The sequence below is a fragment of the Myodes glareolus genome, chromosome 12 (assembly GCF_982192425.1).
Source record: "Myodes glareolus chromosome 12, mMyoGla1.1, whole genome shotgun sequence".
Taxonomy (NCBI): Eukaryota; Metazoa; Chordata; class Mammalia; order Rodentia; family Cricetidae; genus Myodes; species Myodes glareolus.
The window spans coordinates 19,271,792-19,343,880 of record NC_142037.1 but is presented as its reverse complement, the minus strand read 5'-3'; the positions used below and the strand labels follow the sequence as shown (position 1 = coordinate 19,343,880).

The window sequence follows — 72,089 nt, the reverse complement described above, 5'->3', positions numbered from 1 at the left end:
GAGCAGTTATTAATCATTTGGTTTCTCTGCTGCATCACTCATTGAGAATGACAAGACAGATCCATTACCATAAACCCAGAAGAGAGAGGGCAAAGAGCTTGATGCCCAATGTGTTCAGAATTGAACTTGACTGGTTTTAATGAACTAGCCAGTGCCTATGACCAACTGGGGCCAAAAGGGCAACCGGCAGGATATGATCATCATTCAGTTATTTGACCAGAGCCCTCTGTCTCCCTGTCTCTCTGTCCCTCTACCCCTCTGCCCCTCTTCCCCTCTGCCCCTCTGCCCCTCTGCCCCTCTGTCCCTCTGTCCCTCCCTGTCCCTCTGCCCCTCTGCCCCCCTCTGCCCCTCTGTCCCTCTGCCCCCCTGCCCTCCCTGTCCCTCTGTCCCTCTGCCCTCACAGGAGCTGATATTTTAGAGTTCAGGGAAATTTTTTTTGTCTGCAAAGACACCATGGGGAGAACTCTGAGGCAGGCAGTGGAGACTGACTAGAAAGACCAGCATTGGGTTTCTGTTATGGAGTGTCTCACAGTGTAAATACCAGCCCGGCACTGGCGAGAAGCTCACTTTTGGGACGGGAACAAGACTTCAGGTCAACCTTGGTAGGTACTAGGAACTTACCTGGACTCCTTTAAGAAAAGGAGTATTATATAGATGTCCTGGCTGTGTATAGTCCTCCCTGCCTTTCAGTGGGAGGAGACCTCATGGAGGACACCAGCCTTCAATTATTATTTATGCTATCTTGATTTCTATCACTGCATCTTCCCCTTCCAGCCTTGAGAGCAACCTCTGCTCCAGGCTTCTTCAGGCTTCCTCATACTGCATGTTTTCCTGGGAACAGTGGGGCTGAAAATTAACTTATCACCGGGACCTTGTCACTTAGCAATGGGGTGAAAGTGCTCTCAAACAGAGAGCAGCAAATCACTCTGACAACTTCCCAAGGGTGATAAGTATAGCGCGGGAAATAGGCTACTGTGATCTGTTAATGGGCACTCTACAGAGAGCCTGGGGGAGCTTGCTTCCTTGTGCACGTGCCTTCTGGGAGGACAACCTTACTGGGCTCTTGGTGGAATCAAAGCAAAACCTTGACCCTCTGAGAAGAGAAGCAAATGACGGATCTTTTCCTCCAATGCACTACTGTCTCATTATTTACGAGTTGTGAAATTACTGATGATAATTAGCACAAAATGATGAGGAAGAGTTTCAGCATTCTTAACCTATGAGTGAGATGAATATAGAAGCTTTGGAACAAGCCACAGGCCACAGAAGATAGTCTGTGTAGCTGGACAGGGTTTCTTGGGTTCTGCTGGCTTGGTAGTGTTCAGGGACCTGTTTGAAGGCCAATTAGCTGTCTCTGAGTACCAATTTGAGTTCCAGTTAGGTGTGCTGAATGCCCTGACAAATCGCCGTGTGGATATGTGACAGATAGCTCTGGTATTCCTGCAGAAAAGCCCTGCAGAGTATGGCATGCTAGTTCCTCTGTCCCTGCCCCTACCTCGGAGATAACTACAGGCGTCTCCCAGGGCGTTTTTGCTAGAGTGTGTATCACTGTGGCTATAACAACAATGCCCCACGATTCGGAGCTGGAACCAGACTCACAGTGAAACCAAGTAAGGCAAGGACTGAGCCCATCCTAAGGCCAGCACGAGTGGGTGGCTTTACTGTTCCGTACAGTTTCAGTGGGTACACAGCACCACCTCCAAGAGCGGTGTTTCCAACTTCCTAATGCTCCTGCTCTGTTAGCTAATGAGTTCTGGCCATTCCAAGGATTTGGTCAAAAAGTATTTAATGGCACTGTTTTCTTTTTTCATGAGCTCAGGCTATACAGGAATTCTGAGGGCGATTTATATATGTTCATGTGAGTTAAAATTAAAACGTAACAATTCAAAAACCAGGTTTTCCTCAATACAAAGACACACACACACACACACACACACACACACACACACCCCTTCTGAGGGCCGTGCAACTGCATCTGGTTGCCTTCATGTAAAGGTTGTTGTATTTGTCTCTCTCAAGAAGTTTAATCCTATCTGTTGGTTCGTTGGTTGATTATTGGTTGGCTTTTTCTTCTGTTATTCTTTGTTTTTTTAAAAAAAAAATCTTTGCCTTTGGAGGAAGCATGGTGCTACCTGCCCAAAAACTGTCACTCTCTGACCCCTAAGTTTACCGCCTCTACCTGACCTTTTTATTGTCTTTGTAAGTCTTAAGCAATAGCAGCCATCAGAATTCAATGTTGGGGCAGCAAAGCTAGTGGTTTATGATCCAGCTCAGCTGTAGCTCAGCCAGCTGTTACTCACTTTTAGAGAATGCTCTAAGCTTGCCAAGACCCTGGGAACTAAGGCCGCAAGGAGTGAGACTTCCACTAGAGGGGAAGATGAGGTCTTTCCCCATCCTTCCTGCCTGCTGGTTATTGTAAGGCACCAAATGACTGTGAACTCTGGAGGAGGCCTAGGAAAGCTAACCTTCGGGAAAGGCACTAAACTCTCTGTTGAGTCAAGTAAGTGTTAAAGACTCCAAAGACTGCACCAGTGTGTAACTGAAGTGCACTCTAGAGGGGATTGGGGTGTTCTCCCATTTTACTTCACCCACAAACTCACCAGAACACCCCTGGCGGTTCTCTATCCAGACTGGTACTTCCCTGTGCTGGATGGAAGCAAACTCTGAGCTTCCTAACTTTAGAAGGCCCCCGTTCCCAGGATGATACTTCCCCAGGAGTAAAGGCCCATTTCATCGTGGGGCACAGTGGTAGTTTCAGTGCTGGTACTGTGGAAGAGGTTCCTCAGTGAGCCATGATCTATGACTCCGGGTGATTGGCTTTTAGATATTACCTTCTGTCAGGGCCATGGGAGGAGACTTGATGAGGGGGTCATTTCAAGAGAATGTGCTGTGGTCTCAAACACTAGCTCCATGTTGGCAAAGGCACCTCCTTGCTGGTCACACCCGCTAAGTTCCTGTGGCTAACTAATTATCCTTTCTGGAAAGAAATCTACTGGGGCCTGTTGGAACACAGCTAAATTTAATTGCTTCGTTTAGCATGCAGTTGTTAACTATGTCGGATGTGTGAGCAAGATATGAATACATGTCTCCCTGGAGGCTGGACTTGGTTATCAGGTCTACGGGCAGTTTGATGAATTATACTAATACTGCAATCAGTGTTTCTCTCGAAGGTCCACAAAGCACATTACGGCTTTGGGGAAAAGGCAGAGATAAGAAGCAAAGCTCTGTGATAGAGACAGAAACAAACGAATGGAAAGGGGTCTGCTGAGCCGCAGTGCGTAGCCAAGGAAGCGTGTCCTCAACAGATAAGCGGTGAGGGTCCAATCGGGCTTTATGCCATGTCATTTGAGCAAAACTGAGAAGTAACGCAAGTGGGCTGAGGACAGGGGTGGGGGGCACAGACGCAGCCGCAGTTCCTGGCTTTCTCATTCTGAGCAAGTGGCCAAACCATGGAACTCTCTCTAGTCAGAGGATGACCCTAGCTTTGTCACATCAATGGACTTGTTTGTCTTTAGACAGCACTCCTCTTCATCCTAGACAATTTTACTGCTGTGTGTCATTGGCTAAGTCGGTCCAATGAAAGAGATTGGGGTCCCCCATCTCCGCAGGGTTATCTGTGATGAAGCAGTAGACTGTGAGTTGTAAGTTGTCGGGGAGAGCATTATAGAGATGGGCAAATGGAAGCAATATGGAAGATTTACAGACTACCCACACTTCCAGAGTTTCTGTTAATTGTTTGGGTAGATTTTTGTTTTGTTTTGTTTTTGTTCTGTTAGAATTACAGAAATAAGTATCTTCCATGCAGACACACATTTTACAGAAGTGGCTGCCACTTCATCATGTTTTTGTAATATTTTATCAATTCCCTTCAGCGTGTGAAACAAAACAGGGATAGGACTCTGTGTTGATAACAGCGCTTGTACACTCTGGTGGGTGAGTGGCCAAAGCACCCAGCTTAAAGTGGTCTGCACTTTCCCATGCATGACCACTGGCCGTTTCCTCTTCTGAAACGGCCCTCAGAGAACACAGCCTTTTCTTCCCATAGCAACCCATGGTGGCTTCATCCTTGGAGAGTAGATTTCACTATTGCTAATAATCAAAAAGCTTTCAGAAAAAGGCATCAATCGAGAAGGGACTCCAGCTAATTGTAAATACTGTTTGGAATCTAAAATGAAGCATGTCTTTGAAGTAATGTCACTGGTTTGTTTTATAGTTCATAAACTGACTCTCAGAATTCTAAGGAGAATATTTTTGCAGAGTTCAAGAAACTGCTAAGGGTTTGAGTGCTAGGACATTTGCTAAGTCAGCCTCTTCACTTGTTTAATGAACACACAGGGTAGTAGCATGAAATTGAGGGAGGTTTTGCAAACTCAAACCCAACAGACAGAACAAGGACTTCCTATGTGGACTGAGATACAATGCCAACTAAACTCCTTGTGTGAAAACAAGACATTGAGTTCTCTCAGTGAAGATGAACCTACCATGTTCTAGTGCCAGATATTAATTTTTCACAATGGCAGCCTTACCTTGGTTTATGTAGAGACACAGAACACTGTGGCTACCACAGGAAACTACAAATACATCTTTGGAGCGGGTACCAGACTGAAGGTTCTAGCAAGTAAGTAATACAGGCAAGACAGACCTGATTTCAAAATTGTTGATGCTCACATGTGAGGGACAGGGTAACCAGAATAAATGCTCATTACAAATGATGACAGAGGCTAAAATTACTGCTATCTGAAGAGACTCTGGGTCCCTCCACTCTGATCAGAAAGGGTTAAAAGAGCTTTGTGGAACCACTGTGCTGAACTTCTCATTATTCAGAAGAAAGCTAATGAAGCCAGGCTTGGTTGTAGAGATCTATAATCCTAGCCCTTGGGAGATGGGTGCAGGAGGGTCACAGGTTCAAGTCCAGTTCGGGACTGCACTACTAAGACTTTGTTGTAAAATGTAACAAACAGAAAGGTATGTCTGAGGCCTCAAGAGACTTCTAAAATAGCAATCCTGTGTTCTTCATTCTCTTCTTCTATAACGATATTCTCAGTCCATACTTTTCCACTTGTCTTTCCTGTCCCTCTTTGCGTCTCTCTCCCTGTCTAACCTACTGCTCTGTCTGGGCACTCACAGTTTTATCTCAGGGTTTTTATCATATCCACTGCCTAGCCCATCACTCCCTCTGAAACCTGGGCGCTTCCTGAACTTTAACGTGATTCCCAGACATTCCCCTTAGTAACCCCTCTGCCCCAGGAAAACTGTTTCCACTGAACAGTTGCATGCACCCACACCTCTGCCCTGTGTCCACACAGCAAACTTCCTGGCTAATACCCACTCAGACTTGGACAGGTTGTAAGCACTTGAATTTCCTATCACGTAGCCTGAAAATTCAGCACAACTGTAACCAGACCTAATTTTACAAGGAGATGTGAAAAATTGTAAACTTCTCTTAAATAATAAGAAGGTCGGAGTAAGGATCCAGTAAACAAATGGGAGGAAGAGGAAAGCCAGCGTCTGCGTGAGTGTGAGGAAAAAGAGGGTTCGTGGGCTGCTGGTCTTTGGTAAATCCAAGTCAGAAATTTATGAGTTGCTGCATTATCTATATGTTTCTAATACACACAGAAAAAGAAAGAGAGAGGGGGAGAGAGAGAGAGAGAGAGAGAGAGAGATCCATTCCTGATTAATAGCTGCTAAGCACCGAATCCTCCGATTGGCACACAATGAGAAAGGTGGCGCACAATAAGGAGACCACGCTGACACTTGGCATGAGTAGTGTACCCTGGAGCTTTTGACTCAGACTCTCCTTCAGTCTGTTAAAATTGGAAGAGTACTTCCTCTTCCTTTCTCCATGGCGGAGGACTTAGAAAGAATGGAAGGAATTACTTAGTCATACAGGAATGATTCAGGCTAGTTCCTGAGCCATACTAGCTCCTGGGAAGGGATGCTGAGGATGGAGAGGTCTCCCCTAGAACAAGGACCATAAGAGGTGGAGAGTCCTAAACCCATTTTTCTGGTGACCATCTAAGCAGAGGACCAAGAATATCTGTGATCAGGGGCAAACTCCAAGGCAGAGAAGTGTGTGTGACTGTCTCTCCTTCTGGGTGCTGAGGAAGCAAGCCATCCTCCTAGATGTGCCAAGAGCTGGCTGTAGACTGTGGTCCGAAGTACCTGGCCATACCCTTGGAATGTAGGTCAACATTCTGGCCACTCTTGCCAGGGAAGCAGTGACAGCTTCCTTCAGCCTCTCTCACTGTGGTGACAGTCTTAGGTACCATGAGCGTAAACTGTCCATATTTTGTCCAAATAAAGTATATGATTTCCAGAACCCTGGAGAATTATTATGTAAAATACTGAAGATGTGCTGGGACTTTGACAGTCAGTGTTCTGGGCTTGTGCATGGGAATGCCTTCTTTAGAATGTTTAGGAAGAACACCCTTCACTTGTCCAATGTGGAAACAGACCTGAAATCCAAGCTAGTGTGAGAACTCTGTGCCAGCTTATTATTTTGACAATTACTTAATATTCTCTATGTTCACAGCGTCACTCCTTCCAGCAGGTCTTTAGGGAAAACTTAGCTCAGCTTCTAGGAGGTTTTTGCTGAGCTGAAGATCACTGTGTGAATAATAATGCAGGCGGAAAGTTCACATTTGGAGGGGGAACAAGGTTAATGGTCAAACCCTGTGAGTATCTCTTCCGTATTAATAACAAGCGCTCTAATTTCAAAGAGAAACCCTAACACTAAGTCCAGTTTTCTGCTTTTTCTATTTTTCTGTTAATCTAGAGATTGTGTGGTATGAATGTAGCTTCCGTATGTGTGAAGGTGGGCACGTGTGTTGTTGTGTGGCATAGGAACAAGTGTACTGGATAAATTAGATTCCTTGTCCTTTTTGACTTCACCATTGGGAACCTAAAGACTATTCAGCACAGGGAGGCGAGCACTGGAGTCAGGGAATCCTGAAGCAGCAGGGTCAAGACTACACCACCCCCTGCTGTGCTGGTCAGAGAGCATCAGGGCCCAGAGGTGGAAGGAAGGTGTTTAATCTCAGCTGAGCGCTTCCACTCTGCCTGTGTCCTGAACTAGACACAATAATAAACTGTCTTCCCGACGGCCTCCTTGGCCAGGGTCCCCGCTGAAAGAGCATGTCTTCCAGTTTTGGAGATTGAAAGGAATTTTCTGGTCCATATTGGCTGCTCCATTTCTGTAAAGCTCTCTTTAACTGTGTAATGTCGGTAACAACCGTAATCTGATTTGGGGTTTGGGAACAAGTCTGACAGTAAATCCAAGTAAGTCTTCATGTTCACTGTCTGTACCATTTGAAAAATCCCAGAATCTCCTTCTTTTCTACTCTGAATGTTTAAATATCCACTTATAGTTAGTATTTCTCTCCTGCCCACTGAAGCTGGGTTCTTGCTGATTGCTTAATCAAAATGACTAGATCAAGGAATCAAGAAGGCTATGGTAGGAAGGCAGGTGGAGTGTGAGGCTCTTTTTACAGGGAAACTGGGCTGTCTCATCTCAGAAGGGCTACTAGGGAGCGCAAATGTCAGAGAAAGTTAGACTGTACATCTTGTTCCACCCTCCACTTGGGCTATTGGTCAATACTGTCTCTCACCAGCCAAGTGCTTCTGGGAATTCTCAAGACTTGGGGTCATCTCCAAGTCAGGGACCATGCAGGGAATACTTCCCCATCAAAGGTTCCCCATAGACCTTACGGCCTGTATTTTTTGTGGCTTGGAGCCTTATTATGACCTTGCTAGACATACCATAAAAGAAGCTGATTTTGCTGTATCTCTGGCTTTTCCTGAGAAGCTATTCTCTCTAGGGATGTTCAGGAGCACCGTGGGACCCATTTCCCCTTTTGCTGTATCTAACCAGGTTTTCATTCTCTTTATACCTCATTTTCTCCCATTGTATAGTGGGGGTAGGGTTGTAACCAGCTTTCCAAGATGTCATGACATTAACAGCTAACAGCTTCGAGATGTTTTTACAATGCTGATCCTACAGTGAGTGCTCTGGTTAGTATTTTCTCACTGTGGCTAGCTTAGACTGCTGGAGAAAACAAGGAAAGATAAAAACGAGCCACCCTGACAGTTTTTGTAAAGTGCAGCATTGGGGTGGAACTGGCAACAGCTGGAATCTCATCTTTGGGCTAGGGACAACTTTACAAGTGCAGCCAGGTGGGTCTGGATGTTCCCCTGAGGGCCACAGCAATCGCCTCAGCTCAGTTTTATTAGTCTTCCTTGCCTTTCTACTTCTAACTAAAAACTCTTGGTTTCAGGTTTTATTTTTCCTTTTATGAAGTAGAAGTCGCATAAAGTAACTAATAAGATCTTCTCTGCCTGTTTGGTTTCAGTTTGTGGCCAAGTCAGGCAAGATTTGCAGTGAGTTGGCACTGAAATTTCTAGCTATGGTAGAGGGAATGTAAATTTGATTGACTCACAGAAAAGAAAGGGTTGTTTTGTTTTGTTTTTTATCATAGTAGTATTCTAAAGTAAAAGCCACAGCTGTAGCCTCCAAAATTCTTCAAGCACTGTCTGTCTTACAAGGAGAAATAGTGTGAAAATTGGCCAGTTTTCCATTGAAAAATTAGGGGACTGTTGTTGTTGTTGTTTTTGTTGTTGTTGTTGTTGTTGTTGTTAAAGAAAACTTAATACAGGTTGTTTTTAATGAAGTGGTTTTAACTAGGGGCCCGAATGTGTACAGCCTGACTCTGGTGATGGAGCACATCTAGCAGAGGGAGAAAGTACTTTAAACAGGGCAGAAACACCTGCCAGCATCTGGACAAGCAGCCTCGTCTTTGGGACTAGAACAGGACTAACCATTATTCCTCATAAGTCCTTTACCACTTGATCTGCAATGGACTCTCAGCCGGCACTACTAATGAGCTTCTAAATGAGACTCCAGCGCTCACCTGATGAGAATCTCCAGGGAGAGGTCACTCTTACCTTTGCAGTCCTAATGTAAGGCGGGTATTCTAGGAATAAGTGGGGAATATCAAGGGCAGTGCCAAAGTAGAGAACAGGTACAAACATCTAGCCAGTTTTAACGCTAAGTTTATAAAATTGAAGCCTTTTAGAGGCCAATCAGGGTGCATTTATCAGTGCCTGTCCGTACACCACCAATGTCCGGTTAATTTGATTAATGCCAGTAGCTGCTCCAAATGGTTAGGCTCCCCTCTAAGCAAACTTCCCTGGGCTCACATTGATTGAATTGACTGTCACATTACCTAAGTAATTGCCGAATCTGTTTCACTTTGTAGCGCATAGACTTGGCCTAATCAAAACAAACGCTACTGTGCTTTCCTGCCCAGCCTCCCCTCACAGAGAGGCTTCCTTCCAAACAGCATCTCCTCACACAAAGACAAGCCATGCAGCAGGTCATGTGACTTGCTACTGCTGCTAGCTTGCATTTATATGACTCTTTTCCATGGAAGAGATTAAGGCACTTTATACGACTTATTAGCTAAACAGATTGACAGCCTAATTAGGAAGAGAGAGACAGATGCTGAGTGTCTTTTTGTGGCTGCAGTTCCAAGCCACTCATGTAGAACACTTGGTCGGACAGCTTGGTAACACAGGAAGAAGACGGGAGGTGGTCAGTGCATGTGTGGTGCGTTTCTCAGCCACACTGAGAACTTGCCCAGGAAGAATCTAAATAGGTGAGGGCAACTGACAGCCAGGAGCCGTCCTCCTAGAAATCATGTGTATTCACAAAGCAAAGAAGGGCCAGGTGGGCATCAACTCTTAGTGTGCCTACTATCTAGCTCTTAGCACTTAGTGTGTCTAATGTCTTCTTCCTGCCGTCTCCGCATCCAACCCTGGTCCCTTCATCTCTAACACCTATGTTTTCATTCTCCTTTGACTTTCTGTCTACAATGCCCAGGCACAATCCACACACATACCACTGCCTGGCTCTTTGGCAAGCCTGCTGTATTTCTGAGCAGTTCCTTGACTCCCTGAATGATCCTCAAATGACGGGGAACCTCGGAGAGTCCTTTTTGGTGGCCTTCAGCAGAGCCCCTACGGTTGTGGAGGCAGTGTTGTGGTTCCTAGGTGCCTATTAGAAGACCGGGCAGGGTCAGGAGGAGGAAGAGCCTCAGGAATAAGGCATAGCACCTCTTTCGTAATACATATGCCCAAGTCTTCTCAGGCCTAAGAAGTTTTAGCTGCCACCTTGGACTATGTGTGGCTCTGAAGAGGTTTTTGTAGTAGACTCAGCCACTGTGGGCAGACTGGCTTTGGGGGTGTGCTGCAATATGGACCGGGCACAAAAGTGATTGTTGAACCACGTAAGTGTCTTCTCTTGTCATCCCATGAGTTTGCAGCGATTCTTTGATAGGGTATGATATCTGGGTCTGCAGACACAACCAGTTTAGCTCTTAAAAGGGTCAAGTTTAACTACTCAAAATGTCAAGTTCACTTTTAAAAATAACTTGGACTAATTCCTTTTAACGTAGCCAACAGCCAAGGGGAATAGCTGGTGTGGGTACTTAGTCTATGCTCATTGCTGCTGTGAGGACAGTCGTGTCTTCTCTCCCATCCTTAGACTTCCAAATTCCATGGCCTTTTTCCAAGCCTGTCTTTTCTGGCTGATGAAGTGGTTGTGTCTACCAAATGTACTGTGAAAGATACACGAGACAGACATAGTCTCCTTTATTTCTCACTAACAAAGTTTCTGTGTTAGTAGCTTTGACAACACATTTCAGCCAATGTATTCCCTGTTATTCAGGTTAATAGTACCCTGACTTGAACATGCACATCTTCCCCACATTCTTCAGAATGCGTTAACCCACAATAGTGCTGTGACCCACTGCACCAGCGGCCCTTCTTATCTTCACACTTTCTCTAATAAAATCAAAGGGGCCACGTGTCATCAAACGTGTTTCAGAGGCATAAAAGTTGATGAGCAGAAGAGTTAAATAATTTAAGTCCAGCCAAAAACCTCAGAACTGGGCGTAGAGCTTGAAATATATTGCTTTCACAGGTGAATCCTCTCACACTGTTAGGCTGTTAATTAGAAACATAATAAGCACGAGCCATGGAGATTTTCAGGAGATGAAGCAGCATTTGGAGCTTTACTGTACCCCAAATCTCTGCTCCTTATAGTCCTTTGCTACCACAAGCAGAAAGAGCAGCAGGGCCAGGGGTTTTTGTAGACCTTGGTATCACTGTGTCTTCCAATACCAACAAACTCATCTTTGGAATGGGGACCAGACTACAAGTTTCACCAAGTAAGTTCTGAAAACATGGAGCAGTTTGAAGGTGTTTTCTATAAATCCCCAGCCTTACCTGGTATGTTCAGGCCACCCTGCCTAGCACTGGGTTCTGTGGGCACCCTCCATACTTCTAACTGCTGTGTCCACAGAAGTGCAGGAAGTCATTTCTGCCAGACACAACCTCTGTAAACATACGTCTCATCTGTATGAGAACACAGTTCTTCTGGAAATGAGACACTAGTGAGTTGGCTGCCTTAGGATGCCAAGAAAATGATGTATTTCCCGTTTACAACTTTACTTAGAGTATCAGGGAAGATAAAGAAAGTTTAACTTCTCTAATTTAAAAACAGTTGTGATTTCCACTTCCCCATATGCAGAGAGACCAAGACTGACTTTGGAAGGTTAGTCATTTGATTCTGTCATCTGTGTCTGGAATCTACAATGGGCAAGGGAATCAGATGTAATTAAATGAACACATAATCTTCAATAGTCAATATTCCAACACTGTTTTATGTGCTTTGCTCTGGAGTTTTTATCTGGACTTTATCTCTAATAGGCTCCCCAGAAGGACAGTGAGTGTTTTTGTTAAGGTTTTTGTGTCTGTGTGGATAACAACTATCAGTTCATCTGGGGCTCTGGGACCAAGCTAATTATAAAGGCAGGTAAGTCTCAGATATATGACAGTAAGGAAGGAGGCACTAGCTGAATAATACATGATGTGTAGCATGCAAATTCTATTTTTAAGAACAATCTAGACTGCTGGAGACAATGCACTCAGCCCGTTGGGGTCTTCACTCCCAGGGAGAGGCAATGTCAGCCACCGACTCCCTTGTTTAATCTGCTTGCTTCCAGAATGAATAATGCTTGACTAGCCTTCTAAAATAGCAGAGCCAAGTGGTTAGGGGGATGTCTAATTCCCTCTGGTATGTTTAGAATTCTTTCCCAAAGACAAGCCAGCCCATCCCACTGGGAAATAAATTCAAAGAAGAGAGGAAGGTCAGAGACCAGTAGGCAAACAGAAATGTGGCTGCAGCTTTCCTGACATGCTCACCTTGGGCCACCATCCTATGTGGAGAGTAAACACCTACAAAGCTCCTGGTCACTTGTTGATTATTCAGGGTTTGGGGCTGTAGCTCAAACTTTACAAAGACATCAACTAAAAGTCAGTGTTAGAAGAATCTGGAGGTTAAAGGGTTCCTGGTTCTTGACTTCTGCCACAGTGGTGCTAAGACAGTCTTGAGATGAAAGCACACAACGCTTTTCTAACCCCATCTTCCACGATCTTTCCTGGGAGTTATTGTAAGGCTCTGCAGGGCTGTGTGAATTACGGGGGTAGTGGCAACAAGCTCATCTTTGGGACTGGCACTCTGCTTTCTGTCGAGCCAAGTACGTGAGTAATGGCTTTTGTGTGCTACATCTGGCCATGGCAAATGGAAGTTTTGCTGAGGAGGGCCAAGGCTGGCTTTGTTGCCTGTGTGTCCTCCTTTGTCTGTCACAATATGCTGGACTCTGACGCGCCCTCCCCCCTCTACTGAAAGGCAACCTCAGCCAGGAAGGGGGAAATTGTGCTAATTTTCAGATAAACCTTAGGAAGGTTGTGAAGTCTGTTGTGGGAAAGTCCTCTCCTCTGCACACTGAAGAGCCTCTGTTATTGAGTTTGGCTTTCTAGCCACTGATAGTCATGGTCAGCTTGGGCAGAGCAATCTCTCTGTGGATTATATATATATAATTCTGTATCAGCTTCCTTAAGCTATACCTTTTTCTTCTTCCCATAGAGACTCCAGAGTCATCTTTGATGAGATGACTGGGGTGGGGGGAACAAGGCTGGGGTAGGTTAACTCCCTCTTTGAACTGTGACCTGGCTAATACTCTCTGCATTTGTTTGATTCAACTTGTGTAGGTTTCAGCTCAGAAACGCTGGAGTGGAGGAGTCTTAAAAGCTTATAAGTCTGGACTTTTTAAAGGAGAAATGGCTGGCTTTATGTAGTAGAACCGCTCTTTTTGTTCCCATGATAAGGCACAATTTCCAAAAACAAAGAAGAAAAACAAAAAAGCATAGCGAGTCTAACTGCCTACTCTCTGTGATGCCATGTGTCTGGCTGGGTCTTGCCAAGGGTTTCAGTAAAGGCAGGAAATGCTGTGGGAATGACAACAACAGACTCTTCTTTGGAAGTGGGACGCAGCTGACGGTGAAGCCCAGTAAGTGTCCATGTTCTGCTTGTATTTGGCCAAACAGGTAAATCCTGTGACTATAGCAGAGATGTGATTTATTAAGGAAACAAATGTCCTTCTTAAAGTGAATGTTCATTTTAACGCAGGAAACATTCATGATGTTGAGAATAAAACAACAATAATAAATAGACAGGAAACGAGGGCAGTCCAAATCGCCTTTAATACACTAGCTCAGCTCCTTTCCCAGGCAGATACTGAAACCATGAGAAATTTACAGCCTCAGTATCTCCAAAACTACAGTCTGCAATGATTTGTGTGTTTATTATAATTTTGTCTTGTATTTAAAATGAGCATCTATCTCATTTTCAATGCTAATAATATCTATAATGCACCTTCTCATCTCTCATGTCTAACACATATTTAGTCTTCAAAAGTCTAACAGGAAATCCATGCACTGTCCTGCTTTGGTAAACGCCCACATCTGGCTTCATCATCCACATCAAATTCTATTAAAAATGCAGCCTCACTGTTTAAATCTAGTGGGGCCAAAAAGCTATTCAGAGAGCAGCAGATTGTTCAGAATGGTTTTGTTAATATCTGAAGGGGAATTCATCGTGGAAAAAGTGACAGGCATGACAAGATTCCTGTTCAATAATCAATGCCTCCTTGTAGGATAGAAACTTATAAATGTGCTTCATTGGAGGGGTGATGGAGAAAGGCGATCAGGAGCCTAGCACTCCTACGGGTGCTCCTAGGGTGTCAACTTTCTCCACATTGCTATTTTAGGAGCTAAGACCCACACAAATGTCAGACAATAAATACTAAGAGGCAAGTGTTATCAGACTGACTGACCAGGTTATTAAAGCCCACAACAGGTTGTGCCTGTGACTCTAGAATAAGCAACCAAGGAGATTTGAACTAGAGGAAGTTTGTCTTCTAGTGCTTTGCTGAGGGACTGCTGAGAGACAGGGAAGGGGCTTTCTGGCTCACTGATCTTGTTTCAGAGCTGACAGTTTGACTATCTCATGTCGATCTCTTTCAATGACTGTGATGAGGTGCATCTGTGTGGTCAGGTGGATGAGGAGGAGAGAGACAATGGAACTTGTTCTCTGAGTGTCAAGCAGGAGTCTTTTCAGAGTTAATGAGCTTCTCTTAGTGGTAAGAGAATATCCATGTGCTACATGCATACATTTCCCCAAAACCAAGAATCCCTCTGAGTCAAAATGAGTGGTCTCCAGTGCCCCCAGCTAGGGAAGGTTATAATGGTTACAACAGATATTTGCTTGACTCAAGGGGAGTGTCCTCAGAGGTTGGCGATGTGGCTTGTTCCCAAGTTTTCATCTCAGTGTTGAGTGTGAGGTGAAAAGTGAGATGGACCCAAGCTGCCCCTTCCTGTCCACATCCTTGTTGAGGCTCTGGAGAAAGGGCTGCCCCAGATACCTTTTGCCTGCAATAACAGAACTGTGTTTGAGATCCTAAATGAGTTTATTGAGCTGCTGATTTTATAACTCACTCTCGGTGTCAAATGTGGTCAATAAGCAGCAAAAAATTCAGGCAAAATAACAAGGAGACAGAGTGATGGCCAAATAGATAATGGGGACTGCTTATTACAGCCAAAGAGGCAATGTGGGATCTGTTAAGTCCCGTGAAGGTGAAATATCCTTTCAGGGATGTGTAGCTTTCCCAAAAACTGTCACTAGAAGTTTTCGGTATGGTCCCAATCACAGTGTAACTCAAACGCTTACAATATCGTCTTCGGAAAAGGGACCCGGCTTCATGTTCTCCCTAGTAAGTGCTGTTCCGTTCTCTAACGTTCTGCCATTGTCTCTCACTGAGCTGAAGGTGTGTTGAGTGTTGTGTGGGAAAGTTTCTTACACTCTGAGACAAGGGGGCACCCTCAGGTCCAGGGCACTCCTCAGCTCAGCCAGACACCACATCCTCTACCTCTACTGCAGCAGAAAATGCTCCCACTCTTCCAGCTAACACAGAGATCTTTTTTCATTGTTTATGAGGAGTGAAAGGAAAATCAAGAAACTTTGTCCAGAATCCATTTTCAAGTCTTCCCGCCCCACTCCACCCTACCCTCAATTGTCCCCAGCTGACTGTACATTCAATGTGATGTTTGGCTCCTACTAAAAATAATCACTGTTTTGCTTTGTTTTATGACTCCCACAATCTCTCGCCCATCCTTTATAAAAGGTCTGCGTTCTGTGTTTGGCCTTTGCTGGTGTCCTGGCACTCTGTCCCTGTGCTTTACCGTGTCCCTTGTTCCAGGGATGGGCAGGACACAGCTTCTCTAAGAGCCACTTTGATGCTGGAGACAACAGAGACGAAGAGCAGGAGCCCCTTCACTCCACAGCCCTCTCTCAGTCGTTTTCTCCTTTCCACGTCTGTGGTCTATTCAGACCCAACAATGTGCTTATCACAAGGCCGGGAACAGGGATTTCCTTTGGGATAGTTTTCTCAGGCTAACCATGACTTGGACATTCTCAGAGAGCTCAGAAACGTCTTCCTGGATCACAGATCCATCTATGGAAACTCTGTGGTCAGGGTAGACAGGCAAAGCCAGACATGTTTTTATTATACTGTCTTGTGTAAGGGTTAGAGATAAGGACTCAAAGGGAAAAATAACAGCTATGGTTAAATGGGGGAGATTTCTGGATGATTCTACTAGGAAAAAAATGATTAACAAGAAGAAAGGCCCAAGAAAAACACTGGGCCAAGCACTGGGGGGTGTGGGGTGCATAGAAAGATGGTCACTGTGGGAATCCAGGAAGTGGGGAGCTTGTCTTAGGAAAGGAAGCAAGACTTTCTATGGTTGAAAGTGCCTAGCCAGCTCTAACCTTAATCAACAATGGCTTCTGACCTTTAGTGCTCATGGGAACCCTCAGCCCCCATCAAAGATCTGTTAGGGGTTGGAGATGTAGCTCAGGAGCGCGTATAGCATACATGAGGTCCTCTGTTCAAACATGGGAGAGAGGTCGTGTCTGTTAGGAGCTAAGTCACTACGGTTAAGCAGGAAGACACAGCAATCAAACTACTGTAAACCAAACTCCAGTCAGAGAGCCATGGGCAAGCACAGGCCGGACCTACCCTGTACTGTGTCTCACACCCTCGCTTCCCTGACCACACATCCCAAGGGAGCTCCTTCCCCTGGCCCCAGGAATCCAAAGCCATGGAGAGAACCTGAGACCCTGTAACATGAAGAAGTACAGAAAGGGTTGTCTGGGGCTAAGGGGTGACTTTTAAATCCATTGTAGATGTCTATTTAATTTTTAATTAGTAACAAATTTTAGCTTTTCTGTGTAATACATAAAATGCTCTTATTGTAAGCAATTCCAAGTAAGGATAAAGACAATATTGCCACTGACCCTTCCCTTCAATGTCACATAAACTCTATGTGTGGAGTTTGATTCCCTCAGAATCTGTGGAGTTTTCACAAAGAAAGGAAAATCTGTGTCTGCCAGATACTGGGAGGAACCAGCTCACTCTTAGGAAAGGCACCAAACTCTCACTCACACCGAGTAAGTCCCTCTTGTTAGCTAATTATGTTCTGAAAGAAGCCCACCCTCCATCATGCAGAGGCTGTCAAAACACAGGTGGTGTTTTCGTTGCTTGGTTTGTGTTGTGTGGTTTGGGGGTAGCAGTCGGAACAAGGTTATCAATGTACATGTTCCCTGAGGCATTGTGCTTGGGCTTTTAATATCCATGTAGTTTCTCCCTGAGAAAATATGTGAACCACTAGGAGTGGGGAGGTACAGGGAAAGTAAGGAGTTGGGGAGTCAAGAACTAGGTGAAAACAGACAAAAGGCCTGTGGAAGTAACAAGACTCAGCCCCAAGAGACAGGCCATAGCCACTCTGTGAATTTCCCAGGAGTTCTCTCTAAGAGTCTTTCAGGGAAAGTTATGGCAAATAGGACGGAGCCAGGAAGTGGCTGGTTATCAGTATTCCTCCCAAGCTCTAACCTAATTACAGGGAGATTGTTTTGGCCATGGGCAGTCATTTCAGGTTTTGTTTTCCTGCCTGCCTCACCCACCTCCACCTGTCTTCTTAGAGGCTCCAGTCAAGGTTATTGCAAAAGCACAGAGCACTGTGTAACACCAATGCAGGCAAATTAACCTTTGGGGACGGGACCATGCTCACGGTGAAGCCGAGTAAGTTGCCTTCTTCTTAGCCTGGGCCTTTAGGGGAAATCAATCAAGTCATTAGTTTGAAAAATGCTTTAATCTCATGCATCTGCTTGGGATCTTTATTAATATTCTTTCCTCAGGCCAAAAAAGAACTGTTTCTCTCCCCTGCTTTAAAATGAGGTGGGAATGGAGCGGGGGCACAGAATAAAGATATAAACAATATTTAAGCCACTGAGGACATTAGGAGGGAGCTCTAGCGAACCCAGTACCCCACCACTTTTGACTAGACTTTTTAGCAGGCTCCCTGGGCCTGTGGGATGCACTTTGGTTCTGTCTAATGGTCAAGAGAAGAAAAGTACTCAGACTTCTTCTCTCTGTAATCATAAGAGCATAAGGTGCAGCTGATACTGCAAGAAGGGAGCACATTAGTGCTAAAACCTTCATAATAGGTTTTTGAACAGTGGAAATGAGCAGTCAGGAGTCATAGCCAGAGCGCTTTCTCCAGAGGATTTTTGAAAGGAGATAGATACCTCCTATCAGGGGTGAGGGAAGTGCAGTTCTGCCTCCAGGCCTTTGGAGGAATGAGAGAATCTTTTGAAGCTTTCTGTAGCCTCCAGAGCCTCTCTCTGTGAAAATACAAGACTGATTAATGCAGAGTTCCAGCCTTCAGGATGTGTACATGGCTTACTGGGCTAAGTCTTAGAACCATGGCTTGCTTGCTTCCCAAACTCCCTTTGTTCTCAAGACTCAAAAGGGATGGCTTTTGTATTCTAAAGCCAGAGCCGCAGGTTCCAGTCCTGAGTCTCTTGTGGTGCTGAGATGCCCTGGGGGCACAGAGAGGAAGCACTAGTGAGTTTTTGCTGAGCACAGAAGCACTGTGCAAATAACTATGGCGAGCGACTGACCTTCGGTCTTGGCACCAGATTAGCTGTGTATCCCCGTAAGTACGCCTAAGTGACAAGACACAATGAGTGCGGTGCTGGCATGGGGGTCAGCTGGAGGGACCTGAGGCCAGAGGTCCACTGTGATCTCAGGAGGGGCTGAAGGACAAGCCCATGAGGACAGAGTAGGAGAGTTTGCTAATTGGAGGTGTGGGGAATTCAAGCTGTGGCTCCCACTGGAGGATTTGCAGTGGAGGTTCCCTTCTCCCCGTGCTTTGTGAGGGAGAAACCTGAGCTGGGTTTTGATGCTGAGACAAGCACTGCGCAGAAGGACAGTGTCTTTTCTGCCTTTAGGACAGGGACAAGGCTGTTTGTGACGCCAAGTAAGCGGCAAATAATTTGAATTATGCACTGAGTAAATTTAGCTCCAAAAACACAATCTATTTCCCAGGGGCAAGGGAACTCCTTGAATCAAAAGTACCTGGGCAGATGAACAAAGGCCCAGTATCTTCTCACCTTCTTCATCCGTGGAGGAGCAAGGGTGGAAGGGGAAGAATAGCACAAGGACTTCATAAGACCCTAGTTCTGGAGTTTGTCCACACTGCCACACTTCCAGTGAACAAACTGTCTCATGGCAGGGTCTTGCTCGGCAGTAAATTCCAGCATAATTATCCCCACTTGGTAGATTTAAAAACTGAGACAAAGAGTTTGGTGATTGGCATTGCTCCAACAAGGACAGAACAGGCATTGAGACAGGCTTGCCACTGGACTCCAGAACCCAAATCCCAGGCTCTTTCAAAGAGCTGAGACGGGTGGTGGCCGCACCCCAGTGGCACTGAGGAAGGGGTTTGGGGTCAGATAAGCTCTGAGAGGCAAGGGTTTCATCATCACAGAATGTCAAAGTCACGCAGGCTTTATGAACCCCACGGTGCCTCTCTCTGGCTGTACTGCACAGAGTATGCCTCAAAGTCTTGAAAGCAGAGAAATTAAAAGAGAAGAAGAAAATGTCTCTCGCTTCATGCAGCCCCCTCATCTTGTAGCAAGACTGTTTCCCCATGAGCCAATTGTCTTCATTTAGCAGCTCTTCTCTGGGGAAGCCATTTTGCAGAAGTGTTTGTCACAGTGTGACAACTACCAGTTTGGGGAAATTGCAGTTTGGAACGGGAACCCAGGTTATGGTTACCCCAGGTAAGCCCAGTTGCATGGAGCCTTGGCGTCCCTTCTTCTTAACCTTTGTGTGACACTCATTTCCCAGTAAGCCTTTGAGAAACATGTTGGGAAGGAAGCCATTTCCCCCAAACAACAATATCCAGAGCCATTAAGCAATAATGAGACAGCATTTTCAGCATTAAATAGAAACATTTTTGGATAAATAAGACTCTGCATTATTGTCTATCAGGCTCCTGCGTGTGAGCGCTCTTATTCTCCCTCAGAAGAAGTTACAATAAGAAGCGCTGCCGTGATTCCTGCTGCAGCGTGGGAGCAATAGGCTGTGGTTTTGGGGGTGGAGGATTAGAAATGTGTTCAGGCAGATTGGACGTGTTTTTGACAGGGTATGTAACACAGTGTGAATTATAACCAGGGAGGAAAGCTTATCTTTGGACTGGGAACCAAGTTATCTATCAAGCCCAGTAAGTATAAAATTATATCCTTGGATTAAGCAATGTCTATGGATTAAGGGCTGGTTTTGAGTCAATTATACACTATATAAAGAATGCCTACTGAGGGAGAACGGGTGTCAAAGAGGAGGCCAGAAGTCTCCTTGCTTAGGATCTGGCAGCTCAGTGCAAAATGAGCCATGGAGAAATCACTCTGGGAATTGCTCCCAGAATATATGCGTCAGGACTAAGGATACATGACTGATTGCCATGGGCTTTGGCTAGGATCGTAGCCCCTGGATTTGTGCAGTAATCAGTGATAAGATTTCTAATTCCTTAATGAGCTCTCTGAGGCACTATTCACTTTGAAGTTACGTCCCTGTATAGAATGAATCTTTTGTAAATAATTATCACTGACCAAAGTAAGAGATGAGTCTCTGTCAAATCTGAAAAGTCACATTGGAAAAAAGCGTATCCTTGAGTCCTGAAGGACACTCCCCCATGCCTGGAACATTAGCCAAAAGTCCATATGATGCAGACTCGATGAGCAGATTCTGAGACCATCCTTTCAGATTCTCACCATTTATAAGAAAATTGAGCCCACTGATCAACCTGAGACAGCCGTTCTCCGGCTGAACTGAGACTGGACCTTAAGTCTGGGGCCGGAATTCTGAGAAATTCACAGGACTCGTCTAACAGATGGCCTCATGCACCAACCCTGTGTCAGGTTCATGCTAATGCCAGGGATCCAGGAGGATCCAGAACTAATATGATAATGGCTTCACAGAACCCTCTGCTGGACATGGGTCCCATTGTTTTCTCCCATCGATCCAATGCACACTGCGACCTCTTCTGGGAATGGTCCTTGTCTGCTAGTCTTACTTACCTTAGGAAAGTAATGCCTGTTGAAGTTTTCAAGATCATTAGCAGATAAAAATCAACACAGATATGGGACTGAAAATAAAATGCCTCAAATTAAAATTAAAAACTGGCAATATTCTTGTAATTTGATCTTAATGAAATTATTTTATTATGAAAGTGGAGCCAAGTTAACTTGACGCCAGCTCCATGTCCACCACAATTAGGTTCTACAGACTCGGGCTGAGGATGAGAATTAGGGCAGTTTTCTTGAAGCGTATCTTCTTGGTGCCCTCAGTGGAGATTTTCTCTGTTCTGACATTGTGAGTTTCTTTAAATGCAAAAGTCTGCACGCTGGTTTGACATCTAAAATCAAAGAGCATTTACCTTTACCGTATAGAGTTTAGGAACACATATTTGATACTCAGAACTCTGTGGTGAAAAAAAAAAAAAAAAGGAAATCAAAGATTCCCCTAGAGGGATCAAATTCCTATGGAATTTCTAATTCCATAATTAGAAAGACAAAGGAGGACTCATTTAGAGTTTGTAGATTAGGGATTTGGTTGCCCCAGAACAGCCTAGATTGAAGGATGCAGGCCTTCTCTGAAGGAACTCTGCACTGTACTCTGACCTCTCTGGTGAGGTTTTTGTGTTTGGGTAAATCACAGTGCAACTTCTGGCAGCTGGCAACTCACCTTTGGATCTGGAACCCAGCTGACAGTTATACCTGGTAGGCCACTACGGTTAATTCTTATTTACACTAACTAATTAGAAAATAAATGTGTATAAATTATTTTGAGAGTCTGGGATTGAGAATGAGAAAGAGCCACCAGCAACGTGTACTGGGAAGGGTAAAATAGAAGAGAGTCGGTCACCAAAGACCACGTAGAGAAAGAGTAGCTTGACCAGGATTCCACAGACGGGAGGGGCGCACAAGCCTGCAGTCCCAGGAGCCTTGCTGAACCAGGCCTGCAGCCCCGCAGGGGAGCTCCCACCCCCACTGTGGTCCCACTAGAACCAAACCAAATGCTACAAGGTGACTTTACCCAAAACTGTCTAAGTCTTAACAACTTCACCCAGTTAGGCAACTACATTTCTAGCTTAGAAATTCCAGCTTATGCCACACAAGTCCTTAAACACACTGGTGCCTGCTTAAGATATTTAAATTCAGCCCCGTTTTCCATAGTTCTCAGGTGCCCTGCCGGCAAAGCATTCCTGTAGCACAGGCTTATCACTTTCACAAGTCAGAGCAAGCAAGCCCCGGCCCTCACAGCTACATAAGTCATATAATTCCTTGGCTTAGGCTGAAGTCGCCTCTACTTTATTTCTCATAACTGTGTTCATTTGTTGAGATCTGTTTAAATTCAGACAGTGTGGGTGTGCAACTCTTGGCACTGGGGGTTTCCTGAAATTGTCAGTAAATATTTTCCCATAAATGTTTCTTCTGGACTAGCAAAGGACAGCCACCCCCGCAGCCTCTTTTCTCTTTCTCTCTTTTTTCCTGAAGGGAAATCTGCAAGTAGAAAGCAAAAATAAAACTGAAATGTAGAGTTTTTCCGTGCAGGTTGAAAAGGATGTCGGTGTCGATGTCAAGGTGCACTTGGTTGTATAAAGTGGGTATGCTGTCGACAGGATCACGTGGTCTTGTTAGAAGACCCCTCCAGCTTCCAGGGCTCAGGATGCCCTGAAGAGAAGCGCAGGGGCACCTGCCCAGTACCATCCAGACCCAGGGTTAAGGGTGAGGCTTCAGCTAGCCCCAGACCTCAGGTGGAAGAACTTTTCTCACAGTCAAGTCCACCTAGGGGAGTTTTCTCTTACGATTAGGAAGGCGAGGAGTAGAGAGCATTTACTCCCAGCATTCTTGTCTTGAGCGTTATGAGCATAGAGTACGGGGACATAGGAATGGACCCAAGCAGAAAACTAGAGAAAAGAAATCGATAAACACTGGGGAGAATCAGTTGTCCTTATCTCGCCTGTCTCTGATAACGAATGTGTCTTCCCGGCTCATTCCTCACTGCTCGCGACTCTCGCTGGACTGCAGAGAACAGGCGCGCTTCCTGCAGTCGGCACACAGCTTGGTTAGTCGCGTTTCTATATGGAGCCTCCCTTTGAAGAAGAGGGCTTTTTGTAATAGCACTGAACATTGTGTGTCTAGTTACAATGCATTTTACTTCGGATCTGGCACCAAACTCAGTGTTAAACCAAGTAAGTTATACTTACCCACCCATTATTCTCAATTCTCCCTCTCCGTCTATATTTGCTTAGAATTCTTTCCGTTTTGGGTCCTCGCCCAATGTTTTATTTTAGCGCTCTGTGTCTCTATATCTCTTGAGCAGATATAGAGTAAACAAATCCCATGATTCCATAAACATTCTGAAAGAGACAAGGAGGCTCTTGACATCCTTCATAAGGGAAATTCCCAATGTAAGGAAAACTACTGTTTCTACTAATTAACACATACAAAAAACTGAATATAATTTAAAGTACCTCTGAGTATCCAGGATTTCATAAGGCATATTGAGATATATTCATGAGACATATAAGGCAGATATGACATATTTTATGCATTCATAAAAGATCCCATAACTAACATTTATTGTGCCTTTTCTGTATACAAAACCCTGGGAAATGCCTGTTGCAGCTTATCTCAATTCACCCCCTTGATGACCCCCTGGGGCGGATGTTATCCCAATTTCAGGGGTAAAGTTGAAACAGTTATCACATGATAGAGAGGAAATGCAGGGCCAAGCTAGAGCAGCGGGCAGGCCTGCACGTCCCCACACCTAACTCTCATAACCAGGGTCTTGCTGAGGTTTGGACCCAGTGAAGTAGCCTATGGCTCTGATAACTACAAGTTCATGTTGGGACAGGAATTGCAATGACTATAAGATCAGTAAGTGAGATGCAAAAATCCAGAATGCTTTGCAAGAAAATGGTGGATACATGCATGAGCAATTTCACTTGGGAAGTAAGGTTAGTGACCAATTAATAAATTCAAAATGCATTTTTCCTTTGGGTTAGAACCCTAGATTTTCTGCCACTCTTTCCTCCCTCACCACTTCTTTCTTGGCAGATGGACTTCCTTTTTAGGGAAGCCCTTACAGTGATGTATTTGTTGAGGACAAAGTCCTCAAAAGGTCAGGTGGAAACAGAAAGACTGTCTCCAGGGCACACTGAGACTCTTAGAAAATGGCTTTTTCAGTATTTGAAGAACTGTTATGGAGATGAGGAAAGGCTTAATCCCAAAGGCAAAATCAAAAGCAGTAGATGAAAATGTATCCCAGCTTTCCCTGAAAGCTTCTGAATAGGTGGAGCTGCTGTGTGCAGGCAGGCTACTCTGTGAAGTCTGGAGATATCCCTGTGAGATCTTCACCCTGGGTCCTCAGAGCCAATGCACAGGACATTGTGGAAGGGATTTCTGTGACATATTAGATGCTGGACTCCATCAGCTCTGACAGTCTGTCAGCTCTAAATGCTAAGATCCCTGTGACTCTTGCATGGAAACAAAAAGGGTGAGCTAAACCTGCTCCTTCTATTTTTAATATTTTGATAGCCAAGAAATGGGCCATCATAATGATCACAAGTTGAAGCCTACAGAGATTTTTTCATTTAAAAGATAAGGAAGTATGATTTCTCAGTGCAGTAAATGGGGAAAAAAGAGGTACCAGAGATGAAAAAGAAAGAGAAAAGGAATACCTCGAAGGAAGATCAAAGGTTGAATGAGGGAAGAGGGGGTGATTTTGCAGAGGACAGATCTGATCTGCCATAGTTTTTCCAAGTTCAGCTTTGGAATAGGATCCAAGCATAATGTCAGTCCTAGTAACTGAGCAGCCTTTAGACTGGGGAATAGGACCAGGGGATGAAGGTCCTTCCAATTTAAACACTCTCAAAAGGCTGTGTAATTGCTTCCTGATAGGCGAGGACTCTGAAGGCGGAAAGACCATTGTTATCACAGATCATTTGTCCCTTTGGATACAGCCTCTGAGACTGACTATCTGCCTTAGGCTGCTAGCTGCACAGGAAAAAAAAAAAGTTTGGGGCTGCATAGAAGGATGGAAGCCAGGGAGGGAGGATGGAGAACACTGGGAGCAGGTTTGTGTAAAGGCGGCTAGCACTGTGGAGACCGAGGTTCAACCTTGGGGAGGCTGTATTTCGGAATCGGGACTCGGCTGACTGTCATGCCTGGTGAGTGGACTCCTCTCTACTCCAGGGACACATTACCGTGGAGAAATTTTGAATGGGGACAAATGAATCCCATTATTCTCAAAAAGAAAAAAAAAAAACAAGAAAATAGGAGATACATGTATTTCTTCTGATAAGCAGAGAGAAGGGCCGAGACAGCCTAAAGTCCCTGTTAGGAGCCCATGAGAGGAAAGTGGGGGTTCCTATCAAAGGGAAGTAGGAGAGCAGTTGTTCTAGAAAGAGTGGAAGCAATCCCGAACATGCTCTGGACCATTGACCAACAATTGAAGCAGGCTGAGGCCCAGAGCCAGAGCAGGCAAGTGAAGAACAGTTGTACAAGATTGGCTTTTCCTGGGTCCTGTGGTTCTTGGCTGTCTCCCTGTGAGAGGCCCTATTGCCTACTGTTGGTGGAGAATGACCCCTGTGTGCTGTTCTGTACATTCCCCGAGATGCTTGCTTACCACCTTCTCTGGATCTAAACTTTAAAGAAGGAGAGGAAAGCTGAGTCACAGTGCATATCAGCAGTGGGACTAAAGTCTCCCTCTTCCTTGGGTACCAGATGAAAGGGAGACACTCAGTTAGGAAATGCATTGTCCAGCACATTTCCATTCTAGGTGAATAACAGCCTGACTCTGAAGATTCCAGAGTTCCTGGTTCCTTCATGGGTTAAACGCGGTCAAACAGGCTCCTGGATGAGGTTATGATTCACACCTGTTACCCTTGAATGTCAAGGTCTGAATGGCCAAAGCTGAGAAATAATCAAATAAGCAAACAGGTCAGATTTTAATGTGTGCTCACGTACAGCCATTCCATCTCTATATAAGGTTTACCCCGAACGCTGAAAGCCCTCCATCTTTTCAAGCGTAGGGAATGTCCTTTGCCAGGTGTCTGCTGAGTGTGATCTCCTTGGTCCCTGTGTTTTTGCTGGGCCTCGGATCACTGTGTGACTACGGTGCAGGGAACAAGCTAACGTTTGGCAAAGGAACCAGGGTGCTAGTCAAGCCAGGTGAGTGTTTGGGCCTGAACCACAGTCCGTTCCCAAACTTGAAAGGGGAGCCCGGGCATCAGTTTTTTTAAGAGAAGTATAGTTTGGTCCAAATTAATCTGTATTAAACTTGGCTTTAAAATGCTCAGTATTTCTCTTGTACAGTGTGGATAAATGGATGGGTGAATTCAGTGCAGATAAAGGACATTGCTATCTTGATGCATCCTGTGACAGATTTCCTAAAATAAGCCTATCTTACTGTCCCAAGGAGCAGAGAAAGGCAGAAAAAGTGATTCTTTCTCTTCAGAGTGGTTCTGTGACTCCAACACTTTGACAATGGCAGGGCAAGGACCCACATCTTCTAAGGTTCAATATCTCGCTGTCTGTAGCCTCTATAGCTGTCATTCTGGTTGGTCTCCTCCGGCTCTCATTTTCCCAGTTATCGTAACTGAAATAGAGGTAACCCTTTTCTCCTGGCTCACGGGACATGTGTAAGGATTACAAAGACAGTTTGCTTTGAGAAGGAGTGAGGCTAGACGGGGCTTCGTTTTCATTTATTTTCTTGGGGAGAGGGGACTTTTTATTAGATTGGAAGGAGGAATAAGACAGAAACGGTACTTGAAAGGCAAGGATCAATTGCTAGGATCAATGTATGAACAGGCACAACATAATTATTAAGGTGTCCAGTTAGAAGCCAAACAATAGCAAAAACATCCTTTTGATAGCCATACTCCCATGGGATCTGTGGAGATCTCTCAGCCCTGGTTCAGGTGTAACATGGGCTTCACCACTCCAGCTCTCCCTGCCCTGGAGGACGCCATGACTGAGCTAATGTTTGGGAAATGTCCTTGGAATGTATGGTTAGGCAGATGATTCGCGACTTCTAAGTTATATCTTTATGTGAAATTCCAATCTGAGGGTAAGTCTAAGAGTGAGCAAGTTTGGTGGACTTTGGCTATGGCTGAGAAAGGCTTGAATCTGGAAATCAGGTGAGCCTCTGCAGCTGTGAGGAGAAATCATAAGAATCAGGCCTTCTCTGGAGATCTTCACAACTACAATCTGTTTGTAAAGAAATATGCAGTTAGGAGAGTGGACCAAGTGATTCCTGGGGTCTCCTTCCATCTGAACGAGCATGGGAGTTTAAGATTTTTCCTGAATTTAACAAATACATGCTTAGTCTAGGGTTCTATCTCAGCCAAGCAGAAGAACCCTGGGGGGTTTTGTGCTCAAGTACTCTTTGGTTTTCGTGGTGGAGGAGATCACTGTGGCCTCTTCAAGTGGTCAGAAGCTGATTTTTGGAAGGGGGACCATGCTCAAGGTGTATCTTAGTAAGTATTTCTGTGGATTCTGAGTTGGATTCATTGTTGAGACAAGTGGCGAGCTTTCTGGACATGTAAGCAGGCTATCAAATGTCTCCATTCTTCTGTGTTTCACAGGAAAGAAGGAGCTCTCTGTGCCTTTCCCATATGACTAGAAAAGCAGGCGGTAGTTTACATTGTTACAACCATAACAGAGAAGCAGAATTTATATTGTTGCAAACATAATAGAGAAACAGAAGGAAGATACTTCCTATGCACAGCAGCTAAGCCAATCCCAATCAGAGGAAAAGGCCACTCTGAAGTGCCACCTTCTCTTCCACTTGGCATCATCTGATGGCTGAAATGTCCTGAACAGCCAAAGCCACAGTTCCCAGTTGCCGAGTTGCCTGGCTGCCCTCTATCCTGTTACCCAACCTGATTTTATGCAGACCGTTTGATCACCTGACCTCATAAATCTATATTTTTGTTTATTGTTTCCCCACTCCTAGATGTTTCTGTCACAGGGGATAGTGAATGGTTTCCAGTGTTTCCTCAGTGTCTAGTGTTAAGTTTCTGTGTGAACTAAGATCCAACTCCCAAACTGCTTTTCATTCTCAAAAAATTATACTTTTTTTGTTGTGTGTACAAACACCAACAACTCAAGGTCCTGGCCAACATCAAGGCCAGCAAAGGATTCTGTTGTGTACGGTTGTATGCTTGGTGAGTCTGAAAGAGTGAGAAAATGAGGGATGTGCAGGGCCTCATTTCACTGTGCCCACCAGGCAGGCAGAATATTGACATTTGGAAAGGGAGTGGTGGTGTCAGTCAGTTACAGTAAGGACCTGACAGCCGTTGATTATAATGCCTGGACTTATATACTGCCTGCTTATCATTTAAGTAAAGTAGAATTCGGGTTTAACGAGGAAAGCAACAACGTATTATTAATAGATGCAGTCCCATGTCTAACTATATGTCTATAATTATTTTAACAGCTTAATATGATAAAAGAAAATTACAAGAGGGATATATGCTATTTGCTAAACATTGGTGAAAATGAAAGTATACCCAGGTGTTGGTTCCTAGGTTACAGTTGGGATCAGAAGTGACAGCCTTTGACTCAAAAAAAACCTACTTAGTGAAATTTTACAAGTCTTTTTAAAAGCAGTGTGTTTCAGAATTGGCTGGAGAACTGTCAGCCGGTACTGTCTCGGACTTTCTGTTACATCTATGGTACCACTGTTATTGAGTCCTGAAAAGAGGCTTTCATGGGTTTAAATCCATGGCTTAGCATTTATTCCAGCAATCAAAAGGGGGAATCCCCAGCAGAGCTCCCATGAGGGAGGAGAGCTGTATGCTGATCATATTAATCCATGACCACAGCAGATTGGGCTTCTTTGTCAGACAGTACAGGACCACGATTTACAACATATTCATATTGGGGAGTGGGACAAGACATCACTCAAGAGAGGCTTAATGTGGTGGCTGAGGCCCTCTGAACCTGCTGCAGTATTTGGGAGGCACAAGTGTCGAAGAATTAATGGTTCATGCAGACAAATGCATTCTTGTATAGGAAAACTACTAAAATAAAGGTACCGAACTGGTTGTGAATGAAATAAGCCATGAAGGTTCCCTAGAAGTAATAGCTCACAGAGCTGATCCTAAAGAAAGGGCATTTTAGCCGAACACAACCAGGTCCTCAAAACCTGGTTTGACTAGTGCACTGGACCAGTTTTATCTGTAAGAAGAAAGCATTTAATAATACCTCGTGACTATTATAAAGATAAGTTAATGCATGTGGTAATGTTTCATAGATTCTGAAGTGCTGCCCACATATAAAGTACGTGTCTATAGAACAAAAAAAATTAAAAGCTGGGTCAGACAGGGAAGTGTTTTAGGATGAAGGGGCTATACATGTTCTTGGTGAAAGGGCTATTTTTGTGTGGCTCTGTCGCCATGGACACTGGTTAGAAACGTTCTCTCTTTCGTGGGGGTGGAGTGAGTTGAGAGCTACTGGAAGCAAATGGCAAGGGAAAGGAGCCATTTTGTAAAGACCTCTCTGACTGTGTGACTTCTGGGAGTTACCAGAGTTTTGGAACTGGAACAAAACTCCGAGTCATCCCAAGTGAGTCCAGGGTCTGCGCCCTTCTTCTCCCACGGGTTGTCTCTGAGATGGTGGCATTTGGGGCACATAATGGGTACAATAGACCTTCTCTTTCCGGGTCATTTTCGGGAGTTTTGAGCAAAGGCACTTATAGGATCCCTCACCCATCTCTTAGCATTTAATAGTATTGTTCTGCCCACGTTCTCTTCTAATAGGAAAGAAAGCTAAGACGTTGCCTGTGAGGCCAAATATTGAAGGGCAGATTCACAAAGCCAAAGCAGTGAAATTGGTGTTTGTCTTTAACAAGTGTGAAGCATCGTGTTGTTTAATCAGGGGGTCACTTGACTTTGAAGGCAGAGAGCGACTTGAGTAAGCCCCTAACTTACAGGATGAGTTGACAGGGATGGGGGAGCCTTTAATTACAGCAATCTGGATGAAGTTTTATCAAGTTGCCAATTGATTGACATTAAAGTTAGGGAGGCACTGTGGCAAGAATCTGAAAATAACTGTTGTGGCGATGAGAGAAGGGTTAGATACATCTGTTGGATAAATAGAGTTGAAAATTGGGAGTTTGGGGCAATAGATCCAGAGACGTGGGAAGAAAGCAACTTCATTGTTAAACCTGGTACCACAAATGGCCAGGTTTGAGTTAAATGACCTGTGCACTTGGTTGGAATATAGAAGAAAGCTAAGGGGTAGCCTGTTTGTAGAGGGAAAGCTACAGCCTTTAAGTTACAGCCTAAGTCTGATGTGTGTGCTCAAGGGTGTTTTTGACTGACTAAGAAGCACTGTGGAAATACTGGCAACTATAAATTGACCTTTGGAAGTGGAACTAGGTTGCTGGTCAGCCCTGGTAAGTGGAGTAAGAAAGGAATAATGGAATGGCTGAGGGGAAAATGCCTTTATGTCCCATGAAATGGCCCTGTAATAAACGACAAACCTGGGGTGGGGGATTGAATCACTAGTACTAGAGTCCCACTTGTTATAGCAAAAAAAAAAATGGAGGGAGGAAGAGAGGGAGAGAGAGAGAGAGAGAGAGAGAGTATTCCCACACTAGGAAACTTGGAATGATGAGGACAGTCTTCTGAGATTTGCGATTCCTCTGCTAAAATATCATATAGATGCAGATATTTGAATGTTTATTGGTAGTGCTGGTAGTCTAGCCTGCTTAGCCTGAGGTCTACGGCTCCTCAGTTATAAAAAACGATAATAATGTTCAAGGTCACCATCCTAATCAGGTGATGTAATGTATGTAGATTGTTAAGCCTCTTGGAATATCATATGTTCTCCATAAATGATGAACTCTCTTTCTCCTTCCAATCTGTATCACGGTTGAAAGGCCCTACACTGCAGGCCGTTTTTGTGTAGGGTTTTGTCAAAGTGTGAATTCAGGATACAGCAAACTCAGTTTTGGAAAGGGCACTGTGCTTCTCGTCTCCCCAGGTAATGCTGCTCTCATTTCCCTGCTGTGTCCCTTAGTCTGGGTCAAGGCCCCTGCTTGCTGTGTTTCACGGACTGCGTCGTCCTTGTTCTGTCGGTTGACAATGTGTGAATTTAAGGCTGTACCTTCCTGGGCTCGTCATTTGAACAAGACAGTAAGAGACGAGCTATAAATGACAGCAGAGCTAAGTCACCAGGGTAGGATGGAGTGCGGACTAAGACCCAGATCACCAGGGAAAGGTAGTCTCTCTAGAAACAGACTAGCTTCCTGGGAGAAGCCTGGACTGTGTGTCCCTCACAGTCCTCTCACCGTCTGTATGGCCACCTGAGCTATGCAGTCCTAGTCTGTAACACATAGAGCTACAGAAACTCACCACTAAGTACATCCACTGCTAATATGGAGATCTTGAGAGCAAAGGTTCTTCCATCCCTTGCAATATCTAACATGGTTCTTTTACAAATTTAATAAATATTTGTTTAACTGAAATTGAGTACCCAGAGACATCAGAATTTCCAGGACAAAGGGAAGGGAGACAGGAATTAACCAGACAGCACAGGGCATCCCCGGATGTAGAGAAAAGGGACATGTTAGACCAAGAATCAAAAAGATGCATGCTCACTTCTCTGTTGCCTATCAGAAATGTAACTCACAGCAGCGTTCTTGTCTGGAGACACCCCCCCCACCCCACCCTGTCTCTCCCTTAAGTTGGTATTGGGTCTCGGACTCAAATAGCCTTTTTTGCCCCTTTCCACCAGGCCTCTATGGATGTGCTCCATTTGAGGCTGTGAAGCGAGAACTTGTTCTTCCTATGAAGAAGTCACACAGTTCGGTTAAATCTCAAGTGTTTTCCAAGTCATTAGGGTGAGGAGAGAGGTGACATGGGAGACTGTTTACTGTGAGGCCTCAGACACTGTGGGAGCTGGGAAGGAGCAAACACGTTCACCTTTGGAAGGGGAACCCAGCTAAGAGTGGGCCCGTGTAAGTGTGGGGTGCTGTGCTAACTACAGTGAGCCAGACAAGGTGGGATTTTGTCATTGTATCTTATTTTTATATGAAGTATTAAGATTGCCATCTCGATATAGTGTTTAAGACTGACTTGAGCATATTTTCTCTGAGGTGGAATTCAGCATTACTTTAAGAATGAGGCTGACAGTAGCTCTGCCTAACATTAGAATTTTAACCTGAGAATTTTGCTAAGTGGAGTTGAATGGACAGAGGCGGCTGAAAGAGCAGAAAATCACACGGCCGCTATCCAATAGACCTTTTATCCTTCCACTACCATTGAGGATGTTCAAGGTGCTTTAGCCTATGCCCCAAATAAGCTAAGGTAAATTCACTCCAGAGACTAAGTGCCCACTTACACAAACCAGTGTCCCCAAAGAGTCAGCACGGTCCCAACAAGAGACCCCAGGGATTCTAGTTTCAGACATGAAGCTAAATTTGATTTGGCATCAACTTTCTGTGTGTTATTGAACAAATCATCATCCTCTGTGAGCCTCGGACTCTCCCAGGAGATGCGGGGTGCAGGCATCTGTGGTCCAGCGGTTCCCCACTTGGTGACCCTAGAGCTCATGCAATTCAAGAATGTGGATTTGGAGATGTTTCAGAGACAAATCTGTTGAGGGAGATATTATATAACCATAATGAATAACGCCGCTAATCAGTATTCTAGCTCAGTGTATTAATAGTAACTGACCCATGAGATGCTTCAGCAGGGAAAATGCTTCATATACAAACCTGATGGTGAGCGTTCAGTCCACAGAAAACACACACACACACATACACGCACACACATACACACTCACACACACACACTCACACACACACATACACACATACATACACACACATACACACATACATACACACACACAGACACACACACATACACACACACATATACACACACACACACAAACACACACACACACATGCATACACTCATACACTCACACACACACACACACACACACACACACACACTACATCATCAGCATCATCAAGGGAAAAGAAATGATAACAACCATCATATCAGTGCCTATGACGTGATGACGTGCAGGTACACCGTTAGATGAGGGTTGACTGCAGAGCTCTGTAAGGCAAGAACAATATTCTCTGTCTTACGGGTGGGGAAATGAGACTCGCAGGGGAAGAATTCTCTACCTTACAGGGTGGGGAGATGATAATTTATCGCCCCACATTCTATGGCTAGTTATCTGAGAGACTGGAATCCAAACTTGGTCAACCTGTCTGACCTCGAAGCCCTGTCCTTTCTGCTCCATGTTGTCACGGGCTCTCCTGTGATTCACTTACAAATGAGAGAGAATTTCAATCACAGAGAGTAGGGAAATACATGGAGTTTAGCTTTTCCATCTTGGATGTTGTCGTAAGTTAAAGATTCAGAGAGTCTTGATCTAGATGTTCCCATTCTAAAGGGTCCTCTCTTCTGTAACACAGCAGAGCATAGGGCTGCTGGGATCACTTAGCCCAGTGGTCGGAAGGAAGAGGGAAATGGCGGACACTCCTCATGCTGACCCCTCCCCTTCCCTCGCTGTCCTTTCTCTCTCCCCAGCAGAACAGCCACAGGTTAGCTGTCTGCAAGTGCCTGGCTCCTTGTGAGTTCCAGGAAAATGCACTTTAGATGTTGCTAGATTATAAGGTTAGGGTTAGGGTATTAACCCTAACCTAAGAGCTAAGGTTAAGGTACTTAGCTCTTATTTTGGAATTCATCTAATTCAGAACTTATTTTCTTCCTAAAAGGCAGTTAAGAAAGGTTGCTTTAACCATCCAATATCATAAAAATACTAATGCAAGCTAGGCAGGGTCTAGAAGCTGAGACCTGGTCCTGGAACCATATGCTGTGACCACTGTTGAATGAATGACATCTTGCAAGCTGAGTGCAAGATCCATTCATGAACAGAAAACATACAAAGCCTTTTACTAAAGACTTGCCATGGACTTCCCAGCTGTGTTGTGAAAGTGGCAAGGGAAGGAATAGCCCATTTTGTCACAGGACAAATCACTGTGAGCAACACAGGCTTCAAACTTATCTTTGGTACAGGAACAAGGCTGCTGGTCGATCCAAGTGAGTTCAATGACTAACTTGACTTACATTACAGAAGGAAAGATGTCTGTTTTCACTCATTTCTTTATTTGTTTATTGAGGGGAGATAAGGAGTTACTCTAGGCTTTGCGTGCTGTTTAAATGAGAAAATAAGCAGACAATAGGCTTACATTACATATAGTACCCATCAGTATCATACCTGGAAACAGCATATAATAAATAGGACGTGCCATTTATTGAAACAGAGAAAACTGCCATAGGCCCCATCTAAGAAGGAAACTAATTGTATGAATGGGTTTTCAGACCGAATGAAGCCTGCTTGTATACCAAGCAGAATTTTCTACTGGGTTCTGCCGTATTTTTTTTTTTTTTATTTTCCGATAGTCTTAGGAAAATGAAGGCTAAAATGGCATGCCCCACACTGCTTTGGTGTATGTACACAGACCTTGGGACATTTAGTAACACACCTGAGTGTGCCCTTGGCATCCTAGGCCTGGCTCCAGGTGCCACCTTGTATGGATTTATGTCACAGAGCCCTGGTGAGTGATGGAAACACAGCTCAGCTTGCTTTGTTGTATTGGCAGCTGCTGTCTTGGGTGTGACTGATCATTGTTACGACTGTCTTGCTTCTGATCATAACGACGCTGCTGACTTAGAGTGCTCATTTCTGCTATATTATTCTTTTTACCCTTTAAAAGGAATCACTGTCAAGGTACTGCAGGGGGGTGGCATTTGTTTCCGATGAGTGATTTCTTATTTGTTCATTCAGTTCCCATCTCTCTGCTCAGAATCAACATGAACCCCACAGTGCTTTGGTGTATTTGTCTCCTTGCCATCTCTCGGAAATGCTTTTTTTTTGTTTTTTCCTTGCCTACGCGCTTAGATTTTGCAATTTAGAATATACTTAGCTTTTAACGTCTTCCCAAACTGGTCCCTTTGTCCCAATAATAATGTTCAATAAAAGCCAGTTTAACTTAGTAAATGATTATTGAGCATCACCAACAAACTAGGGACCACAGTAGGTTTAAGAACAAAGAAGAAAACTGAGATGTGATCTCTGTGTGATGGTGCAAACCTTTGATCTCACTGCCTGATAGGCTGAGACAGGCTGAGCTCTCTGAATTCAAGTCCAGATTTTTCTATGTAGTGAATTCCAGGCTATCCAGAGCTATACAGTGATACCCTGCCTCAAAAATAAATAAAAATAAATTTTAAAAATCCCTCAGTCTATTAGCAAATTGGGGTGGAGGTGGGCAGAGATAACAGTGGACAATTAAAGTTCCTTGGCAGGAGACAGACAGTTGCACCCGTGGTTCTGGGGAGGGATTCGAGTCTCTTCTTACTGAGATGTCTGACTTTCTGAGGACAAAAAAGCCATCAGCAATTAATATCCTAGAGCAAGATGAGGACAGACAAGAATGAGTCCAGCGTGAATCACACACGGCTCTTGCTCAGTCCCAGAGAGAGCACGGCAGCTCTGAGTCACGCCCTGGCATGTTCTTAGTATGTTCCCCAGTTCAGTGGGCTGGATGTGTTCTTGGTTCTATTCTCCCTAGCAAAATGAAAAACGGTTTTTGTATCTGTCCACAAGAAAGCGGAACCTTCCACACAATGGTAGCAGATAAGGAAATGGCTGCCTACTCCCTCGGGTCTTTAGAAACTCTCCCACCCTTCAGGACCACAGGAGGCAGAGTGTTTCACAGTTTTGTGAAGACTCTTTTGTCCAAAATGAGGGAAAACAGTGATGACCGTTGGTGGTTGTGATGAGGGAAATGGAGGTCATGGGTAGCCCTGAGGGCTGGCACTGCTTGCTCTCATAACAAGGATGTCTTTGAGTCCTCATAACACCCATTGCAGGAAATACTTCAAGATCACCTGTTGCTGGGTCTTCAGAGCTACTGTGAAGGGTGTGTATTCTCTGTGAGAGGGTAGAGCCCAAACCTGTCTGTTTTTGTGAAGGCCTTTCTCAGAGTGTGCCTATGGAAACAACAGGCTAACTTTGGGGACAGGAACCCAAGTGGAGGTGATACCAAGTAAGTGAGCTAAGGGACCTCTTCCCCAAATGGTCCTCTACTGCAACCTCCCCTCTCTCTCCTACCATGGTGCTGAACTCCTACTCCTGACTCCAGGGCATGGAGAGCGTGCACTATCCATCTGTGATATATTACTCACAAACAGGATTCTCAAATGGCCTAAGCTTCAAGGAGCCCTGCTTTCTCCCACCCTCTCTATATGGCAGCTCCTGTTTTCTTTATAAAGCTTCCCCCACTATTCCTTGAGGCTTGGTTTCAAACTCAAACAGTGGATCACAGAAATGAGGGCTTGAAGGGATCTTGGGGACACCTCGCTACTGTGTGAGACAGTCTGAGGTCCAGGTCAATGCAGAGTCCGGTGAAAGCCCCTTCCTCTCACCCTGAGCTCAGTGGAGCCACAGGATTCTTCACTGACAACTCTCAACCACAGTAGGAGATCAGCAGGGAGCCAGGAGCAGGCAAGGGCCAAAGATGGCAGAAGTGCTCAGCTCAGTTAGGACTGCAGTCTTGGCTGAGACTTCTGTGATCTTTCCCGTCTCTGAAGTAGGCAGCGTGAGCTCTGTTTCCCAAAGTCTTCCAAAAGTTGCAACTTTCTTCTCTGATGACTTAGGGTTTCCTAGAACCAGGACCTGTCTGAATCGAGGTCACTGGAAAAAAAGGGAAAATCGGATGGCCTTGGGTCCCTCTCCAGACTGGAAAGAGGACAGCATAAAAGCCCAAGTCACTCGGCCAAGGATTAGCAGGAAACAAATGCCTGAGGCTCACTTGGTGAGAAGGCTAGGGATGGAAAAATCAGAGTGTGGAAAGGAAAACCGGAGCAGAGGGAAGAGGGCTCTGACTGAAGCTTAGGGGTGCTCAACACATGCTGTCTAAAACCCCCTGGCTTCCCCGTCTCAGAGCACCTTCAGAAGCCCCTTGCATCTGGAAAAATAGAAATGGAATTGAATCGGACCAGACAAACTGTCTGCTCCACAGACAAGGTGGTTGATGGTGGTGGTATTAGGGCATCCCTACCTTCTATGCTCACAAGAGAATGGTAGGTTTTCAGTGTAACTCGGTTGGGGGATGAGGAATTCTGCAATACCCATCCTTAGTGCCCATCCATCCCACTAGGCACTAGGACTCAGGCGTGCATACTCTGACAAACACAGGAGTGTAGTCAGTGCTTTCCTGGCTGCCCCAGCCTTGCTGCCCCAATACAACAGGACCAGTGGGAAAGGGCGGTCCCAGGAGACAGGTTTCATCAGAGGCTTTCCTCACGGTGTGCCTTGGGTGGAAACTATCAATTGACTTTTGGGAGAGGGACCAGCCTCCTTGTTCATCCGTGTGAGTACCCCAGAAACGATCCTTGGGGATTACTGGGAATAGATTGAGTTAGGGAAGGACGTCCTACAGTGAGAGTGGAGTGGTCTGCACTCGTTAACGGAGTCCTTTGCTTACCAGGAGTAACTGTAATGTGTCAGGTCTAATGAGGCTGTGCTGAATAATGGATACGGGTTCTGCTTCAGAGGACGAATACCCAAATCTAGAGAAGATGGTTTACTCTTGTCAGGCTTCTGAAGATCTTTTCTTCTTGAGCGCGGAGCCCACCCTACTGCTCCCTCTGTGTCGGAGCCACTGGCCACCTCCTGTCCATTCAATGTCTTTTCTCCTAGACCACAGAGTCCCAGTCAGGATGCTGAGGAATCCTGGACAAAAATGGGTCTCCTTTTGCTACAAGAAGCCTCATCCCTTTCTCCATGTAAAACATGATGGGATTTATAATAATAACATATTGTTATTAGCTACTGCCTACAATATACCTGGTATGCCAGTGACTGGGCTATGTCCTTCTTAAACCAGTGCATTCTCCTATCCTAATGATATTAGACCCATTTTATAGATAAAGAAACAGAGTCTTAGGGTTATCAAGTTACCCAAAATCGCATGGCTCAGAAAGCAGAATTAAGGTTAAGTTGAATCTACTTGACTACAGGATTTATTATGACTCATACCACAGCCCAGCTACTGATCTCACCTACACCATGTGAAGGAAGACCCCACACCTCAAAGGCCACCTGGATGTAAATTTATCCTTCTCTACGTGAGGAGGTTTGGTCCAGTCTCTGTACATCCTAATCCTTTGGTCATAGTCACCATGGCATTGTGACCTGGCATTTCTGGAGGCATAAGTAAAATCATATTTGTATTAGCAAGATGCAGGTACATAAAAGACAGAAAAAGAAACATTGGGAGAGTATTCGTTAGGTATTAGCCTACAAGTAAAGAGGAAATAATATGAAAACCATGAAGTGGGCCACATAAAAGCTTTGTTCCCTGGGAGACTCTGAGGGGTCACAGGTAACTGCACAGTCGGAGTGCAGGTATTTGTACTGTGCTGTGCCAGGGTGGGGGGCCAGGTAGTAGGCCAGCTCACTTTGGGGAGCGGAACAAGACTCCACGTTTATCCAAGTAAGTGCCTGGCCTTAGGAAGTCCCTCGCTTTTTTAGATAATGAACCAGTGGTTCCTGAACTAATTTTGTGTGCTTCCTCATAAGATTTGGTTTGTTCAGATTCTAAATTTCCAGCCGTTGACTTAATGGTGTATTTTCTAAGATAGTTTCCAAGGAGAATCAACATTTTTATCATAGGAATAGACTCTTCTGTGGTTTCTAGATCTGTATCAGAGAAGAAATTGTGACTAAGTATGACAAAAGATTTATTTGTACTTTTGTTACTATTTAGTTTCATAAAAGATGATGGATTTAATTTCCCAAAGATAGTGAACTTTGGACACACTCTTTAAGAAACTCCATACTCAACTGAGAGATAAGGAGGAACATAAAGCCCACACAATGCCAAAAACAACACAAAATTCAAAAAATTAGACCCTATGGAAGTTAAATAGACAAAACAAACAAATATATATATTAGGGTTGCATTGAAAAGAGAATATTTAGAGAGTTTACCCATGCAATAGCTATTTATTGAACAACTCCATTATCACAACCATTATGCTGGATGAGAGGAAGGGAGGGGGGGAGAATGAGAAAATGCAGGGTCTCTACCTCCAGGATCCCAAGTTTAAACAGACAGTTTTGGCCCATGGTCACCCAGGTTCTGGGAGGCACAAACGAGTTGCCATGACTACAAAGGAGGGTGTAGCCAACCTCTCCAGATTGCCTCGTGTTTGTATTCATCCTCCTGCCATGATCTCTACGAGGACAGAAGTTTTGCTCTCTCATTGCTAGCCCTCAGCACAGTGCAGGATGTAGGCATCATCAGGCAAATGACTGTTGGGAGTGGGGAACGGCTCCTGGACCAAAGGATGATTCATTGGCCTGGGGCGCTTGCTCCCTGATTCTGGGATCTGAGTTCAATCCCTGGACTCCACATGGTAGAAAACGAGAGGTAACCTCTGGGAATGGTTGTCCTTTGACTTTCACATGTGTCCCAATGGCACACACACACACACACACACACACACACTAATTATTTTCAAAAGTGCCTACTAGAAGAGTTTGGTGAGGCTTCGATGGAGAGGAAATCACTGTTTAAAACATGTTGGTTTGGGATTAGTAAGTATTCTCCAACAGAGAAAATTGCCCGGCCTTTAAAACAGGGAGATTATAGAGTCTACCCACATGGAGTACAGTGCAACAAGCAGGAGAAATGGAGATTGCCGAAGAGGCCAGCGTATCTTTGCTGGTGGGGGAGCTTCCCGTCTCTCCAGGGAAGGCTCCTTCTCATGTGTTTGTTTGCTTTTGTGCTTCATCAGGGACCTCGTCTTGCCAAGGTTAATCAGTTAACCTAGATTAGAAAGCCCACCCTATTTCTGGAGAACCAGAGTTTAGATGCAAAAGGATAAAATTTTCTTGTAATGAGGGCTCAGCACAAATAGGTTTTAGCGGGGAAGGAAGAGCTGGGATAAGGGTGTGGTGTCTGTGTGTCCATCTGAGGACCACCAGGAAAAGAGGTACACTGAGGAAATGTCCCGTTGGCATTGGAATCATCTTTGCAATGCGCAGTTCCCAGGTGTGCAGGAAATCATGGAAGGAAGCTCAAGAATGTGTGTTCGGAAGGCTTTCACATTGACATTGTTCCTGGCAGGCAACCCTGTTGGGAAGACACCATCCTGTCTGTGTGTGCAGATCCCTGAGGCTGGGACTGCTGGAGGGGCAGAAGAGAAGCGGGTGCAGCTCAGCTGCCTCGGTGCAATTGTGGGAAGGAAATGAAGCTGTTTCATAGTGATTAGAAAGAAACAATCAGCACCGGCGAGGCCCCTAATTGTGGCCGCAGGAGTGAATAGGAGAACAAGCGGATTCAGAGCAGAGAGAACCTAACGGTGAAAATTAGATGAGCATTTAAAATGAAACACCCAAAGGCTGAAATAAATACACACACACACACACACACACACACAAGATATTAACGAATAGTAACATTAACCTTAAATAATAAGCTTGAGAAGCAATGGCTTACCCTATTGTAAGATTTCATAAACTTTAAAATGCTAATGTGCATTGCCGGTCTTCAGACCGGAATGCATCACACATTTCTATGCTTTCTGGGCTTCAGATTCCTTTTTCACCCAAATTTAGGAGGACTGAGGCCCTGTGGCATCCTCACTGAGAGCTGTGCTCCTCCACACTGCTCTGACTTTAGGGTCTGTGCCCCATACGGAGTCAGTCCTTATCATGGAACTCTCCAGGAAGAGGCAGAGCATCCTCCTGGCTTGCCAGCTAGGCAGTGCTCTTGTGGATGTGACGGCTGTAGTCTGCGCACCCTCAGGAATACCAGACGCATCTCCTTAAGGGAGGGCCCTCCTACACCCAGTCCTGTCACTGAACCTTGCCAATGTTTTCCGCGCGTTGCCCAGTGCAGTCTTCCCTCAAGAGTCATGTCATACCAGGCATGGTGGCGCATAGCCACAGTCTCAGCACCCAAGAAATTGAGGCAAGAGGATCACGAATCCAAGGCCAGCCTTGGGGTTACAGAGCCAGACTCTGTCAAAAAACAAAAAGAAGCAATGTGTACTTTAAAAATCATTTTGTAATTAACCCATAACTTCTTACATTCTTCCAAGTTTCCTGTCATACCTTAAGTTGTGGTGTAGAGGCCAGAATGGGTACCTACCTTTCAGGAAGGCCCCACTGGCTCCAGGGCAGCTAACAGAAAGGTCTGTGAGACTATTCCTGAGGAAAGTTATCAGTGCTGAGACTTCTCTTCGGTCTTGTGGGAGACTGGCAAACTGAGGCAGGAGGCGAGTGCCCCATCCAGGCTGGTCCAGCCCAGGTTAGAGTTCTTGTAAAGCACACTTCTACTGTGTGTCATATGGTGGCTTCACGCTGACCTTTGGGTCAGGGACCAGACTGGCTGTGCGCCCATGTGAGTATGACCATGCCAATGACCTGACGGCCTGTTAGTGAACTCTCTAGCAAACTTGGGGTGTGCAAAACTTTATTTCTTATTTCCTCAGGCTCTTGTGGTAGCCTAAAGTGTTCCCAGTTCACATACTGAAGTCAGAGAGGTGCCGAGAGCCAATTGAATAAATGAAAATCCAAACAGAATAATTTATGGGGAAAAAATTAAAAGAAATGCAGATACTCAGTGCTTTCAAGTGAAGCTGATAAGACCAGCACCAGATAACCTGAACATTCAGGAAATTAGCTAAGTGTCCTTAGGGAGGAAGAGCTGGGTTAATGGCAAACACAAATTCTCTTTCATTGCAGCAGGTAGTTAAACTCCGGGTCAGCTAATGAGTGTGGTAACGGGCACTAGTTCCCAGAGGCTTCTCTCAGAACCTTGAGTCCCGGAACCCTCACCCAAGGGTAAATGGCTGCGCTCTGTTAGTGGTTGGTGAGCCACATGTTATAACAAGCCTAGAACAGGAGATGGACAAGGAGGATGGCAGGCGTGGGGGAGTTCTGGCCGTACCTTCACCAGCTGTATTTAACAGTTTCCACTTTCAACAACGTGCTCATACCACATCATAATGTGGGACGTCGCCTGCGCGTAGCGAGAAAGCCGTCACCGGGAGAGAGTCTAATGCGCCCTCGGCGCTGTCAGCACGGCTCCCCTTCCTAAGGTCCACATTATTGTAAAAGGCGAGGGCAGCGGCTTCCTTGGTAAACAGAAGTGGTCAGAAGCCAAGAACTTCAGGACAGTTTGGGGTAGTGTCCTAGACCCCAGTGGGCTCCAGCAGAGTGCTATCAGACAGGGTTCTGTAGAGACCTTATCTGGAGTGGGGATTCAGCTCTAGCCCGAGACTAAACTGTGGAGCAGGGACCACAAAAAACATTCTGCCATGTACGAAGAATGAGGCAAGGGCAGGACGCACAAGTACTTCCTCTTCCTCCTGTCCAAGACACTGGCTTGCGTTCAGGTGTTTTCTCCCGGAGAATCTTAAATGGTTCTAGAAAACCCCACCCCAGCCAGCACTAAGTACTGAGGAAACATTATCCTTGTGTTGACCCCTTGGCAATCACGAGGCTGGTGATAATCGGGATCCTTCAACTAGAGGATCCAAGGTACTGCTGCTCTGAGCAGGGGGTTTCGAGCTCATGGATTCTACTGAATTTATGGAAGTCACATAATTTCGCTTCAGTTTGGGGCACCACGGTAGACTGGACAGAAGGAGAGGACTAATAACGAAGACTGCATTGCAGTGTAAGACAGCAGAGGGCTCAGTCTTAGGAATATGACCCTCCACCCCGTGAGGGACGAGCGTCTCTGTCTACAGAGCGGAAAGTTATCCTGAGCTTCTGTAAAGGTGTCACCTGCAGTGTGAACACTGGAGGACTTAGTGGGAAATTCACATTTGGGAAAGGGACCCACGTGGCAGTAATATCTGGTGAGTCATCCCGAGTGGCACCATTTGCAGCCCTGTAGGCCAGTGTCGTTAATCCTTCCCCTGGAGATGGCCACTGTTACCATGGCAGGGTGAGGCTTACTGGGGGTTCTGAGCTAATTGTTTTACAGAGGTCTGCGAAGGGGAAGGCATCACTATCCATCTTAAATATCTGTGCTTCTCTAGGTCAAACTCATTAAAATATGGCTTTAATCATTCAATGGACACTTTTAAATGCCTTCTAAGTAGCTATCATTTTAGATAATGTTAGGATGAAAATAAAAAAGCCTAAGATAGATGTCTGACCTGTCCCGAACAGCACAAAAGCCAGCAGGAGCTCCAGAACTGTTGCACATTTAGCAACCTACAAACTATTCTAGTGTTGCTAACTGGCGGTGCAGATAAACAGACTCGGATGGGTTAAAGTCCTGGTAGGAGGTTCCCTAGACAGAGACTCTTTGTGCTGGAAAAGACTTGTTGAGCCCTGACAGATTGATAAGATCTGTACGTGTTGGAGAGAGGAGGGGGTCAGAGTTTCAGCAGAGGGCAACAAGAAAGGAGATCCCAGCTTGGGATGAACAAGCACAGGCGATGTGGCCTGTGTAGGCAAATCTGATAATAAAAATGGACTAAGAGAACAAAACAGAAAGAAGATAGTAGCCAGAAAACAAAAAGGAGATACTAGCCAGGTGATGGTGGCACACACTTTTAATAACAGTATTTGGGAGGCAGAGGCAGGCAGATCTCTGTGAATTCAGCCTGGTCTACAGAGCGAGTTCCAAGACAGCCAGGGCTACACAGAGAAACCCTGCCTTGAAAAAAGGAACAAAGAAAGGAAGGAAGGAAGGAAGGAAGGAAGGAAGGAAGGAAGGAAGGAAAGAAGGAAAGAAGGAAAGAAGGAAAGAAGGAAGTAAGTAGAAGGGAAGGGAAAGGAAGGGAAGGAAGGGAAAGAAGGGAAAGAAGGGAAAGAAGGAACAAAGGAATACTAGAACCTTTCTGTATTCTAGAGAATACAGAAATTGGGACCAGGGCCAGCCACAAGAAAACTGAGAATCCAATTTAGAATGCAGTCTGGTGTGAGGTGAGAGGGGTCAGGTCTTTCCATGGGTGACCGGAGACTCCTTTCTCTGTCTTTAGTGGACTCTAGGAGTTAATCCCAGCCTCCGAGGAAGACAACCATGGGTTTCTCTGTAAGGAACCATTAGGAGCGGTGGGCATCCTTCCTGAAAAGCCTGCAGGGCCCTTTCCTGATGCTACCCAAGCCTGAATGGGACCCACATCCGTGTCACTAACTCTTGTTTCTGAGTTCCCAGTCATTAACTACAGGGCACAGATTTAGTGGCAAGGGTGTTTTCCACCATTGCAGTGCCCCTGGGGACCTACAGTACTAATACGTTCAGACTTGGCCTTCTGTATTCGTTTGGAATTGTGATGACAGGTTAGGATCCAGAACAGCTGAACTTGTAGTTGAGAAATTGATCCAGTTTGCTAAAGTGACCTCTGATGCCATTCAGTGGTAAAAATGTGATTTTTTTTATGAGGTAGGAATAGGAGTTCTCACCACAGGGACAGAACCCAAAGACCTCCAATTAAAGGTGATTTGTTTCTGATTTTCAGGGGGAAAGGTGAGGTGGCAGTAGATGTCTTTAGGGCCCAAAATGAAAGGGACTAAAATCTAGGAAGCTCCTGTGCTGCAGCCCTATCTTCTTGTCTGAAAGGGGCCAAAGCTCCATGTCAGATCACGATGCCCACCCAACTCTGCTGATCCTCAGGTGGCACCGTGCTTCAGGCAGCTGTGCCGGGCCCTGATGGCTCTGGTTCAGGATCCAGCTGGAAGCCTGCATTGCCAAGACCACCCTGGTTGTCTCAGTGAGCAGAAAACGGTTCATGCACAGCGAGGAACTGTGGGAGTGGACAGGATCAGGACACACAGGACAGGTTCAGGACCCACAGGACAGGATCAGGACACACAGGACAGGTTCAGGATACACAGCACAGGATCAGGACACACAGAACAGGATCAGGACCCACAGGACAGGATCAGGACACACAGGACAAGATCAGGACACACAGGACAGGATCAGGACACACAGGACAGGATCAGGACACACAGCCCTGCTGGAAACTCTCTAGGTGGTCTGCTGTATTAAGTCCTTCCTTCCGGTCAGCCTCTGCTTCTTCCGCTGAAGGTGGAAGGGGTGGGGAAACTGGTCAGAGAGAGTCACATTTAAAAAAAAAATCTCTCAGAAAAAGTATAAAGAATTGTCTCAGCACTGAGGAAGGGTCCCATTTCCTGGAGTAGACAGTGTGATGGGTTTTTTGATTGTATGTTTTCATGGTAAAACTTTACTTCCTGGAATAGACAGTGTGGTGGGTTTGTTTGATTGTATGTCTTCATGGTGAAACTGTGGCGCATTTGCTGAGTGCTGTGTGCTTGATTAGTTTCATTTGATTTGGAGAAATATTCATTTCTCAAAAGAGCCTGGTTGGAAAGGTAGATGAAGCAACATGTCTATTTTATAGGTGAAAGTTCTGAGATTTCAGCTGCCTGTTGATCTAATCAAGGCTGTCGGTGGTAAATTAGAGAGTCGGGACTTGGATGTGTGTGCTTTGGTTGTTGTTCATTACATTTACTAATGAGAGAGAAATCACCTAGTGATATGATAGATTTTCCAACTTAATGCCTGCATTTCCCACCAATGTCCAGCCTACCTGGGGGAGAACACTCTAGAGGACCAGCTTGGTCCACTTTTTCTAAGTTTGTTTCCGTCCTGCCAAAGCAAAATTGTTGACTAGAGTTAATGAGTTTGGAAGATGTTATTAAGTCAAAGACTGGCAAGAGGGTTTAGTGGCCCCATCTTTCAGATTTTCCAGAATGCCAGACAGGACCTCGTGGAGAGCAACTACTAAGAGGTTGACTTGGCCAGGACTCAGGATTTGTGCCTGTCCCCAGTCCATCATGAACTGCTGGTTTCTAAGGTGTCACTTCTGGTCTAAATCCTGAGAACACCACTAGCTAACCCAGAGCGCTCTGTCTGTGCCTGTCACTGGCATCTGAGTTCTGGCCTCTGTTAGGACACAAAAGGTAGAAGGGAACAGAACCATCTTCTCACATCAGTTCTCTTGGCCCACAGACATCCAGGACCCAAAGCCAGCTGTGTACCAGCTAAGAGATGCTCAGGCCAAGAACAACACCATCTGCCTGTTCACCGACTTCAGTTCCCAAGTCAACAAGTCGGAGGACGTGCCACCTGAAGTGTTTGTCTCCAACAACACCGTGCTGGACATGCGGTCTATGGACTCCAAGAGCAATGGGGCCATTGCCTGGAGCAACCACAGTAGCTTGAACTGTAAAGACGCCTTCAGACAGAACGCCTCCTTCCCCAGCTCAGGTGGGTGTCACCCAAGGCTGTCTCCTCGCTTCAGGGGAGGCCCAGCCCAAGTCTGTGGTCTAAGAGCTGCTTGGGTCAGGTACTCATCGGTTGTCAGCAAGACCCACGTCCTGTTTTACTAGTGTCCTGTCCTAGCAGGCCGCAAATGTCTAGCCCGACAGCAGGCGAGAGAACAGGACATGGCATTGGTCCAGCATTGGTCTCATTTGGTCTCCCTGTTTTGAATTCTCACCACCTTCCTGTTGGAGCCACACTTGCCCTCTCTGTTCTCCCAGGCACGGTTCCCATGCCCTTCCTGCCACACAGCTGTCTGTCCTGATTTCTATGTCTGCCTAGAGTGTGTGGGCACAGAGTCCCAGATGCTGGAGTGACGTAAGATGTCAGATGTAGAGGGAGCACCCTAGGGAGCACCATTCTGATCAAGGAAGATCAGCTCTCAGCAGAGGGACATGTCCGCTATGTCGGACTGTAATTAATATATTCGTTAAGATGGAGTTAAGGAAATAGCCACCTCAGAGAAGGCTCTGAGGAAATGTGTTCACTTTGCAATGTAAAGGATAAGAAGGGACCAGCTGTGCCTAGGCCAGAGAGGACCCTGTGAAAGGGGAAGGCTAAGAGCAAGGAACAGCTGCAGGACATGAGTTGGAAGATATAAATAAGGACCAGACCACAGGTGGAGGCGAGAGGATCACAAGTTCAAAGTCATCTTCACCTACACAGCAAGTTCAGTTTAAGCCAGCCTGGACTACTTGGGACGCTGTCTCCAAAAATAACTAAATACCATAAACTGTAAGGCTGGTTGCTGTGCAGAGGGCAGACTGTAGTCGGTCCAGCAAAAGAACGGGAATGCAGGAGAGAGATGATGGAACTCTGCCAGGTGGTGATGGGGACTCCAGTGGCCAACACTACCTGGGCTTCAAGAAAAGAACCATACAAAGATGGAAAAGCAATGGGGCTTCAAGAAAGGAGGCAGAGCCTTTGAGTCAATGGGACTAGCTACTAACTAAGAGTTGACAAAGGAAAAAAATTGGGCACCAGAACTTTTTTGGAATACATGAAAATATGTGGCCCTAGTCACTGTGAATATGTCTGGACTGAAACCTGCCACGTCCAGGGACTATTTTGACTCTGCGGTCCATGTAACATAGCATATACTTTCACAGTCCATATTTGTTGAAAGAATAAAAGAGTGTCCAGAAGTCAGGGTGTTGGTCCCATTAGGACCTTTGTGCCATTAGGTGACCCTGGCAGTATGTCCACTCCCCGTTCTCTTCCAAAGAATCACGTAAAAATCTGCATGCTTTAGACTCTAAGAAAATTGTTTTTTCCCTTTCAGATGTTCCCTGTGATGCCAAGTTGATAGAGAAAAGCTTTGAAACAGGTAAGAGAAGGACCTGCCCAGTTTTGCACGATGCTGGAGGAAGCCAGGAGCCCATAATAACCTTTAGTGCCTAGGGGAGGAGAAGGGATAATTCTGGGGATGGGAACAGCACTTCCAAACCTACTCCCAGCTGACCATGGTCTGTCTTGAGTCCCTCCAGCATGGTCAACTTCATTTTCCATTCTAAGTACTTAGCAAGATGCGTCTTCAGCTTCACTGGGCCAGGGAGCCACTCCAGGCCTCCGCACCTCTTTTATTAGCGGCTCTGTAAGGACAGCCAAAGAAGCAAATTCCCATGGGGAGGGGTTGCTCTCAGGGCTGAGCACCCACCCTAGCCTCATCCCAGAGCTTATGGGGCCTCAGAATATTATGTGACCTAAGTCCTTTGGTGGTTGTGGCCTTAAAACATGATGCTCTTGCCCTGGAGGAATACACAAATACCTTTGCCCTGGGATGTCTGCAAAGGCTCAAAGAAATGGGCCTGGGAGCTGAAGTCACCCACACCAGCCTGACCAGCTCTTGGGAAAGTTCATAGCGCCTTGTTGTGCAGACCTCTTGTGCGCACACCCTTAACGGCTATGACTTCTTGGTTTCCCAGATATGAACCTCAATTTTCAAAACCTGTCAGTAATGGGACTCCGAATCCTGCTCCTGAAAGTGGCCGGATTTAACCTGCTCATGACGCTGCGGCTGTGGTCCAGTTGAGGTGAGACAGCATCAGAACTTGAAGAAGGGGTGGGGGTGGGGGGTTCAGAGTAAGACCCAGCCCTGAGAGCAACCCCTCCCCATGGGAATTTGCTTTTGAATCCTAAGACTGGATTATGGGCAGAACTTTTCTGTCACTGCCTGTCACAGGCCGCTGTTGTGATGGCCTGGAGGGAGTTTACCAGAACACCCTCCCTTCAGAATCCTCACCTAGGCCACGCCCCTCCTGAGACAGATGAGGAGCAGCTCTGATCATCCTTATTTAGAAATGAAGAAAGTGAGGCCAGGTCACATCAAGAGTCTCGTGGCCGATGAGTAGAGGAGAGATTCCAACTCTGATACTTGTGTACCTCGTGCCTCCCTCAGCTTGGTGCTGGAAGACGCCATATTCATTACCCCTAAGCCTGGCTAGAGTCCTCACGCTTCTGCCCTGACAAGGTCCCCAGTCAATTTGCACAGCCCCAAACACAGCCATCCCCGTGGCATCCCTGAGACCTAGTCTTCAGGACCAAGCCTGACCTCTGCTCTTCCTCACTCCAGGTTTCCAGACTGAAGGAGGCTGAAGTCCCAAACCCCTTCCTCTTCATCACCCCTCCTCGCTCTCTTCAAGCGAAAAGGAGCCGGCCCACCTCCTTAAGGAGGCTCTTGGGTCTAAGCAGCTCACAACCCCATCAACTGGGCCTCCTGAATCTGTGATGGAGACCGCTGAAGAGCCGCTTCTACCCCACTTCCTCACTGCTGCCGGCCACTCAAGACAGGCAGGGGCTGCGGCTTCTCCTGGATGTGAAGACCCTTCACAGACACACCCCTGCTCTCCCCCACCCCCACCCCCGCGACTGCAGCTCCTGGTGAATGTTGTAAAGAGCATGTTTTTGTTTTGGTTCTTTTAAAGCATCCATAAAGAAATACACATTACTCTTTCCTCAAGGTGTAGAAAACTTAACTCTTTGTCTAGACCCTCCTTGTTCCTGTGTGTATCTGAGCTGTACTGTATATCGTTCTGCTGTGTATGGCTTCATTAAAGATGATTCAGAAGAGACTCAGTGATCCCATTTGACTGGGTTTGGTGGGGACATTTCATGCTGCATATCACCAGCTAGGGCGGGAGAAACCGAAGTGTGTGTATCACGTTGCCCAACCTCTTCTCGGAATGAACTCTTAAAAATTCCACTAAGCAAGCTGTGCTAAGGGCCAGGAAGGTGTTTGAACAAGTGTGGGTCCCAGCTCATACCATGCATTGGGGCCACTCATAACAGGCCGACAGCGTGGGGGAGTGGTGTCTTGACCTATAGCTGAAATTTACAAGACAGGAATGGCAAGTGTCCCCAACATTGTCACCCACTGGCCCCTGCTCTCCAGAGACATTTTTTTCTTTCATGCTCAGAGAGTCTTGTCACTGAGAAGTATTTCACCCTACAAATCTATGGCTGGGATTTGGCCAAGGAGAACAGATGTCCCAAATGCTCACCGCTAGCGTAAGTGAGAGTCCCTGGGGCCTCAGAACACCCAGCTCTCTGCCCAGCCTCTGCTGTCAGTCATCCCCAAGGGCGGGATTCTGACGGGAATACACTCCAGAGACCAACCAACAGCTACTCAAGACCAAAAAGTACTTCCTGATTCCCAGGACTGCCCCGCCACCACCCAATCCTTCCACGGTTCACCCGTGTGTCTACAACCATGCTATCCAGAAATAGGCAGATCCTCCCTGCTGTAACCCAGGCCTGCTTCTTCTCATAGAGATGGGGCTACCAGCTTGTATAGGTGATGGGGGGCCTGTCCCTCCCTTCTGTGAGCTTCAGGGTCACCACCTATGAAGTGTCAGGTGGGACTGCAGGCCACCTACAGCAAAAACCCATGTCCCAGAGTAACCACAGAATCTCATTATTCTAAACTGCCTCATCGCTAGCTTACACAGAAGCCTTTCAAGATCACTAAAGGAAAAGGCCCAGGAGACACCACTATGACAGGGCCACCCTCACACGTGGAGGAGGGACTCTAAGATCTCTTCCCCAAGCCCCTCCTCATCTGTCTGACATGATGCCAGGGAACTACCACTGGGAATTTTTTTTTAATTAAACCATTCTCTTCCCAGTATTACATGAAAATGCCCCTGGGAAGATTAGTAGAGCAAGCCTTTATCAGTCATTAAAAACTTAGGGCAGATTAGTTTGTCTCCCTCCTCCCAGAAGTAGTAATTCACTTTGTTCTTATAAAAAAAAAGAAAGAAAGAAAGATCCAGGCAAAGAAAGTGTGGAGACTAGGGGAGTAGGGGTGCCCCTGAAAACTGGCTATAGCTACACAGAAGCTGCAGGGGCCCTGGTGAGCATGGGGTGAGCAAAAAGCCTGGAAGGCAACAGAGCAGCCAAAGACAGACCCCTCCTCTAGACCTGAAAGAGGCCCAGGCCTCGACTGAACCACACTAGCCCAGTGCCATCAGACAGCAACATCCAGAGGCCACTAGAACCCTAGGGTTACCTGAGAACCATGGTGAGGGGATGTGGCGGGGGCTGAAGACCCACCCACACCCCTGGAGTAAGGTTTCTTCCTTCCAGGCCCAACCCAAGCTAGGCTGTGCCAAGGCCCTGGCAGGCAGGAGGCCATCAAGAAATTAATGTCAACTTCACTCCCTTAAAAATGGCCATCTTATCAGAACAAGAACATCCCCTCACACTGGGGCTGTCTCCACAGGGGCTGAATAAGTGTTGGGAACAGGCAAGAGGCTCTTTCATGGCGGGTTCTAGGCCAACCACTGCTTAGTTCAGAAGGAAGGGGTTACTGAGGACACCTGAAGACACGACAAAGAGACAGTGGTCACAAAGCTGCTGCTGCATCCTAACCAGCCTGGACCAACTCACAGAGGAAGGGCACCAATCTGCAGCAAACAATTTGCCAGGGCCAGTTGTAAAATGGATGCCTCCAGAGTCTGGACAAATGCCCTGCTCCCTGAAGGGAGTCTTGTAGACCAGCTCTGGCAGTAGAAAGCTGGACCCCGTGTCCCAAGGCTAGGACGTGGAAGGTGTTCTGAGACTTCCCCAGAGGTTTGCCCAGCCCCTCCCCAGTGTAGCGGGGGTCACGGCTGAGCCAGACGGAAGCGGACAGGCTGGACAGTCCTGTGTTAGGGAGCGTCCAGGTAGGAGCTCCACTCTGACCACCCAGGGAGCCGTCTGAGGCTTAAAGCTTTGTTTTGTCTCCTTTTGCTTTGGGGTACACCATGAAGTTCAACTCCCAAGTCTCAAGTGAAACCCTGACACCACTTTCCTATCAGATGACATCCCGGGGGGAACATGTGCCGGACTGTGTCTGCTACTGGGGCGGGAGGAGCGCCTTGCTCATCGGTCCTCATAGTGCAGTACCTGGCATCCAACAGACACCAACAAATCAATCAATGAGGACCAGCACACCTAGTCCTGGGAGAGAGCTGAGCTTCAGAGGGAAGAACAGGGGATTAATAGAGGATGTGACTGGGTGAGCCACCCACCGCCTGCAGGGCGTAGAGTAAGCTGGCAAATCTATCAGAATAATGAACACTTGAGCGGTGACCCCTTGAGGAGGGCTCTCCGTGCCAGCACCCACAGGCCCCCTGAATCCTGGAGGACAGTTCCTGGGAAACACGGGTTTCTACACGTCTCAGCTCTGGTTGTACATGACCACTGACATCCCAGGGCCAAAAGGTCACTCGGTGTCCCCTTCAGTTTCTCCTGTGACCCATACTGGTCCCCTCAAACCTACTTCCCTCAAGTAACACGTGGGAAGAATGGCTTTTGGCTCACTCAGTACAAGGGGGGAAAGGCTATGTCCAGCCCTCTCTGCCCTGGCCAGGATGTGAAGGCTGCCTCTGCCCACACACAGCTAAGGTTGGGTCCCCAAGGGATCCTTCCAGAGTGAGTGTGAGAGAGAGCTGTCAAACAAGGTGACTCTTGCTAATGCCTATGCTGGGGCAGTCTGAAGGACCAGCAGCCCCTGCATTGTGGACGGCCACATGGCCGCACAGCCAGCTTCGGGCCTCTTCACACAGACACGTAAGGCACAGGATCTCCTCCAAGAATCACAGACAGCTGCACCCTGAAACGGCAAGCTGATCAGGTACCGAATCAATAGCCGAGAGTAGAACAGGAAATGGAAAGTTTCCCACTTCCCTCCAGGTGTTTGGGGCTGAACAGCCCCCTCCCATTTCCGTGACGTCATGGTTGCTGACAGGGGCAAACAGGGCACCCTTTGAAGCTCTCCGCAGAAGCCACATCCTCTGGAAAGAGGAGTTAAAAATACAGAGTTGGAGATAGCATCTCTCCAGGCCACGTGCCCAGAAGAAGGAGGCTGGGCCGTTAGACCGCAGCCCAACCACAGGTGCAGAAAAGAAGGCCACCAAGCACACTGGGAGGGGCTTGCAGGCCCTGGTGCTAACACCCATGCCTGACAAACGGCTGGGGAGGCACTGCTGCTCCATTCCCCAGAAATCACCCCCCCCCAACCTCTACTGCTCTGAAATTAGAATGTTCTGTATACTTAGTTCAAGGGAGAAAGCCTATTCCAGCCCACCTTACACTGGGCAGGATGTGAAGGCTGCATCTGCCCACACACACTCCTAAGGCTGGTTTCCCAAAGGTACCATCTGCAAGAAGCCCCATACTCTCTCTCGTTCCCACTCCAGGCTGATACTTAAGCCCTGGTGGACATCGTCTTTCCCAGGGTCCAAGGAAGTCCCAGAACCTGGGACCTGAAAAGCTTCAGTATTGGGTACCCCGCTGTTGTAGTGTCGCAAGATACCACACGGGGGCGGCAATGCTCCACCAAAAAGTAGGCTTCTCCCTTTTTCTGTTTTTATCTGGATAAGGAAAATCCCCACAGCCTAGGAAAAACTCTTTCCAAGGGAAAATAAAATGGCAAGTGACTTCCGTTTCACAAGTTCCTGCCCTGTGTCAGTCACTGCACCGGACTCAAGACTCCTGAGAGCCCGCTACCCTGTGGAGAGCCTAGGGTCAGAACCACAGGCAGCAGGGGGCGCTGCCTGCCCATGTTTTTGAGACCCACCTACACGAGCCACCCAGAGAGAAACCATCCTGCTGGAAGCCAGGAGGGCACAGTAGATGGAATGACTATGGGAACCTGGCTGGCCCAGGATCTGTGGCTTCACTCCTCCTAATCTATGAAGCCACAGCCTCAGTTTCCCACTTGGTACCAACATTCTCTCTTAGGTAGTTTAGGAGCCAAGGCTTTCTTCACACGGGATACCTGTCAGGGAGCAGACACCGTGCCAGGTTTCAGGGACTCTGAGACTCCGTACAGATGAAGTTGAAGAACAGGCCAAAGGGATCGCCCATGACAGGCACTCACAGGTGGTGTCCAGAGAGGAAGGAGTGGTGGGAATAGAGCACATGGGTTTGGAATTCAGGGCTGCTGGCCTGAAATCTGGTCGATGCCTGTCAAAACACATTGAGCTAAAAACCTCAGTTTACTGCATTTGAGTGTGCATAAGTGAAACTCAGCAGAGCGCCCGAAGCCAGGGAGCAAACAATCCAGGCAGAATGTGAGCAACGCCAGGGCCGTAATTCCACGGCTTCTGTTCACATCTCACTGGCATCCTCAGCAGGCAGGGGTTGCTCTGGAAGCTTCACTGTCCTTCTTTCCTGGAACTTTTATCTTTTCTCTGTCCCAATTTCTCATTACTCGCTTGGAGATGGAAGCGCATGCCCACCTACTCCTCACTGTTGTTGATAATGGCTGTGCTAACGCCCAGTGAACTGAAATCCCAAGACAGATGGAAAGCAGTGGCATGTCAGAATGAGCAGAGGGGTGGACCATAATCCTGCATGCAAGATTGACCCTGCTTGGCCAGATGCGCCCATGCTCCCCCATGCTGAGATAAAAGCAGGCTGCTGCTTAGAAACATCAATGCCCAGGTATGCTTGGGCTCACGGAGTTCCCCTCAACAGATGGCCACTTCTCCCATTACCGTGACCCCAGCAGCTTCTCACTGTCACACAGGTTTGTCCTTCCATGGCTTCCAGGTCCCGAGAAGTCATGATGGAGAAACTTCAGGACCACGAGGAGGCCCCACAGTGCTCCATGGCCTCCATGATGCCTATCACTGTATCATCGCTGAGGAGACATGCCTTCCCTCCCCTCTGGTACCCTAGGAACATTCCTGATTGTAGGACTCCTTGAACCAGTGGTAGGACACCTGCCTCAAAGTATCTCCCACAGGCAGGTTTTCTGAGCAGCTCCCTAGGCCACGGATACCTCCACGTCATCCCAAGGGCTCCCCACCTTTGAGAGAGGAGCCCAGGGTGTGCTTTGGGAATGTGAGCAAAACCCCGTGCAGAGGCCACAGTATCACAGTTTCAAAGCCTCCTGAAGCCCACTGTGGAGCTGTCCAGTTCCACCCTTTCTCTGAAACACCCGCATAAAATCATCAACCAGGAAATAGGAAAGCATTGGTTAGAGAAAGTGCATACAAATGTGAGATAGGGAGCCCTGCTTCAGAGGGTGAAGGGGACCAAAGAGTGGGGTTTAGGTAGTGGGAGCAATGGTCTGCCTCACGGTCAGCCTAGGCAGAAGGAACTCAGGTGAGCCTCAAGAGACCGCTCTCGGTGAAGACTCTAAGACACTATAGAATGCTCTTCCCTCTCCTTGCTGACACAAGTTAAGTTATTGAGGTGATGTACCAGGTGACACGAACTGGCAGCATCCTTGTCTAGAACCCCTGCTCCCAACAGCATGTGCTGCTCAACACCAAAGCAAACATTCCTTCCTCTGAGGTTCACAAGCCTCAACAATATGCAGGGTATTTATCTGCCCGGTTAAGAGCACTGCCTGCTCTTCCAAAGGTCCTGAGTTCAATTCCAGGAACCACATGGTGGCTCACAACGATCTGTAATGAGATTTGGTGCCCTCTTGGGGAAGAGATCTCATCAACTTAGACCATGAAACCCAATATGGACAAGTTCAACAGAACTGCCATATACGGGCTGCCCATGCATGCTTCAGCATTGCCAGGGCATAAATTTCAATTTCATTTCAATATTTTACAAGTTAGGAAGCATGTGAATTGACTTACAGAAGACCATGGTAGATCAGCCCTCCTGTCCTGACTTCCCCCCAAACACAGCAGACATAAAGCCTCAGGACTAGGTGAGGCCTTGGTGCAGGCAGGAGCTCCACCAGGCCCAGCATTCTGCTCCAGTGACTCTTACGTGACTGTGAGCACCTACTTGTTCATCTTTGGAATTAGAACAGAGCCCTGCACACTCCACTGAGCATGGGCGGGCAGGGCTCACTGCTGAGGTGACATTTCCCTCATGTCCAAATTGTATTAGCCTCGTGACGAAGAGGGTTGTCATGGTGGGGAGCGTGTGCCAGGTGCATGTGAAGGTCAGGGGACAGTTTCAGTGGGGCCAGTTTCCTACTTTCACATGGACTCTTGGGGTCAAACTCAGGTCGCCAGGACTGCACAGAAGGTGTCTTTACTCACTGAGCTGTCTTGTCAGCCCTGTGTCAAAAGTTCAGTGATGAGGAAGAAACAAAAGACAAGCTGGCAAGATGGCTCTGTAGATAAAGGTACTGCTGCCAGCCCTGGCGACCCGAGCTTGATCCCCAGTCCCTACATGGTAGAGGGGAGAACCGGCTACTGCCAAGATGTCCTTCCCCTCACACCCACAGACACGCATGCGTGCGTGCAGAAAGAAAGAGAACCATACCCTGTCAAAATGCCAACAACAGCGATCACGGGGTGCCCAGCCCCAGTCCATCTGTCTACAACACAATTCCAACGCCTCAGGCTTAGAGAACATGGGGGGGGCAGTGGGATTTTAAGACCCAGACAAGTAGTTAGTCTGTTTCCCTCAAAACATGAGAGAAGCTATACCCGAAATCTCAGCAACATGGCTGACAAACAAGATGGGAACAGGAACGACACAGACAGACTAGCAGAGGGAGGGGAGCACCCAGGCCCCGCCCTAGACAACGGCTGACAGACAACTAAAGAACACTGAGAGGGGAAACCGTCTTCCTCGGGGAAGAGCCCCCAGTCGGCTACCCAACACCAAACGGTCAGCCCTGAAATCATGTATGCATATACACACATAGCAACAGTTAAAGAAAAGGAAGCCAGAGGCCATGACTTAGACAGAGAGTGCAAGGGAGGGGCTGCACGGGAGGGGTTGGAGGGAGAAAAAGAAAAGGGAAAAATGATGTACTGTCTTAATTTCAACTTTTTAATTTACAAAAAAATCTTTTAAACTGTTTTTAGAAATTAAAAACAAACAAAAATTAGGTCTGTCAAGATGTTACAGGGCAAAAGGGCGCTTGTCTTCCAGCCTAATGACCTGATTCCAACCTACGTGGTAGACAGAGAAAACCAATTCTGTAAGCTATCTACACACACACACACACACACACACACACACACACTCATAAACCAACACTAAAGCACAGCTGATCGCCTCTGTCAGAGCAGCTGGAATAGGTATCCTGTGAGACTTCTCTCCTCCCACTGGCAAGCCAGATGCTTGGCGAGAGCCCACGAGGCTGGATATGCCACCGAGGGGGAAAAGCGCCACGTCAGGGTTCTCAGAGTTCCTCATTCCCATGAGAACTCGTGTGTTTGTGGAGCAGTGACTTGGCAAAATGCCATCGCTCCCATGCTCGTCGTGATTAGCTCATCCAACAGCCTAACGGAAACGCTTCCTTCAAAGACTGGCAAACCAAGACTCCAGGAGACTACCGTCCTCGCGGGATTCTAGAACCTCATGGGGTCGTAGACCTTAAACGGCAGATGGACACAGCCACTTAATACCACGCCAAACACGCACGGGCTTCGTGTTGGCTCACTCACCCTGGTCAGCAAGGCTGCTTCTTACCTTTGCTGCCTCATGCCCACTGAGCAGAGCCCAGGCGCCTAATTATTTACACAATTTAGAGACAGAGGGCCCACTAAGGTTCAGAACACGGTGTGTGGCAGAACAGAGTCTCAGTTCAACCCTCTAGACCACGCAAGCACAGCCCACCACTCTGAACTGCCCACATGGTGCCAAAGAGTTTTGTGTGCATTCAGATCTATAAATTCAAAATTAAGCAAGTAAAATATTTTTATTAGATTTTTTTAAAAAATAGCAATCCAAATTCCCACCCCCTCCCTTCCTCCCATTCTCTCCCCCCACCCTCCCCCCACCCCCATCTAATCCTAAGAGAGGGTAAGGCACATTGCCTTGTGAAAGGTCCAAGGCCCTCCCTACTATATCTAAGCTGAGCAAGGTATACAACCAAAGAGAATAGGATCCCAAAAGCCAGTACATTCAGTAGGGATAAATCCCAGTGCCACTGCCATTGGCCCCTCCATCTGCCCCAGCCATGCAACTGTCAACCACATTCAGAGGGACTAGTTTGGTCCTATGCTTGTTCCTCCCCAGTCCAGCTGGAGTTGTGAGCTACCATTAGCTCAGGCAAACTGTTTCAGTGGGTAAAATATTTTGTCATAAAATCTTTCCACTTAAGATTTCTTCTGTTTTTTGTTTTCTTTTTTTTTCTCACTGAAGTCCATGTTCAAGAAAAAGGATTGCACACACCCAGGGAAAACTCATTTTTATGTTAATCTTTTAAAAATTAGCTGTAGTCTTGTAATGACTAGTTTTTATGCCAGTTTGGCACAGTCTACAGTCATTTGGGAAGGGAGACTGGCCAGTGGGCAAGCTTGTGGGGCTTTTTTTCATAACTGATGAGGGAAAGTCCAACCACTGTGGGTGGGGCCACCCTGGGGCAGGTTGGTCCTGCTATATAAGAAAGCAGGCGGAGCAAGGCATCAGGAGCAAGCCAGTAAGCAGCACTCCTCCCTGGCCTCTGCATCCCGCTCCTCCCTGACTTCCATGGCTGACCAACCACAAGCTGCAAACTGAAATCAATCCTTTCTCCCCAAGATGTTGCTGTTTATTTTGGTCATGGTATTTTATCGCACCAACAGGAACCTTAAAGTCACAGGGTTCTCAAATAGTCGTCTAGACTCCAGAGCCCAGATCCACACCTGCCAGGATCAGTGAGCTCCCAGGTGCTGGAAACAAGCTGATACCAGGACGAGGTCTGACACTTCCGCCAGTATTTTCCAGCCATCAGAAGGAAAGGGTTTTGTAGCCCCAGATTAAAGGCCGTGATCAAAGAGCAAGGCTGCTGAGGGGAAACACGAGAGACATTTCCATGTGGGGGAAACAGGAAGTGTGTAGGCAGAAGGTGCAAAGGGCGGGGCTTCCTCTCGCTGCAGAGAGCTGGACAATGTACAGTGGTTGTGGTAAATGGCTTGCAGTCCCACAGAAAGCGCACAGGAAATGAAAGATAACCACCCAGAGAGGTGCCCTGAGCTAGAAGCAGCAGGGACCAGCAGGAGGTCCCTCAGTCCATACAGTGGGACTCCAAGCACACGCTTTGACCTGAGTCAGCAAAACAAACCCTTCAGAATCAGGAACTGTGGGGAAGGAGGAATACGGCATTTCCCTAACAAAGGGAACCCACTGCTAATCTTCCTGTGCACGTGGACTTGAGAACCACAGAGCAAGCTAGCAAACCTACAGCAAATTAGCAACCTACAGTGCATTTTCATATTTGAACTCAAGACTCCGAAAGTGATCTGCAGATTTCCATACTGTTGTAATTGGGGAAGCATACACCAAAAGATGTGGCTGCCATCAAGGATACTTTGGGAAAATCACAACCCCTGAGACAAAAGCAAATCTGATACTTGGGAACTCAGTGCCTGTCCCACGTGGCTCTAAATCATTGAGAAATGCAAACCTACATGCATATTAAAGGCTGTCGTAATGTCTTCCTTGACAAAAGTTATTACCATTCCTAGCTGACTTGTTTTCTTGAAATCTGAGCATTTTTATTTTTGGAATAGCTGTTTATCAGAACTCAACTAAGCATTACCCAGCTCTCCTGGTAAAGCCACGTGTCTGTGTGTGAGTGTGAAGCACACTGGGCCTCTTAAGTCATCTTAGTGAATTTCTCCCAATGGTCTTAAGCCATGGTCCACAGAATCACTGCCAGGCTTTGTCATTGTATTAAACCCAGACATCCTAAAAAGCTTGCTAACCCTGTCTAGAACCTCTCTCCATCCTCTCTGTCTCCTTTAGCAGAGAGCAGATAAAGAACCAAGGTTCAAGCTTTGCCAAGCACCCAAGTAACTGCAAGATAGGCAAGGCTGGAAACCAGTGCTCAAGACCAGCGCATCTAAGCTTCTATGTGCACAACAATCACCTGGGACCTTGTTAAAACACAAGCTTTACTTCTGTGCTTGGGGAAGGCCTGCGAGTTTCCTTTTCAAATAGCTCCTGAGTGAGGTCAGTACTACTAATGGGAGAGTGCCCATGGAATAGCAACCTGGCCACACCTTCAAATCACCTAGGTGACTAGATGCCCTCACACACACACAGACCGACTTGATCCAGCGTGGCCCAGGCAATGGAGCTGAGCTCCCCAGGCTTCGCTAGTGTGCAGCCGGGGAGGACCTCCGCAGCACAGGTCATTTGATAAGCAGCTACAGAGGAACTCAGCAGGGCTGTTCCCATAGATGGCAGACTTCCTGCTCCTGAGATGGAAGCAGAGCTCAGCTGATACTCAATGCCTAGACTTCAGCCACCAGACCTGTATTCTAAGCAATCTTTGTCCTTAATGAGATTTTCTGTTCTCTCTGTTTTCTCTAAGACCGTGATCTGAAGCACAAATCTGAGCTTCAATTCTTAACCTCCTTGATGGGAACTGGGATCTCTGAAGACAACTGTGATGAGACTGGGGAGCTCTGGAAGGTGACATGAGAAGCAAATGCACACATGCACATGCCATAGTCACACTCCACAGACAGATACACAGTCACACACCACAGGGACACAGTCTCCCATACAGAGTCACACAGACACATGGCACTTGCGCCAAGTCACAGACACAGTCATACTGTCAGTTTCTACCTCTCAATTTCTCTCTTCTCTCACGTGTGTGCTTGAGCATGTGTGCGTGTGCACATGCACACACTCTTGAACAAGCATATACACGCACCTTGCACCCAGCTTACACTACCTAAGGGACACACGTTTCACCTTTCTCCAGAAACATGTCCAAAGAGATGTGCCGAGAAAGCACACACAGCCCAGGTTCTGACAAAGCGCTCGGTGGTGGTGGTGCAGCTCCAGACAATGAAGGATTAGGAGAGGATACAGAGCTGAAGGGAAACAGTTTTCACACGAGTGTGAGAAGAGAGTGTGAGCACAGGGAGCTGAAGGGAAACAGTCTCCACACGAGTGTGAGAAGAGAGCACACGGAGCTGAAGGGAAACAGTCTGCACACGAGTGTGAGAAGAAAAAATGGCAGTCGGAGGCACAGTGAGGTGGCAGAAAAACTGTTTAATTTGGAAAGTAAGGTTACACTTAGGGAAGGCCGGTTTTGCATTAACAGGTGTGCACTGTGAAGCCGGACTGGCAGCAAAGGGAGCTCTCTGGACCCATTTCATACCCAGTCAGAGTCATCATCAAGCACAAATCTGAAGACTCAATGTTCAATGAGCTGACATCTCAAGAATTCTTCTGTGGTGTGGGAGAGTTGTCTGTATTTTGTCAATCATGTTTTAAATAAATGCTGATTGGCCAGGCAGGAGGTGTAGGCAAAAAAAAAAAAAAAAAAAAAACAGACAGAAAATAAAAATGATACAAGGAGAGCAGGAGAATTTTGGGGAGGAGGAAGTTGATTCCCCACACTCCTGCCCAGATCACCGAAGCAGCAGGATGTGATCTGCCCCACTGAAAAAGGTACTGAGCCACATGGCTAAAATAGATTAAAAAATGGGTTAATCAAGATGTGAGAGTTAGCTAATAAGTAGCCTGATCTAATGGGCCAATCAGCTTTATAACTTATAGAGATCTCTTATGTGATTTTTCATTGGGGCTAAACAGGCTGGGGGAACTGGGTGGGACAGAAACCTACAAACAAACAGGCCCGGCCCTTTCATGCTACACTTCTGAACCTGAAACACAGAAGCAGAAAGGTAAAATGTCACGTCCCAAATCCTTCCATCTAAACTCTCAACCCGCAAGGCAACTATAGTACTCACTCCTAAACATAAGACAGCATTTCAGCCAGACTACAATAACCAGAACGAGGCCAACTGTTGTCACAAGCACTGTGTGAGAGGAGTGTCTATAAAGACAATGCTCACACCTCCATCGGCAGGAGAGGAGCTGAAGAAAGCAGCCTCCAGCTCTCCAACTCAGCAATCCTGGTTCTCGTCAGCACCACCGTTCTGCCCAGACTCCTCACAAAGCGCTCATGCCAGTCTGAGGACACTCAGGACAGAAGGAAGACTTCTCAAAACTTCACAAAGGGCCAAGGACTTTAGATGAAGTAATTTGATCTCCAAAATATATAAAGAACTCAACAAATTATACATTAAAATTCTAAATAATCCAATTAAAAAATGGGATACTGGACTAAACAGAGAATTCTCAACAGAAGAATCTGAAATGGCTAAAAGATACTTAAGGAAATGTTCAACATCCTTAGCTATCAGGGGGATGCAAATCAAAACAACTCTGAGATGCCATCTTATTTCACATGTCAGAATGGCTAAGATCAAAAATACTAATGATAGCTTATGTTGGAGAGGATGTAGAGCAAGGGAAAACACTCATCCATTGCTGGTGGGAATGTAAACTTGTACAGCCACTTTGGAAATCAACATGGTGGTTTCTCAGAAAACTGGGAATCAACCTTCCTCAGGATCCAGCAACACCACTCTTGGGCATATACCTATAATATACCTAATCATACTACAAAAGCATTTGTTCAACTTTGTTCATAATAACATTATTTGTAATAGCCAGAACCTAGAAACAATCTAGATGCCCCTTCAGATACAACTGAAAAATGGATAAAGAAAATGTGGCACATTTACACATTAGAGTACTACTCGGCAGTAAAAAACAATGTCATCTTGAATTTTGCATGCAAATGAGTGGAATTAGAAAACAATATCCTGAGTGAGTTAACTCAGACCCAAAAAGATGAATATAGTATGTACTCACTCATAAGTAGCTATAAACAAAGGACATTGAGCCTATAGTTCATGATTCTAGAGAAGCTTAAAGTAATAAGGTGAACCCAAGGAAAAACATATATAGACTCATCTGGAAATTGGAAACAGAAAAGATCACCTGACAAAAGTGGGAGCATGGGAGTTGGGGGAGAAGGATGGGTAGAGAAGGGGAGAAGAGGAGGGTTGAGGAGAACTTGAGGGAATGGGATAGTCCAGAAGGAGGAAGGACAGAGATGAGAGCAAGGAAAGAGATATCTTGATTGAGGGAGCCATTATAGGGTGAGCAGAAACCTGGCTCTAGAGAAATTCCCAGGAATTCACAAGGATGACCCCACCTAAGACCCTAAGCAACAGAGGAGAGGAGGGCCTGATCTTGACTTACTCTGTAGTCAGACTGATGATTATCTTAATATCACCATAGAACCTTTGTCCAACAGCAGATGGAAACAGAGGCAGAGACCCACATCGGAGCACTGGACTGAGCTCCCAAGGTCCAGTTGAAGAGTGGGAAGAATGAGAATATGAGCAAAGAGGTCAGGACCATGATGGGCACATCCACTGAAACAGTTTACCTGAGTAATGGAAGCTAATCAACTCCAGCTGGATTGGGAAGAAACAAACATAGGACCAAACTAGTCCCTCTGAATGTGGCTGACAGTCGTATGGCTGGAGCAGACTGAGGGGCCTCTGGCAGTGGCACTGGGATTTGTCTCTACTGCATGTACTGGCTTTATGGGATCCTATTCTCTTTGGATGTATACCTTGCTCAGCCTAGATGTAGTAGGGAGGGCCTTGAATTTTCCACAAGGCAATGTGCCTTACCCTGTCTTAGGATTAGATGAGAGTGGGGGGGAGGGTGTGGAGGGAATGGGAGGAGAGGAGGGAGTGGGAATTTGGATTGGTATTTTTTTAAAAAATCTAATTAAAAAAAGAAGTGATCTCGTTTTTACTTAAAGTAAGTTACTTTGAGTAAAACGGGAAACGGACGCAGACATGACTGGGTTGCTGCCCCAAGCTGGGCGGACTTCCTTCTGATACTAAAACACTTGAGCCTGAGACATCAAGGCCAGCCCACAGAAAAGGAAGGGGCTCAGGAGAAAAAGCATCTTTGGCAGTAGTTGTCAGAAAACTCAATTCCCAAAGATCATTTCCCCCCTTTTGCAGCGAAGATGTACTTGGCGGGCATTCAAACAACAGAGGCCTCAGGATTTCTGAAATGTTAGCTCAGCACAACTGGGCCTGGTGGACAACTCAGAAAAGCGCTTTCAACTGTTAACAGAGCAAAGGCGACACAAACTGCCTGAGAACCTCCTCCCTGACAGTGAGTCACACAAACAGAAGACACCTACTGAGAAAGGTGCAGGAGGTCCCGTCTTTCACCCAGGCAGAAACCTGGGGACACTGAAGACTATGTCTACAGAGGTGAAATCAGTGCCGGGCAGAGCTCCCTCCAGGACATGCTCTTCTGCTGCCAGCCCTCTGCTCAGACACCTGAACTGCCACCATCAAATCCATCTTTCCTGGATTCTGATCACCCAATTAAAACTGAAACCAAGGCTGCAATAAGCCAGAGACCACTGTGCAGAGCTCCCAAGAGCAGGTCAGTCTGGATCACGCTCATGTTACAAGGCCCCAATCATAACGTCTGGAAACCAAGGGCACTCCAGAAATCAGCCAGGCTAACCCTCTCATCTTAGAAATGACAAAACTAGAACCTGACAGCTTATCACCCTTAAGGGCCCTGACATTTTATCCAGAGCTGTGCTGTCCAACCGAGTAGCCAGCATCTACACAGATTTAGTAAAATTAGGGGAAGCTATGGTTGGACTGAGGATGGAGTTGAGTAGGTAGAGTGCTTACGGAGCACACACAACACCCTGGGTTTGATACTTAGCATCCATAAAACCAGGCATGGTGCCACATGTCTGTAATCCCAGAAGATGGGGGTGGAGGCAGGAGGATCACAAGTTCAAGACCTTCCTTAGCTATATATTGAGTTCCAGGATAGTCAAGGATTCAGAACAGCCTGTCTAAAAATAAATAAATAAATAAAAAATGAAGGAAATTAAAATTTATTTCCTTGGTTAGTGAGTCACTTTTCAGATATCCACCAACCAACATAGATCACAAGACTAGTGGTTACTGTTGTGGGTGGTGCAGACCCAGAACAAGGTGCCAGTAGACGGAGTCAAGTCTCCCAATCTGCATTTCCATACAGCTCTCCTGTACCACAGTAAAGATGGCTGACTCTGCAGGAACACCTAAGGTTCCATGTTCATCTCTTCTTATGAACTTCTCTTCAATTTTCCCATTCAATACAGAAAGCAACTTAGTATTTTAACAAGCATAATTTAATAGAAAATATATTATATGCATTGTATATTATAACAATATATATTATAATATATATATATAAATATAAAATCATCACTCAAAAGTTCTTGAAAATAGAGAGCAACAAACACCAGCATTTAGGCTCCAGGCATCCACTCTGCCACTTAGTACCAAGGATTATACTAAGGCTGTTTCCTCGTGATATAACGGGGCACACAAGAAAAGTATGCACTGATGTAAAAGTGCACATGAAGCCGAAAAATGTGGGAGCATGGTAGCAACATAATATTTTATAGATGGTCGTTTCTATAACACCATAGATTTTTATTGTGAACAATCCCACTTTTAAATTCCACCTTCAATGACCAGACAATGGGAATATGAATAAAAAGCAACAACAGGAGAGAAAGAGAGAGAGAGAGAGAGAGAGAGAGAGAGAGAGAGAGAGAGAAAGCAAAGCCCAAATGGAGTCCTCAAAACAGTGACTATCATAAACAACATTAGTGAAAAGAAACTGTGATAAAGGCCAAGCCCCCCACTGTACAGGCAGGAAAACTGAGGCCTGTCACCACCCTTAAGGGCCCCACCCTCGGGGCTGGAGAGATGGCTCAGCTGGAGAGATAGCACTGACTTCCAGAGAACTCGGGTTCAATTTCAAGCACCCACATGGCAACCCACAACTGTTTGTAGATCCACCATCACACCAGTGCACATAAAATAAAGTTAAATAAATCATTAAAAAATTTCTTTAAAAATAAATAAAAATGTCCCCACCCTCAGGAACCTGGGTGTGCAATGCAGATAGGAACAAGAGTGGACACTTTTAAAGCAATGTGACAGGCGCAGGATGTGAGAGGTGTGGACCTGAGAGCCCAGACACCAGGGTGACAACTTCGGGTCCCCAGGGGATGAGGACAGGAACAGAATTCTTAGCACGGATCCCCTGAGCCAGGTACAGCAGTGACCTCCTGTAGCCCACACTCAGGAGGCAAAGGAGTGAATCATGAGTTCAAGGGTAGCCTTGGCCACAGAGCAAGACTGTCTCACACAAAACTGAAAATAAATTTAAATGAGAAGAATCCACAGGCAATGACACCTGCTGAGTCCAACAACCTGAGTTCCAGCCCCAGTGCCCTGGTGGCAGGAGGAAGGAAGCAACTCCATGTGGTCCTCTGTCCTCCGACCATGTGTCAAGGCTGCACACAGCCACGCCAATGATCCCATCAGACTACATCTGCCGCGCCCCCTACCTAAAAGACAGAAGACTTCAGCCTCCAATTCAAAGTCAATTAATGCTTTTAACTATCAGGACTAACCGTAAAGAATTAATCTCACTTTCCAGCCCCCGAGGGGCTAAGGAGCTGAGAAAAGGTTACAGGACCCACTCATCAACTAAAAAATCAAAGATCTGTTGCCCATGACAGTCATTGTTAGAGGTCTGGAATAAAGGCAACTGACAAGAAAGGGAGACCCCCCCACCCCCACCCCGAAGGCAACCCTGGGTAGTGCTAAGGATTCCTAGCTCAACACTGCCCACTGCTGGCCAGAATACAAAGCGACCGCCAGTCAGCATTTCAGCTCCCCTGAGCCTCTGCTGCCCTCCTGTGACTGGGAAGGAACTAGTTTTTGCTCTTCCACCCAAATATAACTCTGTAATACACTCTCAGCATCTCAGCGGAGGAAATGTACATCCACTAGGTGGCAGCAGAGCTTAGAGGGTGACATCCAGGCTGGTAGGTAGCTTCAACACGTGGTCCTGCTCCAGGGGTGTGTGAAGTGAAGGAAACATGCCCCGGGCAATGCTGTTTCAGTGCCCAACAAGGGATGTAGCAAATGAACCAAATGCTGTCAGTCTGGTTCCAAATCTTCTCCCAAGTTAATCCAAGTTTATCGTTTAAGTTTGGGACACATATCACTAAGTATCAACTGTCACTCGTTCATACTACTCTGAATGCCTATAAGGTAACAAAGGCCACACTTAACATCATGACAATCAAAATTGGATAAAACTCTAAGAACACATCTAAAAAAAAACCTGCAATTTATCATTCTTCAAAAATCTTTGGCACACACCTGTAATCCCAGCTGGAAGGAGACAGAGGCAGGAGGCTGACTAGCTTGAGATCCTCCTGGGCTATGTAGAGAAAGCCTGCCTAGAAGAACAAAAATAGAGGGACAGTTTTACATCTTGAGTTAATTTCCTTCACAGTCACTGTAAAATACACTGCATTAGCACACTGCACTCTGTACCTTAGTGATCTGCAGGACACTAAGACGTGGCTGCCGAGAACAGCAGGCTGATGACCGCACCAACAACATACACTGAACCTCCAGGAAATCTGCAAACGTCTCACAGCACCACGGGGACTCTTCCAACCAGGAGCAGAGCCAGCCCCCTCTAATTCCACCTGCTAAGATCAACCCAACAGGACAAGGGCTGTGGTCATCACTTACGTTCTGCCGGTCCAGTTCCACAACTAAGGACCCGGGAGCAGTTCAGCCAACGAAGTTCATAACGACAAGGTGCAGGATAGTGCTGGCAAAGAGGAAGTCAGCAAAGGCCCGCTCTCGAGAGATGCCTTGGAAATCCGCCTTGTTCTGGGGGTTGATCTGTATTCTCAAACAAACTGGGTAAGAAACAAAACACAAAGTCATTATCTAGAAGTATAAAACAAATCATTTCTAATCAATATACAAATATATCCCAAGATGATAATTCTCCTCTACCAAAATGAATGCACACACCCACGATGCATGCACAGGAATGACACCTACATGTGCACCAAGCTAGAAACAGTTCACACCTATTCACAGCACAGAGGGCAATTAGTGCATGTGAACAAAGAAGTACAATATGGCAAGGAAAGGGACTTCTGCTAGATACAAGTTGAGTGACTTTCAGTCCAGACATAGAGTACATGCTAGATGATTCCATACATACAGAACCACATACCAGTAATCCCAGAACTTGGTGGGAGGGTTGGGGGAAGGGGAAAACTGCCACAAGTCTGAGACCAGTCTGGGCTAGAGTTAAGATTCTGTCTTAACAAAGAGGACCCTAAGAGAGGATCTAATCTGTATGGGAAGTATAAAGAGGCAAGATCTCCTAAGTAAATAGGGAGCATGGGAATCATGGGAAAGGACAGAAGGAGAGGGGGAGGAAGGAAAGGGAGCAGAGAAAAATATGTAGCTCAATAAAAACAATTTGAAAAGATTCTGTCTTTTAAAAGGTGAAATAACAACAAATAAACTAGGCAAAATAAGTCAAGACGGTGGTTTTCATCTTTCGTGGACGAAAGGACCCTGTATGGCACAATAGCATTCTCTGTCTTGATCTGGGGTAGTTAAATCAGAGACTCTAAAAACAAATCCCAAGCCAGGCAATGATGTGGCACGCCCATAACCCCAGCACTTCTCAGGCAGATGAAGAAGGGATCCACACAATGTCACCCTTCACCACAGCATGTTCAAAGTAAACCTAAGCTACATAAGACAACTGTCTCAAGAAGCTAAAACTAAAAATAGGGCTTCGAGACAGCTTACTGGTGAGGACATTTGCCAACAAGCTTTGCAGCATGCATGCACACATACAATCAATAAAACTAAATAGAAAATGCATTAAATTATATACTTTTACAATGTTTTTTTAAAAAAAAATTATTTATTCTGTCTGCATGTATGCCTGAAGGCCAGAAGAGGGCACCAGACCTCATTACAGATGGTTGTGAGTCACCATGTGGTTGCTGGGAATTAAACTCAGACCTTAGGAAGAGCAGGCAGTGCTCTTAACCTCTGAGCCATCTCTCCAGCCCTACTTTTACAATGTTTTGCTGGGTTTTGTTTGTTTTTGGATTTTCAAGATAAGAATTTTTTGTGTAGCTTTGGCCATCCTGGAACTTGCTCTGTAGACCAGGCTGGCCTCAATCTCTGGCCTGTCTCTGCCTCTGGCCTCTGTCTCTGCCTCCCGAGTGCTGGGATTAAAGATATACACCACCATTTTTATAATCTTAACTATCATTTAAAGGAAAAAATAAAGGGAGAATAATGATATGTCAGAGTTATGCTAAAACTAAGCTTATTAATCTAGCTGATAAAGGTGTCTAATTGTACCTACATGGGGCTATAGATACAGCAGTAGCAAAAGTTGGGCTGAATGACAGCCCCATGAAACACTGAACACTTTCTACAAGATGCGTGCATAATACATGGCAGAGACTGTAAATACAGCTGCTCCTCTGCTCCTGCAGACCTCTCACTGTAGATAATTATCTCTGATAAAGTTCTAGCGGCTGCCTATCCATTTCAAAAGATGGCGGAAGACCCAACACAAGACTTCTGACTGATCTCTCCTGACACTTCTGTATCCCTGAAGTCTCTAACAAGGCAGCAGCTGGTCACCCAGACATGAAAAGAAGCTTCAGGGGTATTCTCTATTCAAACATCTTTACGGCTGCAATAAAAAAAAATCACTTCTGCTTCAGACTAGCATCCACTCCAGCAGTAACAAAGAAGACCACCCAAAGGAGAGGATAGTCAGACTCCTGCTCCAGAGCTCGTCACCATAGCAACAGCTTCCACCACAGCACCGATCTTTACAAAGGACACTGGCTGGAGTAAGGGAACCACTTAAAACCTTGCCCTCCATGCTCCTGCAGCAACTCCTCTGCCTCGGGTCCCATGTTGCTCTTTCTAAAACCTTAGTTTTTGTATATAATTGTTATGTTCATACTTTTATTTTACATATAAATATACTATCACTTGGTAGCAATCTGACAAAATCTCTGGAGATAAATACACAGAACTACTAACAGCAATGGGATAGAAAATGAGGTCGTGTTTGGAGCACCTATAAGGGAACAATAGGAAAGCTCTATGAAGGTGGATACAGCCATGGCTGATCTAACCCTAAAATGACCATAGCTCCAATTCAGTAACAGTGCACAAATCAACCCCACAAGCATCCAATGTGCCTCAGAGGTCATCGGGACCAACAACCTATTTTTGAAAAAACATTTATTCTATGTGTATGGGTGTCTTGCCTACACATATATACATGCATCACATGTCTGCCTGGTGCCAAGGAGATTAGTAGACGGCATTAGATTCCCCAGAACTGGAGTCACAAGAATGGTTGTGAGCCACCATATAGGTACTGGGAATGGAACCTGGATCCTCTGGAGGAGCAGCCAGTGCTCATAACTGCTGAGCCATCTCTCCAGTCCTCCCAACACCCTATTTGATGCATAAAATGCTACGTCAGTTGGGTTCTGTTTTAGTTTTAGTTTTGTTTTGTTTTTTGACAACATGACATAAGATAGAGTCAGTTGAGAGAAAAGAAACCTCAACTGGGAAATTACCTCCACCAGAATAGTTTATGGGTATGACTTTGGGGCATTTTCTTTCCTCTTTAAAAAATTATTTTATTTCATTTTACTTTATTTATCAGGTGTTTTGTCTGCATGTATGTCTGTGCATCACTTGTGTGCCTGGTGCCCTAGAAGCCAGAAGAGCATGTCAGACCCCCTAGAAGTGGAGTTACAGACAGTTCTGAGTAGCCATATGGATGCCTTGAATTGAACCCGGGTCCTCTGGAAAAGCAATCAATGCTCTTAACTGCTGAGCCATCTCTCCAGCATTTTCTTAACTGATGATTGATATGGAAGGACCCAGCCTACTGCGGGCAATACTAACCCCCCCCCCTCCAGGCAGATGGTCCTGGGCTGTATAAGGAAACCAGCTGAGCAAGCCAGGGAGAGCAAGCCAGCAAGCAGCATTCCTCCATGGTCTTTGCTTCAGTTCCTACCCCCACAGTCCTGCTTTGTCTTCCCTTGATGATGAGCTGTAACATGTAAGCCACAGAAGCCCTTTCCTCCCCAGGTTGATACTGGTCATAGTGTTTATTACAGCAAAGCAAAGCAGGGCACTGTCTGAGAAGTGGTGGGAGATAGGTGTGTGGAGGAGCCTCCAAGAATAGCCTGGGAAGTTTTCTGAAGGATACTTACCATGCCCAGGGACAGATAAGTTGTCCCGTGAGAATTAAAACCCCTCCAGAACCTGTGTTACTCATGTGTTAAACATGTCACATTCCTCAGCTGCTCTGGACACAAGAAAGGTAAAGAAACATGCTTGCTTAAAACATGCTTGCTCCAGAAATGGGCCTGCAGTGTCTCCCAGCACTTCCAAAGACCGGAACGGACTCTCTCCCGAGGCAGCTGCCCCTGCCAGCAGTCCTGGTCCATCCACCTCCTACATGCTCATTTGTCCAGCACAATATTTACCAAGCATCCTTCTAGATGCTGGGATGTGGCACAGAGCCAGCCAGCCAGGAGTCTGGCTCCCAAGGAACTTACAGTCTGTGGAGACAAACACACGTGTTTCCAGTCACAAGTCAGCAACCAAACAAGAACATTCTGGGCAGGGCACACACAGAAGAAAATGGAGCAGGATGAGAAGACTAGAAAGACATCTTTTTAAGATGCTACTAAAGCCCATGTTTGAAGCCAGCCACGTAAAGATCTGGGACAGAGCAATCAAGATAGTAAAATCAGTCTTGACACATCTTAGGCATAACAAGTCAGAGACACCAGACATCGGTGACCAAGTCTCAGGAAAGTCTGCACTTAAAGGGCAGTGTAACAGCACCGCAGAGTCCGGGTAGCTGGTGACATAAATGACTCACATTCTTTAAAGGTTAGAACGGCAACGTGAAGAATGGCTTGTAGGACTAGAGATGAACGACCTAGGAACTGAAGAGCTCAAGGTTAAGGAGATAAAAATGGGCAGAAATAAAAGAGACAGAGGCACTCAATATTCTGGAGACGACAAAAGCTGGCTGGGACATGAAAGTCAGGAGAAATTATGGGATCAAGAGAGACCCCTGGAATCTGGCTGGACAATCTACTCAAGGCTGACACTCTATGCAGCTAGTGAAGAGGCAGATGGCTGGGCAGGGAAGGATCTATTTGGGATATATAAACTAGAGAGACAGGACAGACATCAAGAAGAGAAATGAAGTCAAGAACTGGATTTACTAATTTGAAACTCAGAGGACAGGCCCAAACTGAAAACATAAATAACATAATAATTGTATGCACACAGATGCAACTTAAACTCACCTAGGGTAAAAAATTGCAAAATCAAACACCCAGCTCAACGGGGAGGGAAAGGCAGTAGGTAAGAAAGAGCAAGAACCAGGCAGTCACAAGAGTGTGGGGAAGCGAGTTTCACTCAGAAAGAACGAGGCAGCTGAGCTACATGCTAACGTTGAGCAGTGAGGTAAGGTGAGGGAGATGCTCTCCATGTGGCATCACGGTAAGAGGGTCAGAAGTGGTGGGAACAGAGCGCACCAGGCAGCGCTGAGGAGTAAGCGGGAAAGGCAGAAACAGCAACTATTCCTTCAGGATGTTCTGTGATGACAGAGAAGAAACAGATG

General features: G+C 46.2%; 1 gene segment (V, D, J or C); it reads left to right on the top strand.

The window, feature by feature from the left end:
• The first annotated feature begins 24,882 nt into the window (after positions 1-24,882).
• On the top strand, positions 24,883-49,300 carry LOC125415410 (T-cell receptor alpha chain constant-like). The segment is given in 5 exon segments: positions 24,883-25,035; positions 45,918-46,175; positions 47,512-47,556; positions 48,155-48,262; positions 48,802-49,300. Coding segments are annotated over 4 exon segments (417 nt in total).
• The last annotated feature ends 22,789 nt before the right edge of the window (positions 49,301-72,089 follow it).